Source organism: Labeo rohita, chromosome 25, assembly GCF_022985175.1.
Source record: "Labeo rohita strain BAU-BD-2019 chromosome 25, IGBB_LRoh.1.0, whole genome shotgun sequence".
Classification (NCBI taxonomy): domain Eukaryota; kingdom Metazoa; phylum Chordata; class Actinopteri; order Cypriniformes; family Cyprinidae; genus Labeo; species Labeo rohita.
In genome coordinates, this window is record NC_066893.1 from 9,447,733 (window position 1) to 9,519,821 (window position 72,089).

At 35.2% G+C, this 72,089-nt stretch overlaps 2 protein-coding genes and 1 pseudogene across 5 annotated transcripts; 1 reads left to right on the plus strand and 2 right to left on the minus strand.

The window, feature by feature from the left end:
• Positions 1-27,515: 27,515 nt before the first annotated feature.
• On the plus strand, positions 27,516-47,922 carry bnip2 (BCL2 interacting protein 2). Of its 3 annotated transcripts, none has more exons than XM_051100329.1 (11): positions 27,516-28,368; positions 35,398-35,493; positions 38,132-38,205; positions 38,311-38,496; positions 42,437-42,619; positions 43,018-43,120; positions 44,694-44,825; positions 45,110-45,196; positions 45,291-45,389; positions 45,670-45,705; positions 47,683-47,922. In XM_051100329.1, exons 1-11 carry the CDS (start codon positions 28,010-28,012, stop codon positions 47,738-47,740), a joined length of 1,413 nt encoding a protein of 470 aa, XP_050956286.1. In that variant the 5' UTR covers positions 27,516-28,009; the 3' UTR covers positions 47,741-47,922. The 3 variants fall into 3 exon arrangements, with proteins under 3 accessions (XP_050956286.1, XP_050956288.1, XP_050956287.1); XM_051100331.1 differs by lacking the exon at positions 45,670-45,705 and adding an exon at positions 47,074-47,121; XM_051100330.1 differs by lacking the exon at positions 45,670-45,705 and having other exon boundaries at positions 27,517-28,368.
• Positions 47,923-48,446: 524 nt separating this feature from the next.
• LOC127157097 (beta-1,3-galactosyl-O-glycosyl-glycoprotein beta-1,6-N-acetylglucosaminyltransferase 3-like) lies at positions 48,447-50,850 on the minus strand (annotated as a pseudogene).
• Positions 50,851-52,506: 1,656 nt separating this feature from the next.
• LOC127157093 (beta-1,3-galactosyl-O-glycosyl-glycoprotein beta-1,6-N-acetylglucosaminyltransferase 3-like) lies at positions 52,507-56,170 on the minus strand. Of its 2 annotated transcripts, XM_051100333.1 has the most exons (2): positions 55,048-56,170; positions 52,507-54,943 (listed from the first exon to the last, which is right to left on the minus strand). In XM_051100333.1, exon 2 carries the CDS (start codon positions 54,837-54,839, stop codon positions 53,727-53,729), a length of 1,113 nt encoding a protein of 370 aa, XP_050956290.1. In that variant the 5' UTR covers positions 54,840-54,943; positions 55,048-56,170; the 3' UTR covers positions 52,507-53,726. The 2 variants fall into 2 exon arrangements, with proteins under 2 accessions (XP_050956290.1, XP_050956289.1); XM_051100332.1 differs by having other exon boundaries at positions 52,507-56,168.
• Between the last annotated feature and the right edge of the window lie 15,919 nt (positions 56,171-72,089).

Consider the following 72,089-nt stretch of genomic DNA (forward strand, 5'->3'; position numbering starts at 1 on the left):
TAAAAATCGAATTAATTACAAAATCTGCTGTTCAATTAAATGAATTAATCTCAATTAATCTCATATTTAAATATTTGCTGACAAACACCCCAAAATCCTGTCATATGGAATTTAAATGTGCACATTTTTATTGCTTTATTAGTATTGTTATTATAATTATTATTCTTATTACTGCAATTATATCAAAATGAACTGATAAAATTGTCATCAAATTAATTATATGAGATGCTGCTTAATCAAATTACAGTTATATCATGTTATCAATATTATATGATCAATATTTGATGAAAATAAGCTTCTGAATCATGTTGCATTATTTATTTATTTATTTAATCACAGGATTTTTTTTTACAATTAATAAAAACAAAATAAAAATGTACATCCTATGTTGCTTTATTAATCAAATTACTCAGTTAATGTTATCAGTTTTTTTTTTTTTTTTTTTTTTTTTTTTTTTGCTAAAAAAAAACTTGTGAATTCTGAAATTCTTAATTTAATTTTAGTTAATCACACAAAATACATATTTTTACAATTAATCAAAATAAAATGAAATTTTAATCAAATGAATTACATGATATCCTGCTTAATTAATCAAACTAATCACAGTTATATATCATATATTCGAGATTTGCTGATAATTATGCAAGTTAATTGCACATTTTTTGTAGATTTTTTGTTTTGTTGTTAAACAGACATCCTTATAAAATCCTTAGGATTATAAATTGTGAATAGTCATGCTAACATACAGAAATAATTTAAATGCAGGTTTTCCATCTAAATTTTCTGGTCAAATTGAATGATATCCTCACTGTGAGCTTATTTTGCTGGTCTCGCGGTGTACTGTGGCTCTCACTCTAGGAGCTCAATGCATCCGAGACATTCTTTGTCATTATTATTTGATTCCATTCATCATCCCGGCCCACAACAAAGAACCCTGCTACGTACAATTTAAATAAAGCTTTGTGTGACACTCGCGCTGACAAGCTGATGTATCCATTCAAGAAGCGGCAGAATATGTGCATGTCTATGCAAAATAAAGATGAATGCTGGTGGAAACAGACAGCGGGTGATTAAGGTGCGCGAGATCGCGGCCGATCTGTCATGCTATCCCGTTGTCTTATGATACCTTATCATTAGTTTCCCTGACAATGATTTAGCAGTCATTGTCAGGGAAGTATTCCCCCTCATTGCCTTGCGCTGTGTTTAAACGTAACCTTCTTTCAGCAACGGCTGCCATTCGTCACTTTTGACCTGTCAAGCACGGCAAAATTGGACACTTCCAACCGTGGCCTTTTGTCCTGACGCGGGCAGGCAAGTATGCAGAATCAGGATGGAGGACGGAACCGTATGCATCCATAACGTTTAACCGCCTCTGAATGATTACTGCCCCTAATTTCTTTGGGGACGATGGGACTCTGGTCCTGTTGCCAAGTTCGTTTTTTTTTAGTTTGTGTCTCTTTCTGCTTTATTTCGGGTCGTGGCCTCGTGGCTGTTAAATAAGAACCAGGGGCAGGTCAGCGTGCAGGCCAAGGAACGGAGGAAAGCGAGCCCCCTGGTCCCTCTCTCTGGCGGCCAACAGCTGATGCAGAAAGTCACCATTCATCTCTGGCAGGATGCTAATGATGCAGTTTTTGGGAGGAGAGGAACTTAGACCTACTTTGCAGGTAATTCTCTGTTGATTCGCAGCTGCTGTTTAGAGCGTACACCAGCGAAACGCGATAGGAAATGGGCCTCTGGAATCCCTTGAAGTCATTGAAGGTGTGTTTGATGTCCTTGTAGTCCCGGTTCAGGCCTGTGGTTGTGTTCTTGTGGTTGTGAAACGCTGTTGTCATGTAAATGAACGGCCAAAACACATAAAAAGCTTTTCCAAATGCTTTTTAAATGTTGAAAATGGTGTTGTGTAAACACCCTCTAATATTCCAGCAACAAGAAATTTGTTTGTCCACACCAGATGCAAGACAGCTACGAGATGCAACACAATCACTAAAAAATAACAGCCAATCAGAAGAGGTTGTGGGCGGAGTCTCGCTGCACAAGTACATTATCTAATTCATAAATATTAAACTATTTTAAAATTATTAAAAGTACATACTTAGTGACTGATTAAGTCTTTGTCACGGAATACATTAATAGCATTTATGTTTTCTTCTTTTTTATTTTCAAAATCTGAGGTAAATTATCCATTGTTCCTTTTAGTATGGCTGTAAAGGCCAAGGAAAATGAGAATAATGAATTTTTAAGTGTATTTATTTTTAAGTGTATATATCATATCTGTATATCTGTAAATTGTACCTTTGATATAATATATATATATATATATATAATTATTATTATCATTAATTTAAAAATATGTTTAATACATTAACAATATAATCAATATTCTAATTATTAAAGCCAAGTATGAATTTAATCAAGTTAGGGTTTTTAAGCTTGTTGCATTTTTAAGTTACATTTATTCCAAAATAATAACTCAAGGCAGTAACAATTTAAACAATATATTTTATTTGTGAACTTATGTTTAGCTATTCTATTTAATAGTTAACTTTTTAAGTTTTTTTTTAATCATCAGTCATCAAAGTTTGGTAAATACTGATCACAGACAGATTTACTTTAAATTTCACCAAGCTGATTAGTCATTAAAAACTCCCACAGATCATGTTTTCATGCCATTTTAAGTCTTATTTTGACATAACAAAGTGGTTATATCCAACCAGATCTGACGGCAATTCGTACATATTTTACAATCTGGTCCCATGACAAAAACGTACCTGGGGGAGCCTTTTCATAAGATGTGAAATACTTACCAATAAGTACAAATCACTGCAGTTTCCAACAGAAATGTCCACTGAGCGGCGCTAAAAGAATGTTTGTTTTTTTCCCCGGAATAGATGAATGTACATTTTATGGTAAAGGCTGAATGGTATACAGATGTAGGTCTACTGTACAATAATTACTGTTTTTGCATTATTGTAAGGGGTAGGTTTAGGGATGCGGTAGGTCTAGACGTTAATAAAACAATCTAATAGGTAGAAAATTAAATTTATTTTACGTTTCTACATTTACATTTATTTATTTAGCAGACGCTTTTATCCAAAGCGACTTACAAGTGGGAAATAAATCAAGCAATGTTTTTAATGTTTTTAAATAACGTTTTTAAATAATGTACCATCTGCACTACATCTAAACCTACCCGATAGAATATAAACAAAAGCGAATGTGACGTAAAAACACAATCACAAGCATGCTGTTTTAGCTTGTTTTTCAGTCTCTCATCTTTCAGCTCTTTCATCATGAGTCACATTTTTCACAGGATTCGTACCCAAGGATTCCGCATCCTAAGTCCAATTCCATGCCGGCTGAGCTACCGAGCAAGATTGTTTCATCCGGTGTTGTGTCCATTTGTGGTACCCTGTCGTGTACACCTACCCCAACCCTAAACCTGCCTTTACAGTATTAAAAATACAGTGTTGGTAGCATAATCTGATAGGTAGCATTATTTGTCAGAATGCCGGAAAGCGAAACATATGGAGATAAACTCATAACTGTGTACGAAAACGATTAAAAGTGCTTGCTGTTTTACTGCCCCTAGTGTTAATTTCTGTTGGAAACTGCAGTGATATGTACTTATTGGTACGTATTTCGTGTCTCGCGAAAAGTTCCCCCAGGTATGTTTTTATCATGATTATGAATTCCTGTGTTTTGTGAAAAAACATACATATTTTACGAGGTGACAAATTTGTAGGAATTCATACAAATGACCACAGAAAATGTACAAAAGCGTACGAGTGAGGTTGTACAAATTCATATCAATTAGCCACCTCGTAAAATATGTACGAATTGGTCATGAGATAGCGTTGTTATATCTAAGTGTGTAAGTTGTTTACTTACTTTTTAAAGTTATTCTTAACACCATTATATTGTTCAGACTGATTCGCGAATGTGGAACACGCACAAACACAAGAGATGGGATTTATCGCATGAACCAATCACTGCCAATCATAACCAGTCATATCTAATCATATCGCGATGACTATCATATCTCACGTGACTTTCCCCCATTAATTCTCAATTACCCCCCCACCAAAATCGCCATACGCTTTAGAGGGTCTGTTAAACCTCAATGCAGACTCTCGCTAGTGTCACTGTTGGACAATGAATGAGGAAAAAAATCAGAGTACAAAAATAAAATAATGCAAATATTACAAAATATAATATTAAAAAGTGTATAAATCACAATGAAAGTGATTTATACACTTTTTAATATTATATTTTGTAATATTTGCATTATTTTATTTTTTTTCCTCATCCGATATTTTGAGGAGACATTGTCTATCTTGCCTTGTCATAGGAAACGCCCCTGATTCGACTCACATTAGACACTTTTAACATTAAATAAAGCACATAATGAGTATCCGAGGTATCATTTTCATAGTTTGTATTCTGTTGTTCTGCTGATGTTTGTCGCAAATACTCAAATTACCATAGAAAAGGCACCTTTTACTGCATGTTGCGGCATTGTGTTGCGTCTGGTTACTAGGACACTATGTAATTTGTATGAATTTGTGCAATCCCATTTGTATGTTTTTGTACAATCTGCCTACACCCTACTGATGGTTATGTGTAGGGTTGGAGCTTCATACTTATTTATTTTATGTTTTTTTCTAAAAATCATATGTTTTTGTACAAATAACACTGTATGAATTGATACAAAATCACCACCTCGTAAAATAATTATGTTTTTGCATTGAAAGATTGGGTTGTCTTTTTTGTATCTGGAACTTTTCTGAATGGTTTAGACTCGATTGATGCCCCTTGGTGATTCTTTGGAGCTATTTGCCAAATGCTGATTTCATTTGGCTGTTGTCCATCTGCAAACAGTAGTTTGGGCAGGTGTGAAACTGTCCCTCCAAAACACCGAGATCTAATTCGCAAGACTCCTGTGACATTTTCAGACTGAACATGTGTTGCCAGGAAGTGAAGCACATGTTGTCCACAGGAAAGATGTAAATAATTATCTGCTCACAACAGGTTTTCTTTCCCACTGGGTGTTCTTACAAATTTGGCCAGAAACTTGGCATAAATAAAATTACACTCTACATACTTGAATTAAGAACTTGGGTAATGCTTCGGTAATGATATTCAAAATTACAATAATATGCCCTGTGTTTGTATTCGTAGATTGATCACTTGAGGCTAAAAATGTGATTGTACAAATGGAAATGGCCTACATCATCTCTAGATATATCAGAATATCTATGAACCAAATGTTTCCCACAAGCAGAATTTAGCTGTGAACACTTTGTTTTTGCCTAGAATATACAAAGCATGGAATTCATTGTTAGATGCACAAAAGATTTTGTACTCCATCATAATGCCTCATTCATCCACAAAGTAATTGTAGAATCACACTGAAAGTAGCATTAGGTAAATATTTCTGTGCATAAAATAATATATATATTATATACATATAAGTTACAGGATTACACGTTTAAAGGATAATTAGCTTCTGTGTGGATTGTGACGATCAGTAACAGTTGCAGAAATCTCCAGCGTTCGCTATGAAATATGATTAATCAGTTTTAAATCTGACACGCAGTGACATCACAGTCATTATTCTGTAGCTGAAGGCTGGTTCTGCCTCAGGTGAAACCTTCAACTACAGCAAACGTCAGTTTTGAATATCGCTTGAGTAAAGTTGTCGCTGCAAAGATGTAATATGTTTGCCTTTCGATTCAATTAGCTTACAAAAGACCTTGAAGCGATGCAATCAATTATGGGATGATGTTCTTTTACCTTGCAGAACTGCTGCCTTCAAGTCATGTAGGAATGATCGCATTTACAACATTTGAGTGCACTCGGATGTCACAAAGTCTTAACTGACTGAGAATATTGTGGTGAAATGATTTTGATCATAATTTGTTGACAGTTAAGTTTAGTATACAGTATATATGCATTTTTCTGCACCCTTAAAAAATTAACCATGGTTTTGTTGTTGTAAAACTGTGGTAACCATGTTTTTTTTTTTTTTTTGTTTTTTTTTTGCCATATTGATTACCATTTGCATAACCACAGTTTTACTACAATACCATGGTTGAACTATGGTTAGTGTAGCAAAACCATGGTTAATTTGTGGTTACCATGGTTTAACTATATTTCTATTATGATAACTTTTAGAAGATTTCAGCATGGTAATTGATATGATAACAGTTATGTATTTGGTCTCGGTGGAATAGATCTTAGTTATTGCTGTTGTTGTAGATTATTGCTGCTGCTGCTGCAAAGCAAGTACAGGAACTTGCTCCTGCCCCAATCCATATGCTGACACACTGCTGTGAATATTTAAGACATACTGTACTGCTTCTGTACAAATAGCATATACGCTATATATATAATAACCTGTAGCAGATCTATACAGGTGGAGCTGGGGAGGTTGAGGGTTTCAGAGGAACTGCTCTAGTGAATGCAAACCAGCCATTTAAATGTAAAGCAGCAAGCTCATTGTTTGCGTATGTGACATGAACCAATCAGCAGCCTGTTTAATGCTGTGAATATTATTAGTTTGCATTAATGACCCATCAGCCTGCGCCATGTAAAGTTTTATAACAGAACTTGGCATTAACCATGTTTTTTTGTTTGTTTGTTTTTATAGTAAAATCGTGATTAATTTTTGTAAGGGTAAAGCTATAAAATGTGCCAAAAGACTTGCTGTTTACTAGCTATTTTACGAAGATTTGTTCAACAGTTGTATGTCACAGCACAAGAATATTAAAATGTCAAAATTTTAAACACCTAACACATGAAAAACATTAAACACCTAACGGACATCCTTTGCATCTCATTAGGTTGCGCTAGCACTAATCCAGCTAACAAGCAATGTTCTCAAACGTTTGGCTAACATTATTTTCCAGAGTTCTCTCAAAGTTACAAACAAAGGTTCTTTCATAAATGTTAATAGAACATTTATTAAGAGTTTTCTGGTCTTGAATAATGTTGGCACAAAAAATGTGTTCATACATTGTTCACAGAACATTTTGTTTTTGAAACATTTTAGTTGGATGTTCAGCTAACATTTGTTAAATCTTATTACTTGTTTCAGAATGTTTAGAGAACATTTAAAAGTAACGTTCCTATGTTTGCAAAATTCTATAATGGAATGGCGATAGTTTGCCCAAAAATAAAAAAAAATCTGTCATTAATTACTCACCCTCATGTCGTTCCAAACCCGTAAGACCTTTGTTCATCTTCAGAACACAAATTAAGAAATCCGAGAGCTTTCCGACCCTGCATCGACAGCAAAGCAACTGACGCATTCAAGGTCAAGAAAGGTATTAAGGATATCATTAACGCTTTCCCCGGCAAACACAGAATTTTCTGTTATTCATGGGGCAATGCTTCCCGGCCAAACACAACATTTTCCAGGTTTCTGAATTGTCACTGATATACACTGGAGGACACTATTACACATTTCCTAAATGAGTCTAGAATGTGCTGATCAAAAACACAGATGAGGAGGACATAAGAAGGATCTCATATGCAATCATATGCATGTAAATCAACAATAAACACCATATAAATGAAAACTACACAATGTTCAGTGTTGGGGAAAGTTACTTTTAAAAGTAATGCATTACAATTTTGCGTTACTCCCTGAAAAAGTAACTAATTTTCAGTACTTGGTGACAATTCTAATGTAAAAGCCCTTTTACACCAAAAGTGAAATGAATTCACCTCAGGCTGAAAGAAGTACATTTATGCAGGAGATCACTCTTCAGCTATAAAAAATGAAGCACAAATGTTAGTTTATCTAAAGTAATTTTTGCTTATTAGTATGGCTGAATTGCATCATCGAAGGTCAGCAGCAAAGACACTGGTTAATAAAATGGGATTAAATGCATAAAGGATATTTGTTTTATTTAACATATTTAATTATTGCAGGGTTGTGTCATGTTCTGAGTTTGCATTTCATAGTTTTTATTCATTTTGAGGAATACTGAATCTGTTTTTTTGTGAGTGAGATGAATTAATGCATGTTCACATTTAGTCTAGAATACAGTAACATCATGTTTACTCACAATTTCCCAAAAGGAGACTTGTCAATCAATACATGGGGGAAAAAGTAACTGGTGTTACTTATTTAAAAAAGTAACTCAGATATTTTCGTAGAAATTCAAAAGTAATGTGTTACTTTACTAGTTACTTGAAAAAACTAATATTATTACGTAACTCCCAACATTACCCCCAACACGGCTAATGTTACTGAGTGAAATGTCAAGCTTTAGGGATGCTGATGGAAGTGATGTACTGCATCTTTGCTTTGATAATAGTCCTGAATATGATCCATATGTAGTATTTGATAAAAATGCAATTTTCTCAGCTTTTTGCTCAAAATGTTTCTTTTTTTATGAAACTTACCTACATAGTATTTATTAGAAAAAAAGAAAGCCTGAAGCTAGAATAAAACATATTTTTTTGTTTAAAAGTAGAGGGTCTGATCTTTATTTTGGTGTATTGCATATTTAGATATTCATACAACAAAATATTCCGAGGGCCATGAAATTTTTGTGAAAGTCCTCAAAAATGCTGGCGGTAGCTGGCAACTTTTTTCACAAACGCTGGCGAGGAAAGAATTAAAATAGTCCATGTGACATTAGTGGTTCAACTGTAATGTTATGAAGCTATGAGAATACTTTTTGTGTGCAAAGAAAACAAAAGTAATGATTTTATTAAACAATTTCTTTTCTTCTGTATCAGTCTTCAACGCACATTCACTGTAAAAAAAAAATTGTTGAGTCAACTTAAAATATTTTGTTACCTGGCTGCCTTAAAATTTTAAGTTCGGTCAACTCAAAAAACGTTTATTCAACTTACTAAGTGAAAACTTATATTTGAGTTGATTCAACTTAAAATTTTAAAGCAGCTGGGTTACTTACCTTACTTTTAAGTTTAACAAATACAAATATCTAAGTTGTCACTTAGTACAACTTAACATTTCAAGTTGACTAAACTTATTTGAGTTGACTAAAATTTTAAGGCAGAAGGGTAACAAATTATTTTAAGCTGACTCAACAAATTGTGTTTTTTTGTTTTTTTACAGTGTTTACAACAGTACCATAATGCATTTGCATGCATTTTCATAGCTTCATAAAATTAAGGTTGAACCACTGATGTCACCTGGTATGTTTTAACGATTTTAACTTACTACCTTTCTGGGCCTTGGATGCGGTAGCTGTGTTGCTGTCTATGCAGAGTCAGAAAGCTCTCGAATTTCATCAGAAATATCTAAATTTGTGTTCTGAAGATGAACAAAGGTTTTACAGTTTGGAATGACATGAAGGTGAGTAATTAATGACAGAATTTTCATTTTTGGGTGAGCTGTTCCTTTAATGTCTGCATAAACTACAAAACTATTGGTTTTGAATCTTCAAAAACATAACATTAATGGAAGCAAATTGTTCTTAGAACATATTTTTGTTAGCTCAGAAAAAGTCATTACCAAACAAAATTGCTTAAAGGTGTCATCGGATGCTAAGTTCACTTTTTCATGTTGTTTGAGCATTAATGTGTGTTGGCAGTGTATGTACAAATCTACCTTATAATGATAAAAATCCATGCAGTGGTTTTTAATTAATCTGTAAAAATAATATTCCCTTTTTCAGACTGAACCATTCACAGATGCCTGTCGTTGTTGCGTCACACCGACAGAGGCTGCTCCCACGATAGTTGATTGACATGCGTCTTACCTCAGATCATGTTTTGGAGGTTGGATTGAGGTGTTGTGTTGCTGGATGTAATAATGAACATAGTGGTCGTCATTTACTCCCAACATCTGAGCCTTTCCTAATAATGTGCTAGTTAGCAAGTTTAGCGGCTAAACACGGCTAAATGCGGCTAAAGTAAACAGGCTCGTCACTCCACAGAGAGAAGAGAGGGGCGGGGCAAGCAGAGCTCATTTGCATTTAAAGCAGCCTCGACCAGAATGAGCTGATTTTTGCAGAGCTGATTTTGGCAGAGTAAAAAGGGTGTTGTTTTACACAACCATTGAGAATTTTTAACCAAAGTATATTATAGACTTTTTATTAAGACCCTAAAGAAGCATCTGATGACTGATATGACTGATGAATCATATCGTAATGACTTTTTATTTTCAAATAAGAGCTTTCTGAAAAATTTAAAAGAGCTACGCTGAAATAAAGTAGCTGCATACTTTTGTTATTGCTAACATAACATTGTCACGGTGCATGGATCGGCTGTGTTCTCAGGTCTCGTGATTTGGTGTCTTCTGTGGTTACGTCATGCTCATTGGAGTCAGCTGCCAATCAGTCCCCGCACCAGGTGTCACACATTACCGTCAGCTACATATACTCACCTCATTCCCTTCTTCCCCGTCTGTCTGGACTGTCGTGTTGGTTTTAGTTCTGTTGGATTATCGTTTGTCTGGATGTAACGGGAGATTTTCACCTCATCACCACCAGCCATCTAGCCCCACAACGGAGTTCTCACCAAAAGTCTTTAATAAACATTTGTGTTCACCTGCAAGTGCTTCCATCTCGTTCATTCCTTCACAAACATAGCTTGCAAAGCTACATGCTAGCAGCTATACTAGCGTCTAATTAGTTTCTATAACTTAGCACAATGCTAAAAAGTCACAATTCTAAAATTTTCACATTAAAAAAATGCTGATTTCCTTAAAACTGATAGAAACCCCTTTAAAACAAACCCCAGTTTGCTAGCCGTATCCAAACATGTCACTTTCTGAGGGACAAGCCATGGAAACAAACAAAAACCCATCATGACAAGCAGGATATGGAGATATTACACCTCCCCTAACATCTACTTATAGAGCCTGTGACCACTAATGGTCTCCTTTTTGCAACCATGTGTTCTATCATTTGATCTCATTTGGCTAACAATAAAAGAGCCAATTAAAGCATAACCACATTACTTTGTTAATAAAGCAGACAGATTGACTCAAGGGAACATTTCATTGGCAGTTAATTATGCACAGTGGTAGTCTCGAACCCACTGAGCCAATGTGTAGCAATAAAAGCTGTTATACTGCTGCCAATTCCCACTCACAGCTGCATTCAGCTCTAAAACCAATGGATAGCGGCTTGCTAAAGCTGGCCAGACACTCTCTGAAGAGAAATAGAGAGATTTGCAATTCTCCCGCTACCTCTGAGAGTTGGGAAAGGTCCGTTTTTTAATGAACAATGGAACAATGACGGCACTCTTTCAACCGAAAGGTCAACTTTAGGTCAGTGTTGGTTTGCGAAATACTAGGATTCTTGGAGTTAAGCTAAAAACGAATGGCATCAGGAGAATTAGCATTTTTGTGTACCTCTAAAGAACAACTTCAGCAGTTACTTGCCTACATGCCCCATTGTCTCATAGTCAGTGTAAAGCTATCAAGCATGAATCGATGAAACTTAAGCCTGTCACGGCGTCGGGTGGCTTGACCTTGAGTGATAAACTTGCGTGTCTGTCTGCGCAAGCCGTATCCTCATATAAAGCAGTGTGTGAACAAGGACTCGGTGCGGCAGACTGACATTTTGTCAATACTGTATTGGCATTCCACTTAACCCCGGAGACACAGGGATTATTATGTTGTTTCAGGGTGGTAAATGGCTTGTTTGAGCTGTTATTTTTCTGGAAGGTTCACTCTCTCAACCTCTATATTATGTTATTTATGTCTCTGTATGTGCTGCGCTAATTTAATCGACTGTTTCTGTGCTTTAGTGATCCTAAAACCAGAATGTTTTCCACACGTGTATGTTGATGCGTAATAAATTTAGCGTTACGCCTAAAGCACACAGTTTCACATTTCTCTACTTTTGAGATGTATCAGCATTAAAGCAAATAAACCATGAGAATTAATTTAAAAATGTAATTAAAGATAAGTTCTGTCAATAAAAACCGTCATATAGACCAGGCTTTCATCTGTAACACAACATTGAACATTAATAGCAGTGGTAGTGTTTAGTGGTGTCAGATTGATTTTTTTTTTTTAAGCATAGCCTTTCCTGACAGCTTGTAATTCTTTATAATTAGTCAGCAGTGCAATAAAAATGATGCTTATTGATAATACTAACAGGCACTATTTGCAATAATTGTAGGATATTTATTAATAAAAATATGTTTATCTAAAAGTATTTACCATAAATATTTAATAAAGGCTAATGATTATTTGAAATATTACGTAATGATATTATCCTTATTACTGTATACTGACTGTTTAAAATACAATGTAATAATTAATTTATTATTTTATTATAAATATTTTTAAAAAATGTATAATCCGATTTAAATGTTATTTAATCTGCCATTTATTTAATTTTCCATTTAAAATATATTTTTTAAGATTTTAAAAATCTATAATATGCAAATTATATTTAATTCTTAATATTGTCTTGGTTTACTTATATATTTAATTGAGTGCCTTGCAAAGTATGTTTATTTAGCAAATTAAATTCAAAGTATATTAACAATATTTAATCAGACCAACATTAATAACATATATGGTGCTACAATAAAAATGATGATTTTTGATAACGGCCAACATATTCATATTCACAACAAGGCAATAAAAATATGCACATTTTGCTGGAGAATATTTATTATTAATAATAATAAATATATTTACTGTAAATAAAGTTATTTACTATAAATACTTAATAATGGACTATTTATTATTTGAAATACTATGTAATTATATTATTATTACTATTATTTAAAACTATTGACTATTTAAAATACAATTTAATAATATATCTTAAAATTATTTAAAGTTTTTTAGAATCATATTTAAATGTTATTTAATCGACATACACTTTTTATTTAAAACATTTTTTGCATTTAAAATATAATTTAATATTTAAACAATATACAATAATATGGGAATTATCATTTATTACAAATATTAGTTTTGTTGTTTAAAATAATTAACTATTACATTTTTTTTTTTCTAGTGAAGATTTGATGGAATGCCTTGCAAAGCATATTTATTAACAAATTAAATTCAAATATTTTAACAATATTTATTCAAATCAACATTAATTCCTTAAATGGTGCTGCAATAATAAAAAAAATAAATAAATAATAATAATAATATTAATAATAATAATAATAATAATAATAATGCCCAAAATATTCATATTCACTACAGGGCAATGAAAACAGGCAATTTTTTTTCTGTAGGATATTTTAATAATAATAATAATAATAATAATAATAATACTTTTATATCAAATTATTTACTATTCATATAAATTAATAATAATGAACTATTTATTATTTGAAATAGTATGTTACACTATTATTATTATTATTACTATTATTTAAAACTACTGACTATTTAAAATACAATTTAATAATAAATCAATTACAGTAAAAACTAAATAAAATTGTTTATTTAAAACAGTTTGCAGTTTTGTTTGATTTTTTTTAGTGAAGATTTAATGGAATGCCTTGCAAAGTATGTTTATTAAGGAAATTAAATTAAAATTAAACCTTAATATTTATTCAGATCAACATTAATCAACAATAATTAAATGTGTGCTTCTTGAACATATTTATATTTTAAAAAGGCAATTAAAACAGGCACATTAAGCTGTAGGATATTCATCATCATCATTATTATTATTATTATTATTATTATTATTATTATTATTATTAAATATTTTATAAAACATTATTTACTAATTAAAATTATGTAATTATAAAATAATTTCATAATTATCTATAAATACTTAATAATTAACTATTATTTGAAATATTATATTATGATATTATTATATTAATAATAATAATAATAATAATAAATATTTTATATAAAATGATTTACTAATTAAAATTATATAATTATAAAATTATTTAATAATTATATATACAGTAAGTACTTAATAATGAACAATTATTTGAAATGACATATTATAATTATTATTGTTCAAAACTATTGACTATTTAAAATACAATTTAATAATAAATCAGTTATTTCATATTTTAAATATTATTTTATCAAAATACTATTTTTAATTTAAATATGTTAATTATCATTTAATACTAATATTAGTTCTGTTAATTTAATTTTATTTATTTATTTTTTATTTATTTATTTATTTTTTTTTTTTGGTGAAGATTTGATGGGGTAATGCCTTGCAATGTTTGTTTATTAGGCAAATTTATTTAGCAATATCTATTCAGATCAACATTAATACCTTAAATTGTGCTACTGTCCTAACTAGACAGTCAGACCGGCCAAAACCGAATCGTTTCAGTTGTCTAGTGTCACTGAATGTCTAGTTATGAAGATCAGTTACATCTTCATGTCATAGCGCATGGCCGTCCAGCCATTTGTGATAAATGATGCTTGAAAAGCACTTAGATCAGTCAGCGTTAAAAATCTGGCTGTGAGCTCGCTGGTACAACTTCATTTCCAAGGGTTAATATGACATGCCCTCTCCAAAACAATGAGAGTTTAAGCACATATTCCTGTCACTGCAGAACCTTGGCTCTTTGATGAAGTGATCGATGGGGCGGGTGAATGCAGATATGTTATACGGACACATACATCTTGATGTGATTATTTTTGTGGCCCCATAATTCAGCAAGAGCATGTCATCTATTTAGTTCTTCCCATGATACTGCTCCCTAGCAAGCAATTCAAAGACAACGGACAGGCCCAGTGTCACTGCACATACAATCCATTATCTATTTAGATGGAAAAAAATAAATCCAATCACCCTCACATAATTCCAGCGGGAGATTAAAAGTTAATAACAACTAAAATTAAGACCTCAGAAGAGCTGAAAAATAGCACACAAGTCTTATGGACCAGTGTTATGGTACATATGAACCATTTTTGGAGCTAAACTAACCAATTTTAGACATTAGTTAAGGTAGTATGGAAGCTTGTTTCCGTCACAGGTTAAAAAATAATTATTTTTTTTTAGATTTGCAAATATAAACTGAGAATTCCGTTTACACCTGACAATTTGAACTTTGTTTTTTGCAATTCTCAGAATTCCAAGACATAAATTTAGAATTCCAAGTTTACATCCTACAATTTGGACTTTCGTTTTGCAATATTTTTTTTTTTTTCCAACAGAATTGCGAGATATAAACTCAGATTTCCAAGTTTACATCTCACGATTTGGACTTTTTCGCTATCCGAGTTTCTCAGAATTCTGATGTATAAACTCAGAATTCCGAGTTTATTTGGACTTTGTTTTTGGCGATTCTTTTTTTCTCAGAATTGTGAGATATAAACTCAGAATTCCGGGTTTACATCTCACAATTTGAACTTTGTTTTTTCACAATCATATTTTCTCAGAATTCCAAGATATAAAGGTAGAATTCCGAGTTTGCATCCCATGATTTGGACTTTGTTTTTCGCAATCCAATTTTCTCCGAATTCCGATGTATAAACTCAGAATTCCAAGTTTACATCTTACAATGTGCACTTTGTTTTTCCGCTATCCTATTTTCTCAGAATTCTGAGTTTATTTGGACTTTGTTTTTGGCGATTCTTTTTTTCTCAGAATTCTGAGTTTACATCTTACAATTTGGACTTTCTTTTCGCTATCCTATTTTCTCAGAATTCTGATATATAAACTCAGAATTCTAAGTTTACATCTTACTATTTTGACTTTGTTTTTCGCTATCCTATTTTTCTCAGAATTACGATATATAAACTCAAAATTCTAAGTTTATTTGGACTTTGTTTTTGACAATTCTTTTTTTTTTTTTCTCAGAATTGTGAGATTTAAACTCAGAATTCCGAGTTTACATCTCACAATTTGGACTTTGTTTTTCACTGTCCTATTTTCTCTAAATTCCATGATATAAACTCAGAATTCCAAATTTACATCTTGCAATTCTGAGTTTATATTTTGCAATTCTAACCTTTTTTCTCTGATTTCAGTTTACATCTTGCAATTCTGTTTTTTTGGTAACTATGACCCTTTGTTTTACAATTTTTACATTATTTTTTGCAATTGCACATTTGTATCTCACAGATTTTATTATTTTTTTCCCCTCAGAATTGTGAGTCAGCATCTCACAATTCTGACTTTTTTTTTTCTTTTTTGAGAACTGTGAGAAAAAGTCAGAATTATTTGCTATAAATTTTGAATTGCGAGAAAATTAAAAAGTTACAGTTATCTTTATTTTTACTCCCATGGTAGAAACAAGCTTCCAGGGTAGCAGCATATTTAATTTTTAAGGCTGTGAGGTGTGTTAAATGAATTTTACAGTTTTTTTTTTCAAGTTTTTTTTATAACAATATCTACATTGTTAAGCTGATGGAACACTCAGTAGACAAAAACTTTAGAAAGTTGTAAAAATTACATGATTTATGACCTTTATACAGTACTTGCCATTATAACATTTGCCAGTTTACATTTTTATGTGAACTATTTCTTTAATACTTAAAAGCAACAAATGCATGGCTGTTTTTGTGAGTATACAAATAGAAGACTCTTAAAAATAATGTAAATAAAAGCTATATGTGCACAAGTGCAGCACATGTGAGTTAATATGTGACTTTTCAGAGGTCGTACGGTTTGTTCCATCCATCTTTCAGTCAAATTGTAATTTTTTTTTTTCCCAGATCATCCGTGCCTAAAGCAGGAGGAATGGTGTCTGGAGAAAGTCTATCCTCCACAAAAAAGGAGAAATATTGTCTTTTAACAGCCACATGAAAGGAGAGATGCTGTGAGCCACTTCAACACGACAGAATAGCCTGCGGGGATTTAAACAGAGCGAGAAGCGTCTCGGGCAGATAGGATGCTGTCACGTACACCGCGCAAACTCACCGTTTATGTGGGAATTATAAGCAAATAGTTATTATTTTCATGAAATGGAGCATTTCCATTCTAACTAGGGCTAGGAATGTTAAAATATTGAAAAATCTATTAAACATTAAATGTTGAATACTTGCTACATCTGTCTCCAGCTAATTGAGTTGCTACCAAGAATGTTAGGACTCAGGAGAATAATTTGTCAGTGCAAAAACATCGAATGGTCCAATTTATTGCTTGCTGCAGGCTGCGGAGTTCCAACAGGCTTTGATCAACCTTTTTAGGTCAGTATCACTTGAAATACAGAGAGGTCTCAGTAACCACAGAGAAAATATTTCATCTTTTTTCCTTTTAAAGAAAGAAAGTATTTTTGTAGTCGTCTGGTTGGTTGTGAGGGAGATGCTAAATTCTTTATGGGACAGGAAAACCAGGATAGCGAGGTAGTTACTGCAGATTCGGCGGTGTTGTTTATTCGCCGGTAATCGGTTAAACATTTATGATAGCGAATGCAATTATAAGTTTAGCTGCAACACCATCAAATTCCGTCCCCTGCTACAGATCAATGGATTGACGGTTGTCAATAGGCCTTTCCCACACAGCTCAAACAGAGCTTGTGCTTATATCCTGAGAATTTTGAAGTCAAAGCAAGGAAACATCAAACGGGAGGCGCTGACAGCTTGCGCGTCCGAGTTGCGTTTCTGACAGACAGACAAACCGCTGAGATGGATGGGAACAAACGGTACTTTTTTTCTTGTTTTTTTCCAAATCTTGTTCATAGGGGCTTTGTTCATTTTCTATGTATTTATATTCCTATTTATATTTAATTTTGCTTTGCATTTGCCAAGTCAAGCTCTTAAAATAACTACAATTCATGATGAATCAATATTATGAGGGTAATATTCCATTGACGATAACTGTCAAAGAGGATTGTGTTGGTGTGTTCAAAAGAGTGAAAATGAAAAAAGGCAAATCAGAGCACTCACATTAGTAAACATTTCATTAGTGAGTCAATTTTGCAATTAAAAAAAAGGTACGTGATTTTTTTTTTACCCACAATTTGAACTTTTTTTCCTCAGAATTCTAAGAGATTATTTAGAATTATGACTTAGAATTAAACTCAGAATTTCTGAAAAAATTCTGCAAAAATCTGTCAAAACTGTGAGATATAAAGTTAACTGTGAAAAAAAAAGTTGTGAGATAAACAGTTTTGGTACTTTTGAACTAATTGGTTAAACAAATGATTCAGTGGTTCATACATGAAAAAGTATGCTTTGTTCCAGAATGAATCTGTACTTTTGAATTAATTGGTTAAATGAATCATTTAATGGTTCATTCATGATACAGTCACTCGTTTTGTTTCAGAATGGATTGGTACTTTTGAACTAATCAGTTAAATGAATGATTCAGTGGTTTATACATAATAAAGTCACTTGCTTTGTTCCAGAATGAATTGGTACTTTTGAACTAATTGTTTAAGTCAATGAATCAAAGGTGTAGAAATAATAAACTCACTCGCTTTGTTCCAAAATGAATCAGGGTTTTGAACTAATTGGTTAAATTAATGATTCAATGGTTCACATATAATAAACTCACTCGCTTCGTTCCAGAATGAATTGGTACTTTTTAACTAATCAATTAAATGAATGATTCAATTTTTCATACATAATAAAGTCACCCGCTTTGTTCCAGAATAAATCTGTACTTTTTAACTAATTGGTTAAATTAATTACTTTTGAACTCTGGTTAAATGAATGATTCAATGATTAATTTACTTCATTTATGATACAGTGACTCGCCTTTTTTTTTTTCAGAATGAATCTGTGCTTTTGAACTAATCAGTTAAATTAATGATTTAATGGTTCATACAAAATAAAGTCACTCGCTTTATTCCAGAATGAATTGGTACTTTTGAACTAACTGGTTAAATGAATGATTCAATGGTTCATGCATCATAATGTCACTCGCTTTGTTCCAGAAAGAGTCAGTACTTTTGTACTAATTGGTTAAATGAATGATTCATTGGTTCATACGTAATAAAGTCACTTGCTTTGTTCCAGAATGAATCAGGGTTCTGGTTAAATAATTGATTCAACGATTCATTCCTAATACAGTCACATGCTTTGCTCCAGAATGAATCAGCGTTTTGAACTGAATGATTCAATGAATCGATTATAAAGACAATCACTTTTTGTCACCATATACTGGTGCAATGGTTTAATGCAGACTGTTATTTAAGAACTTTTAAGACAGTTTTTATAACCACAAATTTATGCTTTCCGATAAAATTCTAGTTGTTATATCTTTACTGTCCCATCTATTATAATGGCACTTATTGTAATGCTAGAAACAATCATTTATCACTTTATAAGGTACAAGACACAGTCCATTGTTCCCCATGCTGACCATACACTATCAGTTTAACCTTGAAGATGTGTTGAGGTGCCATCTTTCCCAGGCTTCTGCCCTGATCCCATTCATTATCACTCGCAATGATCCCTCAGGTCACAGGGCCAGAGATTTTAATTACAGGGCCATAAATAGAAAAATTAAAGAGTGCATTTATAAAACGCTGAATGTGTGAAATGAAGTTTTTGGACGGCAAAGCTGCACCAGTCTGCTCTGGTCGTTAGTTTTGTAAAAGTGAAGCCAGGTCATCTATCTGGACCGTGCACAGCCATTTTTAAGATGCAAACACTACTATTATTCTGCTTTATGAGCTTGTCTGAAAATACTACACTGTAACATGCAATGCCACACTTCACCTTAGTAGTAAAATCTGACTTAAGGTTTATATCCAGCCTGGGCTGTAAATTACAGTAAGATCCAGTGCTAAAGGAACAATGTTAGTCACTTGATCCTCGACAGCCACCGTAGAACAGCACAGAACGTGGCTTTTAATTTCTCTAAAATTCATGTCTGTATACTGTAAAAATACTGTTATAAACAGAATAATGTACAGCCTGGTCATTATAACAAAGTAAACTTGATTTCGCAATAATGACCAAATTTTAAAACGACAACCGCATATCTGTTCTCCCTGCAAATCAAGCGTAGTATCCACAGACGGATGATTCCTCAAATAAGGATGGAGGATAAGCCGTGCTGCATGTGCGCTAGAGGGTCCCGATCGAGAACCATGACCACGCTAACAAAACGTGAAGGGCTGTCCTCCTCATGGGGCCGAGACGCCCACCCCTGCATAGGGAAATAAACGCGCTCACTCCAGGCTGCCCCGCACATCAGTCACGGGGGTAATGATCTTCGACCACGGACAGGGTTACAGCGACGGCTCCGATCGCTCTGCCTCGTGGCCCCACCGGCAGCACGGGCAGATACAGCACGCTGTCAGCAGATAGACACGCTCTGATGTATGGGCCGTGTAGGTCACTGAGATTAGTGTCACAACCTTCAGTATGCGTTATAATAGAGTTTAACATGGGTGTCATTGCATTACTTTTGTCAAGGGCCAGTGCAGGACTGTTATGTGCAGTGATTAGTGTAAATAAAAAATCAATCCAGGTTTGGAGGATGATGACCTGTAACAGAGAGGCATTAAAATTATAAATGCAACAAAAGAAGACATTTTTAGAAATATTTCAACTGGAAATGAACATTCAATCATTATTTACTCACGTTTATGTCATTCCAAACCGGTATTACTTTATTTCTTCAGTGGAACACAAATGGAGATGTTTTGAGAAATGTTCACGCTGCTCTTTTCCGTAGTGAAAGTGGATGGGGACTAGATGGAGCTTCAAAAATGACAAAAAAGCTGCATTAAAGAAGTCAATAAGCACACACAGGCAGAATCACACACTCAGAGAGCTCCTCCACTCAATTATTTTGTAGTATGATAATTAACCAATTCACTATGCATGGCCAATTCTCAAAGGTGTCTTTGAACTAATTGTTCTCATTGACTCTATTAATTATTTGTTTGCTGATTTAATTATTTTCAGATCTGGAAAAATGGAAATTAAACAAGAGGCCAATGAGTGTTGCCAGAAAACAAAAACTCAAAAACAGCTATTCAAATGATGCACTTTGAATGATAACACTGAACTCTTTCTAAAAAGAAAGTTAATATAAAAACATTTATAGATCTCTAAAATCTGATCGCCACGCCTACATCTGATATTATAACATGGTGCCACATCTATCTTTGGGTTAAAAGAATAAGAAAATATGTTTGTGATATACAGAAAATGTATTTACATAAAATACTAGAAATGCTCAATTTAGTCCTAACTGAAAAACTGAATTGCATTAAATTAACTTATTTATTTTTGATTCTACTCTATTTATTCTGCCCATTCCAGTTGGACTTCACACAATATTGTATATTTTATCTTAAATACATAGCACTTTCTTTCATATTTTGTTCTGAGCTGTAAATAAAAAGGTTATTAACGCATGTTTTACAAGATAATGCTATACCAGGCTTTCTCTAAGAAATTCAATTTTAATTGTAATTTGCTGTAACTGTTTGTGAAAATTACTAGCAAATTCATTATAAAAAAAATTTAATAAAAAAGTGTTTACAACCCTAAAATTGTCTCACAGTTTGTCCTGTTTAGACAAAAGGGAGAAAATAAATGCTAAATGCGAATAATAAAATGCTCCAAATAATAATATGTATAATCATACATAGTAGGAAAATAAATATGCTTATTCATTTCAAAAAACAAAACAAAAGGCACAAGAAAATGCTTCCACGCATTGTTTGTCACTGCAAATGACATGACTTTATCTTCATTTTTTTAAATAAAACAAAACAAACAAAAAATAATAATAATAATAATAATTTCCCAATTCAGTGTTCTTTATGTTATCAGTTTTGCTTATTATTTGAACTATATTTATTGTAATACTATAATATTAAAACCAAAGTTTGATTATGATAAACAGTCAGCAGTGATTTGCAATGCAAAATCTGGGGCCTGAAACTTACTTTGCCAATAAATGTGAATTCAAAAAATAAAGAATATTTATTGACATCAACATCCATGGAACCATTCAAATGCAGAAAAGGTTCTTTATAGTTGAAAAAGGTTCTTTAGAATTTTAAAATATGACCCTGGACCACAAAACCAAGTAGCACGGGTATTTATATAAATTGTCAATTTTTATTTTATGCCAGAAATCATTATTTATGTTCCATGAAGATATGTCATACATTTCGTCGATGTCAATAGCCTTGTGGGCAGTGCGCTGACATACAGCGCTGTTGCGCTCTGGGCGTCCCGTGTTCGAATCCCTACTCATGAATTTTCCCGCCCCCATCTCTCTCTCTCTCTCACTTTACTTCCTGTCACCTCTGATTTGTCCTGTCTTAAAAAGGGCAAAAATGCCAAAAAATAAATCTTAAAAAAAAAAAGATATTTCGTACATTTCCTACCATAAATATATCAAAACTCAAATTTTGATCAGTAAGAACTTTATTTGGACAACTTTAAAAGCGATTTTCTCAATATTTTGATTTTTTTGCACACTCAGATTCCAGATAAATTTAATATGCTCCTTTTAACAACAAAAGTAGCAAGTTAACCGAATCCTGAACTCTGGCTGGTTTTCATTCGTCCTCTTCAGGTGGAGGCCGGTCCTCTGGCATAAACCATCATCTCTTGTTCTTGTCAATGCCAGCGTCCTGCCCTCCACTTTGTACCAGACCGGTCGACACATTAAATCGTGACTAGCCCGTGGCATCCATCCAAGCGCTCTCAACAAAAAGCTAATATTCCCCTGCAACGTGCCAGCCCACGCATACTGACCGTGCCCCCGTAACGACCGGCATATGGAAAACAAATTGCCGAGCCCGGGATCAGACACCACACGGATGTTTAAGGCCTCGTTGCAGCCGCCACCGCCGCTGCTTCCCACCCGACAACTCCCACTATTATTTATCATGCTGTTTTAAATGTTTTTCTCATTTGTTTCCGCTAAATATTTCATCGTCCCTTAAATATTCATTTAACTTCTTCTGCTTTTGAATTTTTTACCAGTTTCTCTTTCTCCACACGTCTTTCTCGGGCTCAGCAATCATAAATAATTATGCGTGTGCTCCTAGAAACAGACTGCATAAATCATGCACACGAATTCTTTTTTGTCTTTTCTCATTAAGACGTGTGCTTCAACTAGCCTAAATACTTCCCACTGCCCCACTTGTGGAAATTGGATGCTCAATCCAGCAATATCATCTCTTGGATGGGTTTAGCCTCTTGGTATTACACCAATTTTGCTACCTTTCTATGCGGTCATCTTGAATGATGCTTTGTTAGCGCAACCGCTTTAAACTCTAGCTAACTTGTAAACATTTAGGCAATTATCTTTTCTGGAAACCAAAGCGCTGGCTTTCTCGCCCTGAGTGGCTCTTTCATGCCAGCCGAAGCAGGGAAATATGTTTGCTTAATAGCTTCCTTGTTATGTCCTCATAAATTAAGAACTCACTTCATCTCGCCGCGCTCCACAAGAGGAAAACATCAAACATCTCGGCGCGGAACTCGCGCCCCGACTCAGGAAAAAGAAAGTTTGCTTTTGAAACATTCACAACACCGACGGAGAGAAAGAGAATCAGATACGCATCCCGGATGTCAACCGAATCAAATCCCGTTGAACACACTCCTGATCACACACAGGTTTCCAAATGTTTGAAGACGTTATTTGTGAGGAACGAGTGTATTTTAGCTCATTTGCATATAAGCAAATCAATATTTTATTGTTTCTTTTAGTCGCTACTCTTATCACGCCATCCTTCAGAAGGCACAAATATCTCAGTTCGTCTGTATGGAGAAAAACAGACTTTTTTTTTAATATCAGACAACAAACATTTGATAATTAGAAGGGGGGAAAGTATAAAACAACCTGTTTAATGAGTTATTAAACAAATTTACTCTAGTTAATGAGAAATTCAGGACTAACCATCATTTTGATAGTGCACATCAAAGTCAGCATCTGGTCTTTATTTGTGTATAACGCCTGAACGGAGCCTCGGCAAACATCACGGCAAGCAGAAACAAAAAGGTACTGTAAACTTTGAATATTGTGGGATTATCTGTTACTTAATGAGGCCGTTCGATCAGACAGAGCAAATAGCAGTATGCTAATTAGTGATTATACTCAATGATCCTGAGCACACATCTCACATATCTGTGGTATTATGGGGCAGTTCACATTTATCAGTCTCCTATAGCCAGAAGCAATCAGACACTGCATCCGGATAAAAAAAACATGTTAATATGATGCTGCACTGAAATCAGAGCGATTTATGAAAATATCTTCGCGTCTGTTTTGCATTTTAGTTTTTAGTGGTATGCACTAACCTATAAGCTCTGTAAATTTTCTTTGTTCTGTCACAAAATTAGTGAAAGCTCAGAGTCCTCTCTCATTTGCATACGCTAATTGCTCGTTCTCATCATGCAGTATGAAGTAACCTCATTTGATAATAAGACAAGACTAATAAATCATGGACTTCATCATTAAATGAATCACTTCCTGGGGGGATATTGATTGTTTTATCTAATTGTTTAAAATAAGACTAAAAACTACAACATTTCTACACCTATGCCATTTTTAATTATTGGTAAACGATTTACATGATTGTACTTTATGATAAAAGTCTTTGTAATTTTCATTGTATTTGTAGGTTTTGACTCAACATTTTAAAAATGCACATTTTCACTTGTTTTTGACATTTAGAAAATATTCTTTACGAAATATATTGACGTCAAACATTCTAACAATTCAAAATAATTGCAGACATGTCTCTCTCTCTCTGTTTATATACAGACAGCATATTTTTAACCTAGTGTGTTAAAATTTAAGCCTACAGCAACATAGCCTGAAGAACTGCCTGTTTTATTATGTATAACTTTCTTTTTTTTTCATTATCTTAAATCTGTTTAAGCAAGCAATCAAAGTTTCTGAGGTGTCATTATGTTATAATATGTGACACTGGATCACAAAACCAGTCATAACCAGTCATAATTTTTCAGTTTTCAAGCGGAATAAATAAGCTTTCCATTGATGCATGGTTTATTAGGATAGGACAATATTTGGCCGAGATACAACTATTTAAAAATCAGGCTTCTGAGGGTGCAAAAAAATCAAAATATTGAGAAAATTGCCTTTAAAGTTCTTCTAATAATGTTCTTAACAATGTATATGACTAATCAAAAATTAAGTTTTCATACATTCACAGTAGGAATTTTACAAAATGTCTTCATGGAACATGATCTTTACTTAATTTCCTAATGATTTTTGCCATAAAAGAAAAATCAATAATTTTGACCCATACAATGTATTTTTGGCTATTGCTACAAATAAACCCCAGCGACTTAAGACTGGTTTTGTGGTCCAGGGTCATATATATGCATTGCATTAAGTTAGCACTGCATCTGTCTATCTATCTATCTATCTATCTATCTATGCTTGAGTTGAAAACTATAGACTGACATAAAACGTCTTTACTTTAGACGTCTCAGACTTGCATTCTGCATCACTAAAACATCAGTGACTTATGCACTAAGCAGGTGTATTGTAATAATCAAAATTAAGTAGTAATTAAGTAAATACAGTTTTATAACATTTATTTGTGGTAAAAAACAAAACAAAAACCTTACTTGTTTGTTTTACTAAACTTCCATGAGAATAAAAACATTAATCTAAAAAAATCATGTTGTTCATTGTGATTTCAGTGTTGACACTGAATCACTAATCTGCAATTACTGAAGAGGTCCTTCTGTTTAGAGATTAATTAACTGAAAGATCTCATCTAACATAGTGTTCTGTCGCCACCTAGTGTACTACTACTGAGTAGATCAATGCTTGACAGCCGTTATTATATCTGTTTATTCGACTAGTTAGGTCAGAATCATATGGCGGTTGCATATCTTGGCGTAGATAACTACGCCCTGCGATCTTTTGTGTTTCATTTGTCTGCTAACAATATGCAACATACATGCGTCACAGAAGAATTCAGTCACTGTTATTACAATCACATCTCAAATTATGTATTGATAATATATTCTCCCTAGAATGCCATAAAGGGAAGTCATGTTAATAAGTTCATGACTACCCTGGTGAAAAAACCAGCATATGCTGGTAGGCATGTTTTGATGCTGGGATGCTGGTTAGGTATGTTTTGATGCTGGTTTATGCTGGTCCTTAACCAGCAACATGACCAGCAAAAACCAGCAAAGGACCAGCTTAAACCAGCAAAGGACCAGCTTAAACCAGCATCAAAACCTACCTAACCAGCATATGCTGGTTTTTTCACCAGGGTAGCATTCTATGTATAGCCTATTACATATAATTACACGCAAGTTTCACACTAAATGATGTTTACCTTGAATTTCTTCGCACACCACGTCTCATATTTCATTTTAAGCTTTTCACGGACGCTGTTGTCCTTGGTAAACTATACTAACTTTTGAAAAAACTGCGATGGAATTGACGTCACAACTATGAGAAAGTCATAATTGTTGACAATAACTTTAGTAATGTATTTAATTATTTTAATAAACTTTAATTCTAGTAATTTGTTTTTTTTTGTCATTTTTATTAGTTTTTATTGCTTTTCTTCTTTTTAATTTCAGTTTTGGTTATTTTAATACACAGAGATAATGAAATGAGAAATGCTGCCCTATATATATAATTGTATTATTCATTATTTTTATTATTTTATTATTATTTATTTCAGTTAACTTTTATTTTAAGGAAATATTTATTTGTTTGTTTAGTTAGTTTTTAGTTTGAGTTTAAGTTAACTAGAATAGATATGTTCTTGTATACACTACTAGTCAAAAGTTTTTGAACAGTTTTTTTTTTATTTATTTTATTTTATTTTTTTAAAAAGAAGTCTCTTCCTAGCCTGCATTTATTTGATTCAAAGTACAGAAAAAAACAGTAAAAACTGAACTATTTTTCCTATTTAAAATAACTGCTTTCTATTTTAAAATACAATTTTACTGTGATTTTTACTGTGACTTCAAAGCTGAATTTTTAGCATCAATATTCTGATTTTCTGAATATTATAATGTATTATTATTATTAGAATGCATTATAATATTAGACTGTATTATAATTATTACTATTATTATTATTATTAAAGTTCAGAAGAACAGTATTTATTTGAAACAGAAATCTTTTGTAACATTATAAATGTCTTTATCATCACTTTGGATCAATTTAAAGCATCCTTGCTAAATACGAGTATTTATTTCTAGAATTTTTCTATAATTATACTGACTCCAAGCTTTTGAATAGTACATTGTAATGTTACAAAAGCTTTTTATTTCAGATAAATGCTTATCTTTTGAATCCTGAAAAAAAAGTGCTCAACTGTTTTAAATATTGATAATAATAATAATAATAATAATAATAATAATAAAATATCATGTGACACTGAAGACGGGAGTAATGATGCTTCAAAAATAGCTTTGATCACAGGAATAAATTACATTTTAAAATATATTCAAATAGAAAGCAGTTATTTTAAATAGTAAAAATATTTCACAATATTACTGCTTTTGCTGTATTTTGAATCAAATAATGCAGGCTTGGTGAGCAGAAGAGAACATTAAAAATCTTACTGTTCAAAAACTTTTGACTGGTACTGTACTTCTACCATAAACCCGATACTCCTTTAAAGCCATGTGTAACTTTTAATAAAGAAACCTACAAACTTCTATTTTGAATACGAGCAACATTGTGACCGGAAGTTGTGCGTGTTATTGAGTCAGACTTCACCTCAATTCACCCGACACTTCCAAAAGAAGAATGACGGCCGGTTAAAGCAACAGATGAGATGGGTCTTTGGGGTTTGTCAGCTGTTAAATCAATCCTCTAGACCGTTATCGACTATTTTAAATGTTATTTCCACACGCATTTCTCACCGTTATTTGTGTTTAACTGACAGCAGTCGTGCTGTAGGAAGGAAGCAGGAGAGGAAAAGGGACTGGCTGCGCACTGCTGGCCTCCTAAACACACTCTCATCGGGGACTTTACTTAAAAGGGCAAGATTGCTTTGATAGCGATATAAATGCTGGTATTTTAAACACGATCTATTATAAGTATTAATATTAATCAGAGACATCAAAGACTATGTGAAGTCGTTATTGTTTGAATATCAAGGTTTGTTTTTCGTGCAAAGGATTGTTTTTCTTGCGCCTTTTGCTGATCGATTATAGTTGATCACACATCAGCCGTCATCGATCATGGCCACAGATGTAATAGCGGCTGAAGAAGTCTCAAACCAGAGAGACTCCGGTGATCTGAACGCCAACAAAAGTAATCCCGAATCAGACACACCCAGCCGGACATCTGAGACGCAAGAAAACAGGAATATAAGTAGCCCATTATCGTTATCGTCGTCGTCATCGGTTCATTCTGGGGAAGAACTACCTCAGGACTCCATAACAGGGAATTCACTGGCGAATGGAGACAGTCCGACAAGAACAGGAGATCCGCCGCAGGAAGCAGCGACTCCAGACAATAGACAAAAACAAGGCGTGAGGACTTCAACTCCTGTGCGAGCAGCGCAAACACACTCTTCACCAGCTGAACACAATGGAAGGTAATGGCAACACTGCCTGTGTCTCAGAACAAAGCTGTCTACACTTTGTTTTACGACTGTAACTGGCATATTCCTTGAATATGCTACACTTTGGTTTTCCATGACTAGTTTTGGTCATAAGTTCAGGAAATCCCATGGTTTCGTTGGGAGAGTTCTAAAGTTTTAAAACAAAGTTATTCAACACAAAATTAGCAGTAAGTAAAATAACCAGCTTTAAATAAAACAAACGTTTTTGTCTGTCCTTAAATGAATAGTTAAGGTACAAATGAAAATGTACTAACTCTCAGGTTATCCAAGATGTAGATGAGTTTCATCATTACCTCACTCACCAATGGATCCTTTGTTGTGAATGGGTGCCGTCAGAATGAGATTCCAAAAAGCTTATGAAAACATCATAATAATCCACAAGTAATCCACATGACACCAGTCCATCAGTTAACATCTTTTGAAATAAAAAGCTGCATGTTTTTATTAATCTGTTTTTAACTTAAAACTGATTTTGGCCCATTCTACCTCATGTCTTCCCCTTTTCAGCTGTATCAGCACGTAAAATCATACAACAATGTAGTTATGTTAAGGTAATATGCTAAATTATCATTAAGTTCATTATATTTTTTATTACCAAAAGTATGGTATTTAGTATAGAAGCATGTTTACGCCACTTAATAAAAAATGAAAAAGGAACGATGAGCTTGACTTTTTACCTCACAATTCAGATTTTTTCTTACAATTGTGAGCTTATCTTGCAGTTTGCAATTTTTTCAGAATTGTGTGATACAGACTTACCATTGTGTGTTGTAAACATCAGTTGTGTGATATAAACTCGCAATTTTATCTCGCAGATTTGCGAGATAAAAACAAACTTTTTTCTTTGCAGTTGCAAGTTTATATTGCAATTCTGCCTTTTTTATTCTAAGAGTTGTGAGACATCAACTTGGAAAAGCAAGTTATAAAGTCCAATTTTGAGGGGAAAAAAGATTGATATGAGAGATAAAGTCTCAATTGCTAGATATACATTTCTCAGAATTGTTATTAGTAGTTTATGTCATGCTATTCTGACTTCTGTCTTTTCTTTTTTTTTTAAGAATTGTGAGTTTATATCACGCAATTGCAAGAAAAAAGTCTGAATTGTGAGATAAAAAGTTGCAGTTATCTCTTTTTGCTTTTAATTTAGTGGCGGAAATGGGCTTCCATAATTTAGTGCCCCACATTTTGTACTCCACCCTGTTACTGTATATTTTTTTCTCTTATTAAAAAGTAACATTCCTTAAAATGTCTACTGCATGGCGGGATGTCAAGTAAATACTATCTTAAAATTTTCTCGGTTTTTGCATCTTGTAATGTTGACTGCATCAGACTGAACCGTTCAACCCTGTTACCAAAGTTACTGGAAGAAAAAGTATTTATCAAAAACTCTGCTGAGTTGTTGTAACTAAAACGTAAACAATTTTCATTCATTGAAATAATGCTATAATAAACTAAAATACAAATATATTAAATTTAAGAACTTAACTTAAAATTAGAAAAATTGTCTTGACAATTAACTAAATGATCAATTAACTAAAAGTTTAGTAAGTTGAAGTACTAAATTTACTATTGTGTTGAACTTTAAACCTGCTAGAAAATCAAAGCCATAAATCTAAACAAGTTGTGTTCCAAGTTTGAGGTTGATATCTCAAAAAATTAGTTTTTTAGGTAGACCACTAGATGCTAGCAAAAGTCCACTGGTGCACTCAGAGGTTGGATTTGTGATTTGGATTAGAGTTTTTCTCTCTCATATATTACAAGCAAGCACACATTTTTTTTTTTAATGACACACATACAAACCACACTCTGACATCCATACCAACATACCCACACAATTATAGCTGCATTATTTATCAAATTGGCTCTATAATATGCAGAAAACAGAAAGAGTATTTGCTTTATTGGCCAAATCTAAATGGCACCATCTGGTAAAAAAAAAAAAAATAAATAAAAAAAAATAATAATAATAATAATAATTTTGAAGCCTTGCCAACAGAACAAAAGTCTATTAACAAAAATTGCATCATTTTACAGTTAAATGGCATTGTGATTAAAATTAGAAGTTTTAATAAGTTTCATTTTTTTGTACCTAGTGCAAAATAGATTGATTAAAGGAAATGGGGGAGAAATAGTAAAATTCCAATAAAAATACACACCTGTGCCAAAATGTATGCAGCTGGCAGTAACACAGGCAAAATGATAGAAAACAAAAACAAACTGAAATGGACAAAAATGTCCAAAAGGTCACACAGGAGTTAAAGGAGACCTATAAGTCTCAGGTGTCCCCATAATATGTCAGTGAAGTTTCAGCTCAATATACAGCACAGACCATTTATTATATCATTTTGAAAATGGCTATTTTGAGTGGAAGCAGAAACGCGCTGTTTTCGTGCATGTCTCTTTAAATGTAAATGAGCTGCTGCTCCCCGCCCCCCTTTTCCAGAACAAAGCTGTGCCTTTACAACTCATGCCTCACATCCTCTACCAAAAAAACATGTTTGGTTTTGATTGCGCTGAAATCATGCGTTTTAAACCATATTAGTTTGAAATTCTGATATACGGTTTTCTGAGCGCACCCATCCGAAGCACTAGCACGAGTAGAAAAGTTTTCTTTCATGTCGTATTGTGCTTAAACTGTGAAATACACACAAGTTTGTTATAAACACACGAGTTACAAAAACAGTCGGTTATTTCTGTGAAGGTAAACAGCTGGGAAAGAAAATAAATAATAGTGTTCTGCGCTAGTCTGTGCAGCTAATGAAAAAACAGTAAGCATGCTTTGCTCTTTTTTTTTTTTTGCCATGGAGTTAGAACTGGTACACCATTGTTGCTTGCGAAAACAGAAAGTTTCAAAACTAGGTTGAAATGTACAGATTAAGGGGCGGTAATATTAAAAAAGATCCCTTTCCTATGTCAAAGGGGAGCGAAATCTGAGTGGCTCCTTTTTTCATAAGCAGAGAAAGGCTTACCAAAACAAAGTCCTTTTTCAGGTTTCTGGGTTGGTAGATGCACTGAGGACCTGATTATAGCACTTAAACATGGAAAAAGTCAGATTTTCCAGATATGTCCCCTTTAAAAAAAAACATTTGAGTTTCCGACTTTATTTGACACGCTATTTGTAAAGTGCCATTTGTTTGTGTGCCGTTATTGTCCTTTACTGTAGGGTGTGGTGGCATGCAAAACGTACGCCTGCAGATGTATAACAGTCCCTAGGTGTGTACAGTCTATTCAGTTATCTGCTTAGTCTTAGATGTGTACATAGTTTCTATAAATAATTATCTGTGTGCATTACATTATTTAGAGTCTAAGTCTATGATTTGGCTTTAAAATGACAAATTTATTTAAAATGTCTTTAAACAAAACTTACCCTCACATCATGAACACAAAAGATGACATTTAAAGTTGTTTTTGTTCATACAGTGAAAGTCAGAGTCTGAAGTTTTTTTGGACCCCATTGACTTTCATTGTACGTACAAAAACAGTTGAAACAGCCTTTAAAAGATTTTTTTGTGTTTATGGAATGTTTTCGCAAAGTGACTTGAGCAACCATGCGGTGTTGTGTCCCATGACATGACAGGGTGAACTGTTGCAGATCGCTTGTAGGGAGGGTGGTGTAAAGAGTGTCAGACTTCCCCCTGGAGGAGTATGACGGATACCACATGGATGGCATGGCAATTAGCTCCCGTCCACAGTTAACCAGTGTCTCACATCTGAGCGCCAGCCTCTCTTTGAAATGACTAAACAGCTGGTGGATGAATGACTCCTTTGCTGAGCCTCATTCATTAAAATCAGAAGACATAACAGCCTGTACACAAACAAACACACACACAAATAACAGACTGATGGGGAAAAAGAGATATTTTTGGATTTTGAAAACCAGTTTGACTTAGAAAATTAGTTTTGATTGAATACGATGTAGGGCGTTTGACTGTTCACAATCATTTACACGTATACTGCTATTTTTGCAGGATGCAGTATAACTATTGTGTGTAGTATGCATATTTTATAAATGTATGGAATATATATGTACTTACCAACCAGTATGCAATTGAGTGCACTGTGTAGAATGCTATGTCCCAGCATGCAATGCAATCAACCTTCTGTTCATTATCTTTGTGACAAATGAAATAGAAGTAACACTCGCATATATTTTTAATATCTCCTCCTTGACTCTTTCTTTTTTTAATCTGTCAGTTTTATTCATTTTTAAAATATTAAAATGAATGAAATTACTTTTTTTTGGTAACGCTTTACAGTAGGTTTCTATAACTTAGCGTTGTTTTATGTTAGCTGTTGCATTAACTACACTGTAAAAAACAATTTGTTGAGTCAACTTAAAATAATTTGTAACCTGGCTGCCTTAAAATTTTAAGTTCAGTCAACTCAAAAAAAGTTTATTCAACTTGAATTGTTAAATTATACTAAGTGACAACTTAGATATTTGAGTTGAATCAACTTGAAATTTTAAGGCAGCTGAGTTACTTACCCATCTGTTAAATTTAGCAAATACAAATATCTAAGTTGTTACTTAGTACAACTTAACATTTTAAGTTGAATAAACTTATTTTAGTTGACTGAACTTAAAATTTTAAGGCAGCAGGGTAACAAATTATTTTAAGCTGACTCAACAAATTGTTTTTTTATTTTTTACAGTATAATGAACAACATTTTTACAGCATTTATTTCTAGTTTAGGCGTGGGGGGTGGGGCGGCACAAAATGGGTGAAAATATTTTCGATTTGAATCCCATTTCCTGTATTTACATACATTATAAACTCAACTGACTGGCTTCTCTGCTGTATGATTTCACGAGTTTCTTCAGACATTAGAACTGTACATGAATTGTGAGCTTCTAGAACGTTTGACCTCCTAACTAAAGATCTTTTTACAAATATAAATAAAAACAGTATAAATAAAACAAAAAATAGTCGTATTAAGTGGAAACAATAAGTCCAGCCATAATCAAAGTAGGCTATAGGCTACTCTCTCAATATTCAAAGTGCAAATAGAGACTAAATTTTTCAAGCATGATACAGAGCTAGAGACAACTACACAAACAATTATAGCCTACATACAAGTAACAGCCTATGTTATGTAGCCTAATTTGTGTGCATTGGGGAACCGCTGTCTAAACGTGGGGTATAAAAATTGCTTGTGAAAGTGTGTGTGCATTTTACTTTCAGTTTTGTTTTAACAATCGCGCAAATTCTCAGCGGTACTGAGCGTGCATTCTACAATACAAGACATTAATTTAAGAAACAAATTTGAAAGTGGGGGGGAAAGTGTCCCCCCTGTCCCCAGTGGAAATTACGTCCCTGACTTCAGTGGGTTTAAAGGAAAAGTCCACTTCCAGTACAAAGATTCACATATAATGTACTCACCCAATTGTCATCCAAGATGTTCATGTCTTTCTTCAGTCATAAAGAAATTTATGTTTTTTGAGGAAAAAAATTCAGCATTTTTCTTCATATAATGGACTGATGTGGTGCCCCAATTTTGTACTTCCAAAATGCAGTTTAAATGCAGCTTCAAACGATCCCAAATGTGGTTGTAAACGATACCAGTCGAGAAAGAAGGGTCTTATCTAGCATAAAGATCGGTTATTTTCATAAAAATACAATTTATATACTTTTTCAATGTCAAACGCTCATCTTGTCTTACTCTGCCTGGACTGTTTTTTTCCAGTTCATGACAGTTAGGGTGTGTCGAAAAACTCCCATCTCATGTTCTCCCTAAACTTTAAAATTATCCTATATCGCTGTTTTACCTTTTTTGTTAAGGGTGTTTGATCTTCTTTGCATGTTTACTTTGCAAAGACTGGGTCGGTACTTCTGCAACGATGTAGGATGATTGAGTTGAGGGAGAAAATACGATTTAAACTGCATTTTGGAAGTTCAAAATCGGGCCACCATAGCAGTCCATTAAATGAAGAGAAATGCTGAATACTAACACTGAAAATACTTGCTCCCAAATTAGCTTCCCCCATTAGCAACCCTGTTACCCTGATTTTTGCCATGGTTTTTTATTGAAAACTGTTGCACATTTGTTCTGTTGTTACTGATGTTAATTTAATGTTTATTACAAAATCACCCAAATGAGGGGTTTGAATTATTTAGACACAAAACAAATTGTGGTAGCAGGGTTGAAAACCCCATAGAAAATACAAATGCTACTAAAAATGTTACTGTTTTTGTTGCTGAGGAGTTAACTGGCCTACTACTTTTTAAAATCATGTACTGCGTACTGTTTCACAATTTTTGCACACTAAGCAGTGTGCTAGTATTCCAGTCTGAGCACAGCTCATGAGGATGAATTTAGTTTTTCTGTGGTTTGTGCTCAAAATTCTAAATTAAATTCTAAATTATCAATATATTCAGACATTGGATCTAGTGTTTAGTAATATCTTTTTTATTCAGTCTGAGGTCTTGAGTGTCCCACCCTTTCAATGATATTGCTGTGAAATGGCTTTAGTTCTAGCAAGAAGGGCATCCTAATCTGCCCCGTTTCCAAGAAATTAGAGCGGGTTTGTTCTTTACGACGAAAACATTGAACTTTGAACACACTACAAGAATTTTAGACTTTTCACCACCCAAAGAAGGTGAAACCCCTTCACCGACTTCCATTTGTAAAAGAGCTTATCTTGTTTGTAATAGAATTCGATGTGTATGAAGGAGTTTACATGCCTTTGTTTTGGAGATTAACGTACCAAAGAGGCCCATGTGGATTATTTTACATCGTAAGATGTGATAGACGCGTCTTAATGTACAGTGGTCTTATTAGGCAGTTCGAAGCTCTTTGCAGCCATTTCTCAGTAACGACAGAAGTTTGTAGCTCAGTGATGAATGACTATCAGCCAGTATCGGATTTGGACTTCTGGACTCTTTCAACTCGGATGTATTGGTTTTTTTAGTGAGTGAATAACATGTTATGAACTAAGGTTGTTTAAAAACCAAACGGTTGTCTAGTGGATTTATTCTATTTTTATTTTTTTTTATCCTTCAGTTTTGAGCACCAGGAGTCGGTTGCTACCACAGAGGCACGGCTGAGAATGGAAGGGGTGGAGCTAAAGGAGGAGTGGCAAGACGAAGACTTCCCTAGGTAGGCTGTTTTTTATATATATGTATGTGTTTTTGTATATATGTGTGTGTGTGTGTGTGTGGTAGCAGTGGGCGGTATGACCAAAATGTGTTTGTTTTTTTTTGTTTTTTGAAAGAAAACAAAAGTTTTGTTAAGCAAAGGCACATTAAATTTATAAAAGTGAATTTAGAGACCTTTATATTGTAACAAATTGCCATTTAAAAAAAAAAAATGTTCTATTGAACATTTTTTTTTTAATTCATCAAAGAATCCAAATGTTTAAGAAATGTTTTCAGTGTTGATAATGATAATATTAAAAACTGTTTTGAGCATCAAAATCACAATTTTACGGATTGAAATGTATTAAAATACACTGACCAAAATTATTAACGCAGCACTTTTGCTTTTGCCCCCATTTTTCATGAGCTGAACTCAAAGATCTAAGACTTTTTCTATGTACACAAAAGGCCTATTTCTCTCAAATATTGTTCACAAATCTGTCTAAATCTGTGTTAGCGAGCAATTCTACTTTGCTGAGATAATCCATCCACCTCACAGGTATGGCATATCAAGATGCTGATTAGACAGTATTATTGCACAGGTGTGCCTTAAGCTGGCCACAATAAAAGGCCACTCTAAAATGTGCAGTTTTATCACACAGCACAACACACCGTCTCCAAAAGCATTTCAGACAATTTGCCAGTACATCCAACCGGCCTCACAACCGCAGACCACGTGTAACCACACCAGCCCAGGACCTCCACATCCAGCATCTTCATCTCCAAGATCATCTGAGACCAGCCACCCAGACAACTGCTGCAACAATCGGTTTGTATAACCAAAGAATTTCTGCACAAACTGTCAGAAACCATCTCAGGGAAGCTCATCTGCATGCTTGCTGTCCTCATTGGGGTCTCAAACTGACTGCAGTTCGTCATCATAACTGACATGAGTGGGCAAATGCTCACATTCGATGGTGTCTGGCACTTTGGAGAGGTGTTCTCTTCACGGATGAATCCCGGTTTTCATTGTACAGGGCAGATGGCAGACAGCGTGTATGGCGTCGTGTGGGTGAATGGTTTGCTGATGTCAACGAGTGGCCCATGGTGGCGGTGGGGTTATGGTATGAGCAGGTGTATGTTATGGACAAAAACACAGGTGTATTTTATTGATGGCATTTTGAATGCACAGAGATACCGTGACAAGATCCTGAGGCCCATTGTTGTGCCATTCATCCACGACCATCACCTCATGTTGCAGCATGGTAATGCACGGCCCCATGTTGCAAGGATCTGTACACAATTCCTGGAAGCTGAAAACATCCCAGTTCTTGTATGGCCAGCATACTCACCAAACATGTCACCCATTGAGCATGTTTGGGATGCTCTGGATCGGCGTATACGACAGCGTGTTCCAGTTCCTGCCAATATCCAGCAACTTCGCACAGCCATTGAAGAGGAGTGGACCAATATTCCACAGGCCACAATCAACAACCTGATCAACTCTATGCGATGGAGATGTGTTGCACTGCGTGAGGCAAATGGTGGTCACACCAGATACTGACTGGTTTTCGGATTTCACATTTTTGAGTGGCCTTTTATTGTGGTGAGCCTAAGGCACACCTGTGCAATAATCATGCTCTCTAATCAGCATCTTGATATGCCACACCTGTGAGGTGGATGGATTATCTCGGCAAAGGAGAAGTGCTCACTAACACAGATTTAGACAGATTTGTGAACAATATTTGAGAGAAATAGGGTTTTTGTGTACATAGAAAAAGTCTTAGATCTTTGTGTTCAGCTCATGAAAAATGGGGGCAAAAACAAAAGTGTTGCGTTTATAATTTTGATCAGTGTAGAAAACATTTTTTTGTTGTAATAATATTTCACAATATTATGGTTTGAAATATATTCAGATAGAAAACATTTTTTATTGTAATCTTTCACAATGTTATGGTTTGAAAGATTAAAATAAAAAAGTTTTTTATTGTAATATTTCACAGTATTACAGTTTGAAATATATTAAAATAGAGAACATTTGATTAATTTTAATAAAGTAACAATTTTACACAATATTATAGCCTTGAATTTTGCATAAGAAACCATTTTCAAAATCATTTTAAAAATCATACTGATCTTTTAACTGGAAATTTAACCCAAAAAATGTTTATATATTACACAAACTATTTATAAAATGTAATTAATATATAGTTAATATGTTTATATATTATAAAAAAGTAATAAAAACATATATAGTTATTGAAGAACATACAATTAACAAACGAAAGTTGTGCCATCTCATTTGATTTTTTTTTTTTCTCCCTTTTTTTTGGAAATTAAAGAATATCTGCACAAATATCCTTTTAAATGTTTATTTAATTCATAGCAGGAGAAAGATGTACTTTTTTGTGCAAACCACACAATTATTAAGATTATACATCAAAATGAATAAGTCTGTCATCAGAGCAAAAATAGCTGCTTCATAATAACCAAGTCAAAACAGTTACACATTATAATCTAATAGGATGATGTTTAAAGTAGCTGTAAAATAGTGAACTTACATAAATGTAGAAAGATTCTGGTTTAAAAAATCTGGTTTAAATGACACGATTCTAAATTGTATCGCAAAAAGTTTAAATGTGTTTTATTTGGGTTGCTAGACCACTCCCAGAAGAGGGGGATCTTCATCTTGATGATGAACTTTTCACTGGCTCTTCTAGTGAAGGAGCACCTGGTAAGCCTTAATGATTAAAGATACACTCAAATATACAGATAAATAAGACAGTTATAAATTTGTTATGCTCAGGGATCATTGTGATGAATTAAGCTTTAATTGCAGCTTCACAGTCTTATGGACTAAACAGTGCAAAGAAAACCAAAAAGAAGCTTTTGGCTCCGGACATCAGTCTAAACCTAGACCACAGTGAGGGTTCGGTCCTGTCAGATGAGCTGGATGAGAGTACAGAACTGGACCTGGATGATATAGACACCCCTTCAGACAACAGCAACGAGTTTGAGTGGGAAGGTATGACTGTGGTTTAACATTTAAATGTTAATGATTTAACATTACATAATCCTGTATGGCAACTAATCTTATTAGTCATTTTGCAGCCATTCAAGCCATCTTTACTCACTAACATTACAGAGATCTTTTCATGGACCGGCTTTGTGTAATAACTCTTAGTTAAACAGTATTATGTGTTCTTGTTTTGTTTTTCTATCCCGCTGCTCTCTTCTATCTATCCTGGAAGGGTTGTTTCTTCTCATTGGTATTCGACAGGCTGCTGGCCTGCGGTTTGTGGTAAGGTTACCTGACTGGATGTTTTACTCCCTGATCAAGTCCTACAGCATTGATTTCATTTTCTTTTTACGATATCACCCTGTGGTGTGGTATGATATGGCAGTACAAATCAGATGTTATCCATTGTTTTTGTGTTGGAGAATGTTGATGGTTGGATTTTGATTTGTGCATGGTTTTTTTCTCCAATCTCATCAGATCTGATTCTGTTAATCCGCCTCATTTTGGTGTCCTGGATCATTTTTATCAAAGCTGGAAAAACACTTGTTTAATCTAAAGGCAAAAACAGCCTTCCTTTGTGAAAAAGAGTTCCATTTTAGCATGCTTAAGCACACTTATTACGGAAATAATACTTAAGTGGGTAAAAGAAAAAGCTTTTTTGATCCACCTACTTGTAAGTAGAACTTTAGCACGTTTATGTTAATTTCATTTTACCTACTTGTACTGCTGAAAGTGCTGACAAGCAATTATAGTAAGCTAAAATATACTTTAATGTCATTTCTGTTAAAACGTGCATGTTATATATTTGTAAAATAAATATTTATAATGATGTAATTGCAGTTTAATGCATTAAAATAGATTAAATGTAATATTTTAATACTGTAAATGTTATATTGTAGTACTTATTATCAGAGTTCGTACAAGGTGCTTAAAATGCTTTAAGTACTTTGACTTTTTGATATTTAAGGCCTGGAAAACCTTTGAAAATAGCAATATTTCTGAAGAGGTACTTGAAAAAAATCTATGAAATAAGTGTTTAATTTTGCCAATAAGCATGTATCTTTTTACGCAAAATTCACACAATACAAAAAACATGGCTTTTTTGCTTACTTAAGTTAGTGTCAGAAAACAATGCTGAAGACATGAAAAGAGGAACAGATGAACCGAATCAATTGAGTGAGTCATTAGCGCTGGAACCACTCTTTTTGATTCAAACTTGTAACTTTGATCATTCATTTTAAATGATTCACTAGCAAAAATCAGATCAAATTAAAGCAGAAGTCCACTTCCAGAACAACAATTTACAAATAATTTGCTCACACCCGTGTCATCCAAGATGTTCATGTCTTTCTGTCTTCAGTCGTAATGCAGTTAGGGTTTTTGAGGAAAGCATTTCAGGAATTTTCTCCATATAATGGACTTGAATGGTGCCCTGATTTTGAACTTCCAAAATGCAGTTTAAATGCAGCTTCAAAGGGCTCTAAACGATCCCAGCTGAGGAAGAAGGGTCTTATCTAGTGAAACGATCAGTCATTTTTTTCGATGCTACAAATTAGTGATGGGTCGTTCTTAAATGATTCGTTCATTTTGAATAAATCTTTAATGTGACTCGGGAAGAACGAGTCATCGCGGGCAGTGATTCGTTCAGTCGTGCATGCGCAACATCCTATTAGATTCTGTACTGGAATCAGTTCACCTGTTTCGAGTCTTCAGGTTTTTCGAGTCGACCCAAAGGCTCGAGAGATTAACTAATCAATTATTTTTCCGGCTCACACTGCATTGGTTGAGCTTATGGGGCTGTCACGTGATGAACGAACGACTCAAACCCGAAAACTTGTCAGATAAGAGGTGAGGTGAGCTAATCATAGACTAAAGACCCAGGTAAACAATGAATTAATCTTTTCTGTTTCTTATAGCATTATAGTTTTGTGTAAGCAGTAGATGTGTTAGGGAAGTAACATGTAATTTTATTTTGCTAAAATGAACGAAATGACTCAAAAAAAGATTTGTTCCTTTTGCTGAACGAGACTCAAAGGCGGTAAAATGATCCGAACTTCTCATCACTACTACGAATCATGTTCATCGTCTGTGTACTCCGGCTAAAAAAGGTCGAGTATGGTGAAAAACTCCATCTTATTTTCTCCTACAACTTCAGAATCGTCCGACATCGTTGTACCTTTTTGTTTGTAAACAGCTTTTGACTTACTTGCACTTTCTTAGTCTTTGCGCGTTCGTTTTGTAAACACTGGGTCTGTAGTTCCGGCATGACCTTTCGACGTGATTCAGTGGTATGTGAACGCGCATCCCAGAACCTGTGCTACACGAGCTTTTGTGCTTAAAAAGTATACAAATTTTGATTTTCCAAAAAAAATTGACAGATCGTTCCGCTAGATAAGACCCTTCTTCCTCAGCTGGGATCATTTAGAGCCTTTTGAAGCTGCATTTAAACTACATTTTGGAACTTCAAAATCGGGGCACCAATCAAGTCCATTATATTAAAAAAAAATCCCTGGACTTCTCCTTTAAAAGAGATATTCATTTTCGATTTTTAACATTGCTTGTAACGATTTTAAAAAGCACATAGTGATGGGTGAAACAAAGCTTTTCGGAACTCTGAATCAGTTAAACGATTGCGTTGCAAAATGATTCACTGTTTCAAAGCACTCCAATCGTATGGCATATCACAAATCATTTGTTTCAAGTCGGGACTTCAAATCGCGTGGCAAGGAACAGATGAACCGAATCAATTGAGCGAGTCATTTACACTGGAACAACTCTGATTGATTCGAGCTCATGACTTTGTTCATTCATTTCGAACGGTTCACTAGCAAAAACCGGATCAAATTATAAGATATTCGTTTTCGCATTTCAACATCGCTTGTAACGATTTTAAAAAACACATAGTGAGGTGTGAAATTGAGATTTTCGAAACTCTGAATCAGTTAAACCATTGTATTGCAAAATGATTCACTGTTTTAAAGCGCTCCAATCGGATGGCGTATTACAAATCATTTGTTTCAGGTCGGGACTTCAAATAGTAAAAAAAAAAAAAGTAATGCTTGAAGTCTGTGAGAGTCCTTAAATTTTATTTACAGTATCTGAATGAACCCTGTTATTATAGAAATAATATTTAAAGGGATAGTTCAATTAAAAATTAAAATTCTGTCATTAATTACTCACTCTCATGTCCTTCCAAAACCCGTAAGACCTGTGTTCATTTTTGGAACACTAATTAAGATATTTTGGATAAAATCCGAGAGCTTTCTGTCCCTGCATAGACAGAAACGCAACTGACACGTTCAAGGCCCAGAAAGGTAGTAAGGTAGATTTCATCAAAAATATCTTCATTTGTGCTCCAAAGATAAACGAAGGTCTTATGGGTTTGGAATGACATGAGGGTGAGTAATTACTGACAGAAATTAAATTTTTGGGTGAACTGTCCCTTTAAGTGCACTTTTTCTACAACAATAGAAACGAATCTGAAGAGCTCAAATAAGTTACCTTTGCAGTAGAGTCTTATATTTGTACATTAGCAAGTTGCTAAACTAACAGCTACATATTTTTAATTTAAAAGTTTACTTGTACTACTTACTTGCTTTGATGTGTAAATATCATAGAGATGTACACATTATAAAGTGTAATTTATTTTCGTGTTTTTGCCCATTTTATTTTTGTTTAATACTCGTTCGTTTGGCCAGTACACAGAGTTTTTATTTGTACTTTGTTTTGCACTCTTATTGGGTTTATTGTTGGTTTTGCTAAATTAAAACACCAAAGAACAAGTGTAATTTACTTTTTATTTTTTGAACTGTGAATCAGTAAAGCACCATTCATGATCATATAAATGCACATACAGTCACTGAATTGAACCCTAAAAGAAAACGGCGCACATGCACTCAAAAATAACAACTATTAAGTAAAATAATCTCTTTATTTCCCTTGTCAGATGACCTCCCGAAACCTAAAAACGCAGACCTGCTGCGTAAAGGAGTGGAGTCGGTGCAGGAATTCACCAGCACGGAGGAACGGGAGGAGGGCCGTCGCTGGAGAGTCTTCCGCATTGGAGAGCAGGAGCACCGGGTGGACATGAAGGCCATTGAGCCCTACAAAAGGGTTATCAGCCATGGAGGTCAGTGACCGCACCTTTCCATGCCAACGTGTCCTGTACATTAACTATACAAGGACATTTTCTGTTTGCACAATTCAGGAAGTCAATTTGTCCACGGTCGAACTTGTCAGTGGGTGAAACTGAAAACAATTTATAAGTAATTTATAATGCCACAGACTCAGTCAGGAGTCTGTTACCATCTGTCTATTCCCTTTTTCACTTCCTCCCCCTCCCTTTTGCCATCTAACAGCTGTGGCTTTCATTCGAAATGCCTCTTTTGCATGCTGTTGTATAATGAACAATTGCGCAAACTGAGCTGTTGATTCAGATGCGTTGGATCAGTCAGCTTGTGTAACTGCTGTAAAAATGTTCAAACGTTTGCCAGTAGCCACTTTCAAACACGGTTCCCCTTTTCACAGGTTACTATGGCGATGGATTGAATGCCATCATCGTCTTTGCTGTTTGCTTTATGCCTGAGAGCAATCAACCAAATTACAGATACATCATGGACAATCTTTTCAAGTAAGTTCTAGGGTGCTGCTTTTAACCGTTTATTTTTCTAGTGATGTGGTTTATTCTGGTCAAGATCCCTTTAAAACAGACAAAAGAGAGCAATGATTCAGCTTTTCTGTAACTAGCATGTTTCATGTGAGGCGAAAGATTTCGTCACGCAGATTTAGCAATATGTTATGTGGATTTAGTACAAACAGAGAGCTACTTGGGCCACTTTTTTTGGCCCCCAAAATTTTGTCCAGATATCACTGATGTCACCCAAGTGTGACTCACACGTCATGAAGAGTGAAGCTAAAACATTTTGATTGTCATCTGATGAATGTCTCTAGTAAACAAAACAAAAAAAAATCTAATTACACTTCAAATACTGCTCAGGCTCCAAATGAATCTTCTGCTGTGCAAACTCTGGCTCCGTAATGAATCACTACCACACAGACTCAGAATCCAAATCAATCACTACAATGTAGACTCTATCTCCAAATGAATCATTACTGCGCAGACTTAGGTTCCAAATAAATCACTACTGTGCAAACTCTGGCTCCAAATGAATCACTACTGCGCAGATTTAAGCTCCATAATGAATCACTACTGCACAGACTCAGGATCCAAATGTATCTCTACTATGAAGACTCTAGCTCCAAATGAATCACTACTGTGCAGACTCAGGCTGCAAATGAATCACTACTGTGCAAAGAGGCAAATCTGGCCTCAAATTACATCATTTTCGCAAGATACTGGGATGTTTTGGCTTCACTTTTGTGTAGTGGTAAGAAGGTAGGCTACTTGGTTTGAAAGTGACTACACTTTTTTTTTTTTTTGCCCCCAAATTTTGTCCAGATTTCACTAATGTCACCCAAGTGTGCCTCACACGTCATAAAAAGTGAAGTTAAAACATTTTGATCGTAATCTGATGGATATCTCTATTGAGATAAAAAAAAAAAAAATCAAATTACACTTCAAATACTGTTCACACACAGGCTTCAAATAAATCACTGCTGCACAGACTCACATTGTGTCCGACGCTGTGACATGCGATAAAAAGCTTTTGCATGTTTATCAGAGTTTTTGCTGTTCCTAATTAGTGGCTGGAACAACAACATACAAACCAGTGACAATGATAATCTCATATCATTTTGTATGACCTTTATAGGCATACTGAAAGCAACAACAGAAAGTTTATCTTTGATATTGAAAAAAAAAAAAAAATGAAAGCAATGGTGTACATTAAAACTGTGAACTCAATGCGAGCCAACAAGTGTATTCCATAACAAAAACAGTATCAGATTTAGGCGTCATAATGAATCACTACTGCACAGACTCGGGCTCCAAATGAATCACTACTGCGCCAAATCTGGCCCCAAATTGCGTCATTTTTGCAAGATAGCTGCAGCCATACTGGGATGTTTTGGCTTCAGTTTTCTGTAGTGGTAGGAAGTGGAGATGTGCCATCCATCTTTTTTTACAGTCTGTGATGTGACAACAGCTTAAGTTTGTTAGCAACATTGATCTGACAAAGACAAGTCCTCACCTGATGCCTCAAAACTTAAATGGTTTTGTAACTAACATTTTGTGTGTCATTCAGGTATGTCATAGGAACTCTAGAGCTGCTTGTAGCTGAAAACTATATGATTGTATACCTGAACGGAGCCACTTCGCGCCGAAAGATGCCGAGTGTGGGCTGGCTCAGAAAATGCTATCAGCAAATAGATCGAAGGTGAAAATCCCATTGACAGCTCAGTTTATTTATTTTATTGTTTTCTAACTATCTATAATGTGTAAAAACATTCTAATAATACTGATGATAAATTGAAATAAATGCGTAATGATGATTTTTTTTTTTTTTTTTTTTTTTTTTTTTTTGCGTTCATTATAATTTTCTCAAATTAAATAAAGAAATACAAATCAAAAAGTTTATTTTCATTCATTTTTAATACAAACTCTAACCCCCCCACCCACAAAGTATAATTTTTGTATTCACACACCGTTGTTCTGTTACAGGTTAAGGAAGAATTTGAAGTCATTGATAATTGTGCACCCGTCCTGGTTTATTCGCACCCTCCTGGCCCTCACAAAACCTTTTATAAGGTCAGTCCTTTTTTAGTTCCCTTCAGATATGTTTTAATATGAACTGATGTTCTGCAGTGACCTTATTAGTGTATTATTTAATATCCAATTACAGCTCAAAATTTAGCCAGAAAATCAAGTATGTGTACAGTCTGACAGACCTTGCTGAGCTTGTCCCAATGGAGTACGTTTCCATACCAGACTGCATTAAACAGTAAGTATCCTTTTAATATGCCCCTTCTGCTTCTTTTTTTCATAAGGAAATGATCCGTTTCTACTGTACATTCATTATTCTGAAACCGTTTCGACAGGCTGTGCTAAATGATAACCTTCCGTACTGAAGTTTCCATACTGCTCTCCTTTCTCAGCAGTATTCTAGCTTTGTAATTATTTTACTGGAAGTCTGATCTGCTCCCAAGTACTAGCTGCTGTTGGCTGTGGTATCTTCAGAAACTCTCTATGCCCTAACCCCTTCTCCCTGCCTTTCCTCTAAGGTTTGACGAAGAAAAAAATAGGAAAAAACATAAAAGGTATCTGTATTTTCATTCCGGAGATCCCTGCCGTATCTCTGTTGACTTTGCCTGACTATGCACGAAACTAACAATTACTCATTTGGCTTTATTAAGTGTTCACCTATGCTTGGTCTCTGAACCAGAAGTTGCTTTTTGAGCTGCTTTTCTTCTTTGATTGTCATCAAGATGCTAAATTCTTTGTGTGTGCCATCTAACTATAATCATTCGTTGTAAATGCAGATGTTTTGCACTTTAACTTTTAAATTGAGCACAGTTTGTCACGTATTCCCAAAGCAAAAGTGTGGACTTGCTCTGACCTTTTATTATAAAATGTTCTGAGGCAAGCAGTATTTCCTGTAGTTTTTGTCCAGTCACTATTGCAGTTGAAGTTTTCTTGCTGTGTTCATCATAAAACAAAGTAACAACCATCCGGAGCAATTAAAGGCATAGTTCACCCAAAAATTAAAATTCTGTCATTAATTTTTCACCGTCATGTCATTTCAAACCCGTAAGTCCTTTGTTCATCTTCAACACAAATTAAGATAATCCAGTCACATGATCCTTCAGAAATCATTCTAATATTCTGATTTGCTGTTCAAAAAACATTATTATTATGTTGAAAACAGCTAAGTATATTTTTTTCAGGTTTCTTTGATGAATGGAAAGTTCAGAAGAACAGCATTTATCTGATATATAAAACTTTTGTAACATTATAATTGTCTTTATCATCACTTTTGATCAATTTAAAGCATCCTTGCTAAATGAAAGTATAAATTATACTATATGCTGTATAATTATGGATTTATATATTGGATCTTTTCAAAGAATCAAAATTACTCAACTGTTATAAATATTAATAATAGTGATTAAAAATGTTTCTTGAACAACAATTCAGCATATTAGAATGATTTCTGAAGGATCATGTGACACTGAAGACTGGAGTGATGATGCTGAAATTTTTGCTTTGATCACAAGAATAAATTACTCTTTAAAATACATTCAAATAAAAAGCAGTTATTTTAAATAGTAAAAATATTTCACAATTTTACTGCTTTTGCTGTATTTTTGGATCAAATAAATGCAGGCTTGGTGAGCAGAAGAGACTTTAAAAACATTAAAAATCTTACAGTTCAAAAACTTTTGACAGGTAGTGTATAAAAAGACGGATTATTTATTAAATCTTGTTAAAACACTTATTTAGCTCTAATTCAGTAAATCCCTTGCTTTTTCCATGCGGAGTCTGCAGTGAGTTTTGGGTCTGCAAGAAGTATGTTGTTTAGAGGAAACATTGAAGGATGATCTGAATCATCCAGTAACTGTTATTAATTTAATTCAGGTTTTTGGCCACTTGCTAACTTGCTTGTGTTTCAAATGAACGTCTCTCAGATTTAGATTCTGACGTTCTCTTCTCTCAGCTCTGCTGCTGTTAGTTTGGTATGTATGACCATGCTGGTAAACCAGACTTTATGGTGAAGGATTTGAACAGTAAAGTCACGGGGTGGTTTACATTTTTTTCCCAAATGCATGCCTGGCCAGTGCACATTCTTACTACTCACTGCATGTCCAACCCAAAAGGCATTATGTAAACCTCACAGTAGAGATCACATGGGACATGACGGAGCATTAGAGATTAGTCTACATCAGATAAATTGTTTTCCACATATAATGCACAAGCTTCGCTTACGATTTTCTTCAGAAAATGTTTTACAGCCAGTACAATGAACAATGTAGAATCAACTGACTCAAGTTCCACATTAATTGATTTAAGTTATCTTTTTGCTTGTTGTGTTTGTATAACGACGTTCTTAACTGCAATCAAAAAGTTGTCTTGATGATCAAACTAAACCTTTGAGTGTCAAGTCATGAGACTTTCTTTTTGCGATGTTGTCCGTGTATCGACTTGCGTGACACGGCTGTTCTTCTCGAATCAAATTGAAGTGTTGATATGGGTTTGATTCTGATCCCTTATTCTCTTACAACTTTTTTTCTACTTAGGATTGACCAGGACATGCGTGGAAAGGTGGAGATGGCCACCGCTGCAGTGCCAGAGTGAGTCAGAGGACTTGAACAGAGAAGCTGGACGAATAAAAGAGAATGTATTGGGTTTCTTTTAACTGGAGAATGCAAGATCTTGATGTCAGAAAAGTGCCTTTTAAAGGAATACTTCGCCGCAGAGTATAAGTTCCGTCAGCGTTTACTCTCTCTCGTGTCATTCCAAACCCATATGACTTTTTTCTGTGGAACACAAAAGAAGTAGATATTTAGAAGAATGTCCAAGCTGCTCTTTCTGAGTCATTCAGCTGCTCTGCTAAATACCTTCTTTTGTGTCATACAGAGTCATACAGATTTGGAACGGCATGAAGGTGAGAAAATAATGACTGAATCTTTATTTGTCGGTGAGCTGCCTGTTACGCTATGTGACCTTTTTCTCTCCCTGTTGCATTTGTGTGCCAAACACTTGTCAGATGGCATCTGCGTATTTTAATAACCTTTTATATGTATCGTTTCAATAAGTAGATACAGTCAACATGTTCTAGTTCCTGTTGTATCTTGCTCTTAGTTAAGGCACTCCGTTTTCAAACTAGTCGATGCATGTTTTGCATTACATTTAAATATCTATATTTATATCAAAAGGCGATAAAGGAGAAAGATTAATATATTTTTATGACTGATTTGTTATTTTTAGGGCCACTGGCGTTGTTTGTCATCTGCTCACTGAACATCTCATAGTTATACCACGTATTGTTTACTGCTGAATGTCTTGTATGATTCGAGATCGTGAAGAAATGTGCGAAGGAGACAAAAAGGAACTACGCTAAAGTGTATTGCATCTGTAACATTTCTCCATTTCACTTTCATTAACGGTTTGGGAGGGTGGGGTTCTTGCAAGTAAACTGCCACAAGAAAATCACACTGTCATTGTAAAATTTTTTTTTACAGTACTGCAAGAGTTTAATGTGTCATTTCCCTTGCAGAAAACAGAACATGATAAAGTGTTCTTCTTTGAATTAAAGGAGAAAATTTTACAGAGTAAACAAATTAAACAAACATTTACAGATAATGTACTCACCCCCTTGTCATCCAAGATGTTCATGTCTTTCTTTCTTCAGTTGTAAAGAAATTGTTTTTTGAGAGAAATGATTCATATAGTGGACTTCTATGGTGCCCGTAAGTTTGAACTTCCAAAATGCAGTTTGCTTCAGAGGGCTCTAAACGATCCCAGCCAAGGAAGAAGGGTTTTATCTAGAGACACAATCGGTTAGACCCATGTTCTTCAGCTGGGATCGTTTTGAGCCCTTTCAAGCTGCATTTAAACTGCATGTTGGAAGTTCAAACTCGCGGGCACCATTGAAGTCCACTATTTGGAAAAAAATCCTGAAATTTTTCCTCAAAACAAAAAAAAACAAAACAAAAAACAATTTCTTTACAATTGAAGAAAGACATGAACTTCTTGGGTGATAAGGGGGTGAGTACATTATCTGTAAACTTATGTTCTGGAACTTAACTTCTCCTTTAACAGTGTATCTACACTGAGCTCCTTTGGAACAAAACAGAAAAGTGTGTTTTAGGTTAGTTTGTTCTTCATATTCCACATATTCCTTCAGTGTCAAAATATAAAGTATGAATTTAAAAAGGTAGGTTTTAGATATACATTTACATATAGTTTTTATGCATTTTTGTCATTCTATCAATAAGTATACAGTATAAAAACTAAATAATAAATTTCAGAATTTCTATCCAAAAGTTCACACTGACAAATGCATAGATGGTTATTGAACACATTACTATTGGTATCATTAAGTTATGTCAGATTTTTTTTAAACCATTAGTAATGATTGACCATTAATAGCTTTGTACCTTAAAAAGGCTTCCATGCATTTGATTGCTACATCGTCTACTTCTGGGTCAAACTTGTTTGCTAAAAGATGGTGTTGCCCCACAATCCATTTCAAGTCCCCAGCTCTATAGACACACACTGCCCATCTGTGCGTCCCAGTGCATGGTGGGTAGGGAGCCCCATTCTTTAGATCTCCTTCATGGTAGTTCCACTTCACCAGGCGAGCAATTGTGTTCATGTCCGATTGCTCATACTTGATGTTTGGAGGATTGGATCCTGGTACTGAAGGCATCCGCTGTAACGTAGCCCACATGTGCTCATCTGGACTGTACGTGTCTTTCTCCCATTCCATGAAGTTTTGAATCTCTTTGCTTTTGAAGATGTGCTCCACAAAGTCTCTTGAAACCACAAAGTAAGCATTTCCTGAGAACATGGGAGTCTTTATTGGTGGAGGTGACTTTTTAACATTGGTCTTCTTTACAATGTCTGTGACGTTGTGGTGATACTGCCAGTGGCCCTTTTTGGACTGTACAGCTTGAGACTCCAAACTGTTTTTTCCGTTCAGATATTTTAGAAACTGAACTATTTCTGCACTGGTTTTAATTGGGAAATCAGTGCCACATGTGTTAAGCAGATACCTCCACTGAACAGGTGTCTTGAGCAGATCCTTCATGCAGTTGATGTCCGCTTGAACTCGAGACCAGGAGGTGTAGATCACACTCTCCAGTTTGCTGGCCACAAAGACGTTGGTCAGGCAGGACGTGATGGCTCTTACTGCTTCTTTAAAGATCTCAGGAGACTTCTGGTCCACGTAAACACAGTACACATTGTGAGGAGCGTAAATGGCTCTCAAGAGCCTTTCAAACATCTCAATCTTCTCATGGATTACCATGGAGTAAGCAATGGGGAAATCTTTCTCCTCTTTACTGAGAGAAACTATCAGAAATCCTCTGTCATGGATGTAGGATGGACAATCCTTGGTTGCGTTGAGGTAGAATGACTCTGATAGCAGAGATGTTCTTTTTTTTTAGATTTTAGAAGCTTCCTGAAAACCTCCTTGTCTACTCCATTCATTTCTCCTTGGATAATAGCCGAACAAGCCTGTAGTTCTCCAACATCGTGCTTAAGTGATTCAATTCCAGTTTCCCCTTAGAAGGGCAGTTCTTCCTCTGATAATTCAGTAGGACGATGGACAGTGTTGTACCCAATGAAATAACAGGAATTGTTTTCAGAATCCTAGGTTTGTTAAATCCTATTTTCAGTTCTTTAAGATTATTGAACCCAACCTGCAAGATGTCAGTAAGGTATAAAGCAGCCTCTCTGGGTCATATACCACAGCGATGTGGCAATAACTACCGAAAAGCAGATGTATACAGTAGGCAAGGTATTGACCGCTTACCCATGGAGAAAAACTCTGGTTACCAAGTATTCTGTTCTAAGGGGATAATGAAGGGTAGTTTCCTGGGCTATCGAAGCAAAAACAAAATGAGGTCAATTTTCTGTGTAGACGCAATGTTATCGATACAAAAAGCTGTTTAACATTTTCGCAAGTATTTTCAAGTAAAGAAACTTACGAACAGCAGAGCATGTTTTCATATTACATGGGGTCATTTATGACAACAACAAAAAAATCCCACAATTTTTATAGGGTTATGACAGAACACTATCATCCAGGGTGCTTCCTCCGAGGAAAAAATACAAAATATGACAAAAAGCGAATAAATCTCGTTTTTCTAAAGTAAAACGGTCCAACAGTGACACCAGCAGCTAAAGTTAACGAAAGCCCGCGGAGCCCACTGAGTTTTAACAAATACCCTAAATAAATCGCGATATGATTGGATGTTACAGGTTATGATCGACTGTGATTGGTTGATATGATAAATCCCGCCTCTTGTGTTCGGGCGCGTTCGCTAATCAGTCTAAATTTACAATAAAATGGCGCGCATTGGAAAGCTAATTCAAAAACGTAAGTAAACAACTCACACACTTGGATATAACCACTTTGTTACGTCAAAATAAGACTTAAAATGGCCTGAAAACATGATCTGTGGGAATTTTTAGTGAGTAATCAGCTTGGTGAAATTAAAGGTACCATCTTCATATCCGTGACTGTTTATCGAGTTCTTATGACTGATGCGAAAATAAGAAAGAAAAAAAGACGGTTCATAAATAAAATATATGATTATTTGAATTAAAATATAATGTTCAACTATTTATACGACACTTTTTTTCGCGCTTGGCGTTTCAAATTGGGATCCATTTTGTAGAAAAAGCCCCCTCTGTTTGTGTTTCACTGAAGGAAGAAATACAGTGCTACAGGTGAGTAAATTTAACATTCTGTCATTATTTTATTCATACAGTCTGTTATAAGACTCAGCACTTAGGCTACCATTGTTAGTAGAAGTTACAGACTATGCTTTGAGTTCACATCAGGTTTGGTAAAAGTTAGATGAAACGTAAAGCCTTTCTGTAGTAGAGTTTTTTCTACATGCCACTATTTCTCCAACACCACCAGCCTAGTAAGTGTATTAAATGAGTATCCAGTAGAGGGCACCATGATATCAGCTTGTCAAACAAGCTTCGTATTTATTTAAGAACACTGGGGGTTACAGTTGGTATCCGTAACAGCCAAGGTTGTTAATAAACTGTAAAAGTATCAAAAGGATAATTGATTAACAACCTGTTATTAATAAATGATCGTTTTTGATACTTTTGAAATTATGGTAGTGTGTGGGACTTTCTTTTGTTATTCAGTTTTTTTTTTCTAATTCAGACATCTCTAAACCATATTGGGCACTGCTAAAAGATCTACTACAATATAAGTATGTATAATATAATAAACTTTTTATAAAGGCGTATGTTGTTTCTAAAAGAAGCCTGTCTGAATACACGGGTGCTTTTGATTGGCTGTCAGTAGTGAAAGGAAAAAGAGTAAAGTGTATTGCTAAGGCATTTGCAAAGAAGGGATTTCTGGGTCAATATAACTTAACATTTGATCTCTTTATTTAACATTTACAATAACAAGTAGAATTTTAATATCATAGTAGTTATACTCAGGTTTGGTTCAGTGCTCATCAACTCGTGGCATACTGTTGTGTACATGACAGCTGTTCAGCTTCATCTTTGATGTTCTGTTGTTTGAGCAGGAAGTGATTTTATCATATGCTTTGCATGTTCTTGGCTCTGTTTGTAAGTGTGATTCTCCGAATATATTTCTGCTGTAACTTCCTTTTCCAAAATGTAACCCACTGCATGCAGTGACATTCATGTTCATGTTTGCATATGAGTCAAGAATTTTTTTTATTTTTTTTTATTTAAAAATATGGCATAAATGCTTTCGTAACTCATTAACAAACATTACAGATCAGTAGTGCACATTCAAATACAAACATGGTTAGTTTAAAATGTTAACATAATTAGTCTATGGAAAATACTAAAATTGTTTCTTTATGAGTCTATGAGTGGTTTCCTAGGTGATATTTAAGAAAAGTGACTGCTTTATGTGTTTTCATTGTTTCCTGTGATTATAGTATTTATGTTAGTGACTTGCGGTGTCTTTGAGATTACTATCTTGAAGTAAAGTCACAAATAAATTTCACAAATTACACCCAATTGTATCACTTTTAACAGTGGTTTTCAGTTCCAATCCTTGGTACAATATGTCACATTCGTTGTTAACAATAATTTTCAGACATTCAAGCTGTCTGTGTTGACTGTCATTTCTGTGATCATACCACACATTCTGTGTATGCTCCATTTTAATGAAAATCATTTTGTTTCTTTATTTATAGAAACATTTATGTGATACATTTTTACATAAATGTTAATTATTTGTTATATGTCAGAGCACATTATCATGCACTGACAGATCATTTTTGTTTTTATCAAGATCCCTATTGTTGGTAGACTGACTGACCAACGATCTGTTCTTTTTCTTAAAAGTTATTAGTAAATCTCTTTTTACTAGTTTATATGAAATATTATCCATACCAAAAAGAGAGCTTCTCTGAAGTCTAATAGTTTTTAAAATGAGTTAACTTTATTTAACAATTTGTGACATCCTAATAAAAATATGACCTGCATAATATATTATGTAAACATTAAACATTTATCAATTTATCAATATATTTCATATCAGTAAAAAACTGACACATTATTTACAAAAATATACAGGTAGCTTTTGAACCTGTTGTTAAAAACATCATAAAACAATGTCCGATGTTTCAGCTGTTAGTAATGATCGACCATAAAGAGCTTTGTACCTTAAAAAGGCTTCCATGCATTTGATTGCTAAGTCGTCTACTTCTGGGTCAAACTTATTTGCCAAAAGATGGTGTTGCTGCACGATCCATTTTAAGTCTCCAGCTCCATAGACACACACTGCCCTTCTGTGCGTCCCAGTGCATGGTGGGTAGGGAGCCCCATTGTTTAGATCTCCTTCATGGTAGCTCCACTTTACCAGCCGAGCAATTGAGTTCATGTCCGATTGCGCATATTTGACGTTTGGAGGATTGGATCCTGGTACTGAAGGCATCCGCTGTAATGTAGCCCACATGTGCTCGTCTGGACTGTACGTGTCTTTCTCCCATTCCATGAAGTTTTGAATCTCTTTGCTTTTAAAGATGTGCTCCACAAACTCTCTTGAAACCACAAAGTAAGCATTTCCTGCAAACATGGGGGTCCTTATTGGTGGAGGTGACTTTTTGACATCTGTCTTCTTCACAACATTCGTAACATTGTGATGATACTGCCAACGCCAGTTTTTGCCTCCTACGATCTCAGACTCCAAACTATTCTTTCCATTCAGGTGTTTTAGAGACTGGACCATTTCTGCATTGGTTTTAATGGGGAAATCAGTGCCACATGTGTTGAGCAGATACCTCCACTGAACAGGTGACTTGAGCAGATCCTTCATGCAGTTGATGTCCGCTTGAACTCGAGACCAGGAGGCGTAGATCACACTCTCCAGTTTGCTGGCCACAAACACGTTGGTCAGGCAGGACGTGATGGCTTTTACTGCTTCTTTAAAGATCTCAGGAGACTTCTGGTCCACGTGAACACAGTACACATTGTGAGGAGTGTAAATGGCTCTCAGGAGCCTTTCAAACATCTCGATCTTCTCATGGATCACCATGGAGTAAGCAATGGGAAAATCTTTCTCCTCTTTACTAAGAGAAACCATCAGAAATCCTCTGTCTCGAACGTAGGATGAACAATCCTTGGTTGCGTTGAGGTAGAATGACTCTGATAGCAGAGATGTTCTTTTTTTAGATTTTAGAAGCTTCCTGAAAGCATCCTTATCCACTCCATCCATGTCTCCTTGGATAATAGCAGAACAAGCTTTTAGTTCTCCAACATCTGGCTTTAGAAAATGATTCAAGGCCAGCTTTTCCTTGTGAGGACAATTTGTCCTTTGTCCTGGATAGTTCAGCATAAAGATACACATGGTTATACTCACAGAAATTGAGATTATTTTTATAATCCTCTGATTCTTAACTCCCATGTTGAGTGAAGATTCTAACCTGCCAGAAACGACTACCCGGGAGGAGACCTGTGTCAGTAAGGTATGATACAGCCTCTCTTGTTCAAAAACAAGTTGCGTGTGGCAGGAACTGAAAGATAGCAAACCATAAAGAGGAAGGACCTCAGCACAAATGCTAAGTATTGCACAGCAGAGGCGTGGCTTTTATCCTCCTGAAGGGTGTAACTGTCTGATACTACGGTCAGTAAGAACATTCAAGTTTGTAAACTTTGTGTACCAAAAATGCATTTGAAAACAATCTTTTTTTGACATTAGAAGATTTAAAGTAGCAAATATCAAGTCATGGATTTTCAAAATAAGGGTGGCTTCTTTGGGCAATGTGTTTTTTTTTTTATCTTCTGCTTTTCATATTTGCAGCTTTTTGCACAAGGGATTCATTTAAAGGCATAGTTCACTTATGGGGGAACTATCCTTTTACACTATGTCTTAACTTTGTATTGAAGTTTAGAACTATTTTCCACTTTTTTACTTCACCTAGTTTCTGCACCATTTAAAAAAAAAATGTATTTCAACATCAGACATGGAGACACAAAAACTTTATTTAAACTAGCTGATTAACTTATGTAAGTGATGCATTAATACCTTGACGTTTAACCGAGTTTGCAGTTTTGTGGTGTTCTCTGCCCTTGTTTTGTTGAACAAAGATGCTGCCCAAGTTAGGTTTTCAGTGGCTTGCAACCTTGCTTTAAACTACAAAACAGGAAATGAATGCATCAGCCAGGTTATAAAAGGAAGGGTGTGATGCTCATAGAGAGAGATGAGTAAAACCTGTTGTGTAACTGAATGGAGTGGCCAACCTAGAAGATAGTCTTCTCATCCAGGCATCTGCACAGACGTAGCACACGCATTTCTGTCAGTGTTTGCTGGTGGCTTAAAGCTCATTTTATACTTTGCTTAGAATGGTTCTAACCTTTCCCCTGTTATGGCGGCCCTGTGTTCGAGGGTGTTCATGCTGACACGACGCTGTGGTCTTAGCTGTGGCTGCTTTTACTCTATCTAGATGGTTAAGTGATAGACATCTAATGTGTATTTTTGTCACTCTACAAATTCCAAGAAGATCAATGTTGAGCTAAACAGGAAATGTAAGTATTGTCAACACTGTAAAAAATGATTTGTTGACACAACTTGACTTAGTCAAGTCATGTTGTTGCATTGACTTAGTTATGTTTAGCAAACACTAGGTGTTAAGTTGAGCACTGGTGGTGCGAGGACCCTATTGGAATTGCTCTGTTTATTAGGGCCCGAGCACTGCAGTGCGAGGACCCTATTGGAATTGCTCTGTTTATTAGGGCCCGAGCACTGCAGTGCGAGGACCCTATTGGAATTGCTCTGTTTATTCTTCTTCTTCTTCTTCTTCTTCTTCTTCTTCTTCTCCAAAGTAAAAAGTCTTTTTGAGGGCCTAAACATGCTCGAAAACTCATGAAACTTTGCACACGCATCAGTCCTGGTGAAAATTTACATCTGATATGGTTTTCAGAAGTGGGTGTGGCAAAATGGCTCGATAGCGCCACCTATAAAATTTCAACGGAGTGCGCCTCGAGCTGCGTTTCACGTACATGTACGAAACTCGGTACACAGGTGTAGCACACCAATACCTACAAAAAAGTCTCCTGGTACAACATCCTAAACCCAACAGGAAGTCCGTTATATCGAATTTCCTGTACGATTTTTGTGCAGTTTTTGCCATTTTCAGGCCTCGTACTTTAACGAACTCCTCCTACAGTTTTTATCCGATCATCTTCAAATTTGCTGAGTGTTATCATAAGGCCCTTGCGATGTTAAATTGCGAAGCTTTTGAGTTTTCGTCGAGGGGCGTGTCCGTGGCGGCCTGACAAAATTTGACGTGTCGCCATGAAAAAGGAAGTGGCTGTAACTCAGGCAAACAATGTCCGATCTGCCTCAAACTTCACAGGTGTGATAAGAGTCTGGTCCTGAACACATGTCAGTGCCCATATTCAGTTATAGTCATAGCGCCACCTGATGACAACAGGAAGTGACATGTTTAACACTGTTACGGACTCCTAGCAACATATTAAAAAGCATTAGCAAGTTTTAAATAGGCTAGCAACATGCTACAGTCATGCTACAACATGCTAGCAACACTTAGCTAAGAGCTAATGCATGCTATTAATACAAAGAAAAAGAAAATTGCTGTAACTCATGCACACAATGTCCAATCTGACCCAAATTTAATATTCAACATGCTACGAACATAGTAAAGCATGCTAACAACACTTAGCTAATATGCTAAAGCATGCTAATAATACTATAAAACAGGAAGTTACTTTAACTCGGGCATACAATGTCCAATCTGCCCCAAACTTGACATGTTTGATAAGAGTCCTGGACTGAACACATGCCCATGCCCGTATTCAGTTATAGTCATAGCGCCACCTGCTGGCAACAGGAAGTCACATGTTTAATACTGTTGTGGATGCCTAGCAACATTTTAAAAATATCAACACGTGTTAAATAGGGTAGCAACATGCTAGAAACATGCTAAAACATGTAGCTAGCGACACTTAGCTAAATGCTAAAGCATGCTCTTAATGCAATGAAACAGGAAGTTACTGTAACTCAGGCATGCAATGTCCAATCTGCCCCAAACTTAATATGTTTGATAAGAGTTCTAGCCTGAACACTACGTGCCTATATTCAGTTATAGTCATAGCGCCACCTACTGTCAACAGGAAGTGACATGTTTAACACTGTGATACACTATTATCAACACACTAAAAAGCCATTGAGTGCTAAAGTAGTTAAAAACACACTCAAACATGCTAGCAACACTTACTTAATGCTAAAGCATGTTGTTAAAGACATAAAACAGGAAGTTGTTGTAATTCATGTAAACAATGTCCAATCTGCCCCAAACTTCACATGTTTGATAAGAGTCCTGGTCTGAAGATATATACATGCCCATATTCAGTTATAGTTATAGCGCCACCTCCTGACAACAGGAAGTGACATGTTTAACGGTGTTACGGACTCCTAGCAACATATTAAAAAGCGTTAGCAAGTTTTAAATAGGCTAGGATCATGCTAGAATCATGTTAAAACATGCTAGCAACACTTAGCTAAGAGCTAAAGCATGATATTAATACAAAGACAAATTGCTGTAACTCATGCATACAATGTCCAATCTGACCCAAACTTAATATTCAACATGCTACAAACATAGTAAAGCATGCTAGCAACACTTAGCTAAAATGCTAAAGCATGCTAATAATACAATGAAACAGGAAGTTACTGTAACTCAGGCATACAATATCCAATATGCCCCAAGCTTAACATGTTTGATAAGAGTCCTGGCCTGAACACATGCCCATGCCCATATTCAGTTATAGTCATAGCTCCACCTGCTGGCAACAGGAAGTGAGATGTTGCACTCTGTAATGAACGCAACATTTTAGAAATATCAACAAGTGTTAAATAGGGTAGCAACATGCTAGAAACATGCTATAACATGTTAGCAACACTTAGCTAAGTGCTAAAGCATGTTATTAATGCAATGAAACGGGAAGCTACAGTAACTCAGGCATACAATGTCCAATCTGCCCCAAACTTAACAGGTTTGATAAGAGTCCTGGTCTGAACACATTTACATAACAATATTCAATTATAGTCATAGCGCCACCTACTGTCAACAGGAAGTGATGTTTAACACTGTGATACACTATTAGCAACACACAAAAATAAGCCAGTGAGTGCTAAACTTGCTAAAAACACACTCAAACATGCTAGCAACACTTACTAAGTGCTAAAGCATCTTGTTAAAGCCATGAAACAGGAAGTTGTTGCAATTCCTGCAAACAATGTCCAATCTTCCCCAAACTTCACATGTTTGATAAGAGTCCTGGCCTGAAGATATCTACATGCTCATATTCAGTTAAAGTCATAGCGCCACCTGCTGGCAACCGGAAGTGACATGTTTAACACTGTGATGGTCTATTAAAAGCACAGCAAAATATGCCATATTGTGCTAAATATGCTAGACACACTTTCTAAGTGCTAATGCATCCTATTAATGCCATGAAACAGGAAGTTGTTGTAACTCAGCCATACAATGTCCGATCTGCCCCAAACTTCATATGTTCGATAAGAGTCCTGGCCTGAACACATCTAAAGGCCAATATTCCATTACAATTATAGCGCCACCAGCTGGCAACAGGAAATGACTTGTCTTACACTAACTCAAGCATACCATGTTCAATCTGCACCAAACTTCATATGTTTGATAAAAGCGCTGACCTGAAGACGTCTACATGCCAATATTCAGTTATAGGCATAGCGCCACCAGCTGGCAGCATGAAGTTTGGCACATCTAAATGACTTTGATATATTCCTCCTAAATTTACTATGTTAAAAGCATAGTGCCCACCGTTCGCTGTTTCCCTAAAGCCACCGGTCGGCGGTGAGCCCGGGTGCGAGGGCCCGTTCATCGCTGCTTGCAGCTTTAATTAGGGCCCGAGCACCGGTGGTGCGAGGACCCTCTTGGAATTGCTCTGTTTATTATTATTATTATTATTTTTATTCTTCTTCTTCTTCTCCAAAATGAATCGCATTTTTGAGGGCCTAAACATGCACGAAAAGTCATGAAACTTTGCACACGCACCAGAACTGGCGAAAATTTACATCTGATATGGGTTTCAGAAGTGGGTGTGGCAAAATGGCTCGATAGCGCCACCTATACACATTCAGCGGAGTGCGCCTCGAGCCACGTTTCACGTACGTGTACGCAAATCGGTACACACATGTAACATACCAATACCTACAAAAAAGTCTCTTGGGGCAAAATCCGAAAACCAACAGGAAGTCGGATATTTTTAATTTTTCCAGCAAATTTTGTCTAATTTTTGCCATTTCCAGGCATCGTACTTGAACGAACTCCTCCTAGAGATTTATTCAGATCAACACCAAATTTGGTCAGTCTAATCTAAAGGCCTTTGTGACGTTAAATTGCGAAGATCTAGAGTTTTCACTGGAGGGCGTGTCCGTGGCGGCCTGTCAAATTTCGATGATTCGCCATGAAAAAGGAAGTTGTTATAACTCAGCCATACAATGTCTGACCTGCCCCAAACTTCACATTTTTGATAAGAGTCCGGTCCTGAACACGTGCCCATAGTCATATTCAGTTTTAGTCATAGCGCCACCTACTGGTAACAGGAAGTGACATGTTTTATTCTGTAATGGACTCCTCCTAGAGATTTATTCAGAACAACACCAAATTCGGTCAGTCTACTCTAAAGGCCTTTGAGATGTTAAATTGTGAAGATCTTGAGTTTTTGTTGAAGGGCGTGTCCATAGTGACCTGACAAAGTTTGATGTTTCGCCATGGAAACAGAAGCTGTTATAACCCAGCCATATAATGTCCGATCAGCCCCAAACTTCACATGTTCGATAAGAGTCCTGGCCTGAACACATCTAGAGGCCAATATTGTATCATAATCATAGCGCCACCTACTGACAACAAGAAATGTCTTATTTTACATTGACTTAAACATGCAATGTCCAATTTGCACCAAACTTCACATGTTTGGTAAGAGTCCTGACCTGAAGACATCTAAAGGCCAATATTCAGTTATAGATATAGCGCCACCAGCTGGCACCAGGAAGTTTGGCACATAGTAATGACTTTGACATATTCCTCCTAAATTTACTATGTGAAAAGCATAGTGCCCACAATTCGCCACCGATCGGCGGTGAGCCCGGGTGCGAGGGCCCTTTCATCGCTGCTTGCAGCTTTAATTATATTATTATTATTCTTCTCCAAAATGAATCGCATTTTTGAGGGCCTAAACATGTCCGAAAACTCACGAAACTTTGCACATGCATCAGAACTGGCGAAAATTTACGTCTGATATGGGTCTCAGAAGTGGGTGTGGCAAAATGGCTCGATAGCGCCACCTATACACATTCAGCAGAGTGCGCCTCGAGCTACGTTTCAAGTACATTTACGAAACTCGGTACACACATGTAACACACCAATACCTACAAAAAAGTCTCTTGAGGCAAAATCCGAAACCCAACAGGAAGTCGGATATTTTTAATTTTTCAAGCAAATTTTGTCTCATTTTTGCCATTTCCAGGCGTCGTACTTGAACGAACTCCTCCTAGAGATTTATTCAGATCAACACCAAATTTGGTCAGTCTAATCTAAAGCCCTTTGTGACGTTAAATTGCGAAGATCTAGAGTTTTCACCAGAGGGCGTGTCCGTGGCGGCCTGTCAAATTTCGATGATTCGCCATGAAAATCGAAGTTGTTATAACTCAGCCATACAATGTCTGATCTGCCCCAAACGTCACATGTTTGATAAGAGTCCGATCCTGAACACATGCCCATAGTCATAATCAGTCTTAGTCATAGCGCCACCACCTGGCAAAAGGAAGTGACATGTTTTACTTTGTAACGGACTCCTCCTACAGATTTATTCAGATCAACACCAAATTTGGTCAGTCTACTCTAAAGGCCTTTGCAATGTTAAATTGTGAAGATCTTGAGTTTTCATTAGAGGGCGTGTCCGTGGCGGCCTGACAAAGTTCGATGTTTCGCCATGAGAATAGAATCTGTTATAACTCAGCCATATGAAGTCCGATCTGCCCCAAACTTCACACGTTCGATAAGAGTCCTGGCCTGAACACATCTAGAGGCCAATATTCAGTTATTATCATAGCACCACCTGTTGGCAACAGGAAATGACTTATTTTACACTAACTTAAACATGCAATGTCTGATCTGCACCAAACTTCACATGTTTGGTAAGAGTACTTGCCTGAAGACACCTAAAGACCAATATTCAGATATAATCATAGCGCCACCTGTTGGCAACAAGATATGTAATGTCTTACACTAGCTCAAGCATACTGTGTTCAATCTGCACCAAACTTCATATATTTGACAAAAGTGCTGGCCTGAACGCATCTACATGCCAATATTCAGTTATAGACATAGTGCCACCAGCTGGCAGCATGAAGTTTGGCACATATAAATGACTTTGACATATTCCTCCTAAATTTATGACGTGAAAAGCATAGTGCCCACCGTCTGCCACCGATCGGTGGTGAGCCCGGGTGCGAGGGCCCTTTCATCGCTGCTTGCAGCTTTAATTTTTACTATTTTCTTTTGTTTTTGTTGTTTTTATGTGACTTTTCAGTAGCTTGTTTTGTGATGTTCAGAGTTGATCTGTTTATCTGAATATGCCGTTTGTCACCATTCTTGAGATTCATACGCTGATTCTTGATGTCTGTGTGTGCCTGAACAAAGAGTCTTTTATAGAAAGTTTTTTTTTTTTTATCACAACAGCTTGTAAGAAATTCTGCTAAAACGTATTAAAAAGACAGGATCTTTTGTTGTGGAATCACAAGGCTGACATTAATTATTCAAGATAATCTTTATTTGACTTCAATCATTGAATTTGTTTAGATTTTAATCTCTGAGTTACATTTGCAAGAAAGAAAATGTAACTCAGAGATTAAACTCTAAATGAGTTCAGTGATTCAGGTCAAAAAAAGGATTATGTGAAAACATAATCATCACCACCTGGTGACTTGTGCTCTTGGCCCTGGCTGTTTTAACACAGTCACGTAGCCAAAAATAAATCTAAAGTTAAAAATGTAAGTGTCAAGAGCCCAACTAAAGCAAATACTGACCACTATAATGGTTGCTTAAAAATTGTGATTTTCTCCTTTGGTGATTCTGCTTGTTAACATCAGTTGTCTTCATTAATGGTCAATTATCACTTAATTAATCACTAATTATCTGCGTCGGTCTACGTAGAGTATCTGGCACCTATGTTTTGTTGTTATATGAACATGTTATGTTAAGTTTTCAATTTCTATTTAAGTTGGGGTTGTTCCAACTTGTCCTGTTGTGTAGTGAGACACTGTAAGTTGACAGGACATGATTTAACTTGTCCACCCTCAGAATCATTTTTTACAGTGAATTTGCTTGACAAAAGGGGATACTTGTTAAAATATAACAAACATTCTGTTCCTGTAATGCTTGCAGAAACAATAATCGATGGAATGTTCTTCCTTTGATTTAAAAAATGATACAGTGTTGCCCTAATGTTAATATAAGCGTTGCTCATTAAAAATAATTTTAATTATATATATATATATATATATATATATATATATATATATATATATATATATATATATATATATATAATATAATATAATTTATTTATTTTATTTTTTTTTTTTACCTTACTTGCTGGTCTTAATCTCTTGAAAGTTGCATCGACACACAGTGTAGATGTTCTCCGGAACTCTTCCGCTCTCGTGGGTTCATCCCCGGGCAAACGCTGCGGCGCTGCCCTGCTGCTTCAGCATCTTCCTCGGACACCCTTTTAATATTCTATATACAGTGGATGCTTAAACTAAAGTAATTCCCCGGTATATTTCTGACTCACAGATGTACTTCAAGCACTCGCGCTGTGTTTCACATGAAGGACAAACAGATTTTCCAATTATTACAAGCCATGCAACACATCCAGTGTAGTCCGTCCCAAGCTGTTGCGGCGTTGTAGACACGATGTAGGGCAAATTGTGTCAATCCAAATATAATAAATGAGGAAAATAAAACAAACTCAATAGAACGCCGCCAATGAGGCTGTTACAGCAAATACAGTAGTATACAGCAATTTTAAAAAATACAGTCTCTGTATGTGGGGTCTGATGTCACAGAAAATTCCCATAATGCAATGGTTATTACAGTTATTTACTACAAAGGGAATTTGCAGTATTATACTGGGTGATATACAGTTAATAACTGTAGAAATTACAGAAATGTCTAACAGTGTATCAAAACAATCGGTCATTTTCGAAAACAAAATGACAATTTATATACTTTTTAACCTCAAACGCTCATCTTGTCTAGGTCTGCATGAACTCTTCAGAGACCTTAGCCATTTCTCAATACCAAGTACGCAAAGTTCGGACTTGAATATAACAACCACCACAGCCTCTTTTTGTTTTCATTTAAACATATAATTAGCACCAAAAATGTAGTTAAGGGAACGCACATATATTACAGTGAAACTAAATATTATATCAAACAGCACTGCCTCTTTTCTGTTTCATTGAAAACATATTAATAGTCACAAAAATGTGGTTCATCCAACGGATACATGCTTTAAAACTAAATATCAAACATCACTGCCTCTTTTTGTTTTCTTAAAAATATAAACCACAACCCACTTTTCATTTTAAAAATATGAAACATATTAATATGTGGTTTAGGCAATATCTGCACATATAGTTTAATTATCTTCACTGTATGTATTCTAAAATAAAATATGACAAGCACAACTCTGCCTTTTTTGTTAAATGTCAGTTTTAATGCATAATAATAGCCATTCTAAAAGCATAAGTATAAAGTATAAGAGACTTATGTAATAGGAAATAAAGACAAAAGCAAACAGTCCAGTCAAATGCATGCTACAAAGTCAGCGCTGTATTACGATTGATAAATTAATAATTTATGAAACATAAATTTGTTCTTAGCCAAAACAATATGACCTGGAACAAATAATAGATTTACAAGACCAAAAATTACCTGTTAGATTTACCCCAAATGAATTATATCTTGTGTTTAACCACACTTTAAACATCAGAGACATCAGAGCCAGCAGCAAATGTCATAAGGCCTTCCCAAATTCCGTTTTTTCCGTTTAAATTTTTCTGGATTCCATTTTTTCCCGTTTTATTTTTTCTCAACTCCTTTTTAATGGTTAAATTAAATTTTATTAATCAAAGAGCATGTCTAATTAATTACTTATACAATTTCACATCAATTTAATAAAGGTTTAACAAAAATGACATGTTTAGGGCCCTATGAAATGTTTTATTTTTTCTCACCATATGTTTTATTGTGATCAATTTCTGTGTTTTAGCATGTCTAATTACTTAAGTGCATACTTAATTTATTCAAATTTATTCTTAAAATAGCCTTATGAAAGTTTTTTTTTTTTACCCTCAGAAATTCTGTGTTGTGTATTTAAAATGTTCTGGTTATCCAATAAAGGCATAAAACATTCATTTCATTTATCTTTTAATTATTGAAAATTAAGCAAACTTTTTTTTTTTTTTTTTTTTTTTTTTTTTTTGGCAAACAAAGGGGAATTTACTATTAAAATTAAAACATAGAAGAAATGTTGTGTGATTATACCATAAAAAATAATGTTTGTTTCAGTTTAATAGTAGTAATAGTAGTAATGGCACAACGTCTTCAAGTCAAACCGGATTTTATTTTGATGGGTTGCCGTGTCTACCTTTACATTTTTGTGTGTATATGATATAACGCTAGTTTTCCTAAAATCGAACGGTCAAATGCTCATGAAGTGACTCTCAGCAGATATTGTTCATGTATTTATGCCCTCATTTAGTGAGATGACAGACGCTGAAATCACCACGAGCATCACACGTGCTTCAATGTGTGTGTAGTAAACAAAACTGCTCGTCTGCTCCATTCATTAAAACAGAGACACGCTGAACATGCAGGATTCACATTTAAATAGTATTTTTGTGGCGTTTTATTTATAGATACTAGTCCATATTGATTTAAGTGTAATTACCTACTTTTGATTAATTCATTCAAACTTTGACCAGTTCCAGTATTCAGTAAATTCCATTTTTATGACTAGATTCCGCGATTCTGTCCGCATTTTCCTACATAGACTGAGTCGGTACTTCTGCAGCGTCGTAGGATGATTTTGAAATCATTTTTGAAGTTGAGGGAGAAAATAAGAATTTTTTTTTGACATACCCTGTCTTAAGCCAGAATACACAGAGCTCGGGCAGCGCAAGACAAGACGAGCGTTTGAGATTAAAAAGTATTTAAATTGTATTTTTTTTTTTTTATGAAAATAACCGATCGTTTCGCTAGATAAGACCCTTCTACCTCAGCTTCCTCATTGTTTACAACCACATTTGGGATCGTTTGGAGCGGCATTTAAACTGCATTTTGGAAGTTCAAACTCGGGGCACCGTAGCAGTCCATTATATGGAGAAAAATCCTGAAATGCTTTCCTCAAAAAACATAATTTCTGTATGACTGAAGAAAGAAAGACATGAACATCTTGGATGACAAGGGGGTGAGTACATTATCTGTAAATTTTTGTTCTGGAAGTGGAAAAACGAGCTGAATGAATTTCTGTGTAAATCGTTTATAAAGCTGTTCTGACATAAACTTTTGAATTCATGAAAATGTTCATTAAAATGTTCGTTAATTGGTACAAAGAAACGTACACCTGCTCCCTAACACAAGTAAATAAATGGTTGACACTGAGTTTTAATGCACTGCCATTACAATTACAAATTCATTTGCCCTTGCCCTCTTTGATTTTTTTTTTTTTTTTTTTTTTTTTTTGGGTAGTTGATAACTATGGCCCAAAGATGGCCCAAATCTCCATGGCTAGCAGAGATAATCCCTCTTCTGTATGCCCAGCCGTGACCCCTCCCATTATGCATTGACCTCCTGTCCCAAGTGAACAGGGCAATCTACCATTATCTACCATCAAATCTACCGCCAGCTGATATCTAACCAGTGCTCAGTCACTGACTTTTTTTTTTTTGCAAGACCTTATCAATGGTGGGACATATTTTTCTACTATTAAGGTCTACTTAGCAGCTGTCCCTGTATGTCATGTTGGATTTGACAGCACTATGTTGGGGCAACTCCCCCCTTATTCTTAGATTTATAAAGGGTGCCTACTGTTTCCTTCTAGTCACTAGAAGAGTAGTTCTAGAATGTGACCTCTCTATGGTGCAGGAGGCCTTGTCTTAACAGGCTTTTGAGCCCCTGGGAGATATCTCTCTTAAGCTTCTGTCTTTCGCCTGGCCTTGGCGTCAACCAAACGTGTCGGTGAAATTCACGCACTCTCTGTTTATCCCTTATCTTCTAAATTTTCTCTCAGTGGAGATAAGGTATTCCTCAGGTCTAACTCGGCCTATGTGCCAAAATGCTTTTCAGCTTTCACTTGTGAGGTGCTTGAGCTTTCGGCTTTTTACCCTACTCCATTCTCCTCTGTGGAGGATCAGAGGCTAAATGCTTTGTTCTGTTCATGCCCTGCGGGTTTACATCGTCAGGACCGGCCCTTTCAGGAGGAGTGATCAGCTCTTCGTTTTTTCTGACTTTTTCCACCCCAACAAAAGAAGCAACGTTTTTTTGCAACCGCATATAGGCAACATCTGATCCATAATTTAACAATAAGAAAATGTTTCCCTCACATTGTGATGGCTTGGAAATCCAACAAGAATCAGACTTACCTGTTTTGCCTAGGGATGTTACAGTGAGGAATCTGACATAATTTTATATAATCATTTGGCAAATCTAGTATTTCCAGTAACACCAGGGTTGGAGCCTTTGAATGCTTTCACTATGACTTTAGAAGAACAGATAATTGCCTGACATTTTATTAAGACTGAAACTAATAAATAACAGATGGATTCTTTGTTATTTTTAACAAATAGCAACTTAGCAAACTTTTATTGCCCAAAACAAATAAGACTAGCCATGGCATACACCACATGCTGTACTATATACTGATTAATAAATTTCATAAATTAAATTGTCAGGTAATGTCAGGTAAACAGCACAAGTCAACAGGCTTTTCAAAATAAAAAAAAAGAAAGAAAATGAAACTAAATTGGCTGTCGGTGTCGCACACCTTCACCGTGTGATACTGGTAACACCGACTACCGCAGCAAGCCTAGTGTAAGTTAAATGTAGCTCTCCCTTTATAATCACTAAAACCCGTCACTCATTTCAGTTCATCGCAATCTCACAAACTTCCATTATAATTAATGAAGCTCTCTACATTGCACAGTTAAACTTTTGTTTGTGTCGTGTCTATGCTTTGTTATAATGAGAGGAATCGCTGAGCAGAACTCAGCAGTGAACAAAAACTACAAGTGGATTCTGACTAACTGAAACACCTCTGATTCGCAATTGCATTCATATAATCAACAGATATGTCTGTGATTGGGTACACTGCTCAACTCTGCAAAAACACAACACAAATATGCACTGGAGTCTTCCTTGAAGCGGTTGCTGCTTACTTCCATTTTGTTGTTTGTTTATTTTGTTATTAAAATTACATTTTCCGGTTCCTGCCTCCTCCTTCCATGCATCTTGAACTTTGTTACATATATGTAGATTTTCCTTAAATCATCAAGTCTTGTGACCCAGGGTTTGCTTCACAATAATCTATATGCGTTCACTCTGCGCTGTCCTGTGCATCACTCAGCTTTATAACACAGATTTTATAGAATCTATGCGTACACAGAAGTAAGCCCTGTCTAGGCGCTGCCCCAGTACAGTTTGTATCAAGCCATTTGTTAGTCTGGTTGTTTGATGAGAGAGATGAAATGTAGTCGCAATAAACGCTTTAACCATAGTAGCGGAGGACTATTATTCTGATGCACACAACTAAAAAAATACCTGAGGATGGCACCAATTGATCTTTGCTTGACCAATCAGTGGAAAGGGGCATTTCATTACTGCTCAAATGTGGAAATTGAGTATTCAAGCTGTTTGCCCATTTTTTAGTGCTGAATGAAAAAAGGCATATTCTTGTTTTTTCGTGTTTTTTGAAATGTGGCTTTTTCCACCCCAATAAAAGAAGCAAAGTTTTTTTGCGATTGCATATAGGTAGTGGTGCAACGGATTACAAAACTCACGGTTTGGATCACTCACGGTTTTTGAGTCACGGATCGGACCATTTTTCGGATCAGCAAAAAAGGGGAGGAGTCAAATGTAATTTGCTTTCCATTTATTACAAGAAGAGTATGGCAAGAAACTTTTGCTTTTATCAAAAATAACTTAAATAAAATAAAATACAAAAATAAAATCAAGAAATAACCAGCTGAATAAATAAAATTTTAAAATACGGTACGGTACAGCACGGTACTTTTTTTGGTACATTACTTTCTGTGTAATAACAAACATTTATATAAAAAATAAGTCGAAAGATCTCAATTTCAACATTTTAAACAATAGAGCCCTACAATCTTTTTTCCTCTCTCTCTTTTTAGAAATTCTTGTGTTTTAATTTTTCTGATAATCAAATACAGGCATTAAACATGTATTTATTTTTAATGAAATGAAAATTAAACCCTTTTATTTGCTGCCAAACAAACATTTTTTTCTGTTATTATTATAATTTCTGCATTTAATTGTTTTATTTAAATTTGCCAGAAATGGGAATATTTAAACACCTACATTATACTGTACAAAAGTAATACAAGACTAATACATTTCTGTTACATGTTAAACATTACTTTTATTTGGACAGGTCCCGGTTAGATTTTGTGTGTATACACTATGATATGATGCTAATTTTCTCAAATGAACCGGTAAAATTTACATGAAGTGACTCTCACAGCAGTTCTGGAGATTAAGTTTATGCGTTTATGTCGTCATATAATGAGACGCAGAGGCCGAAAATAACCGCGAGCGTTACCTGTGCTTCACTATTTGTGTAGTAAACAAAGCCGCGTCTCCGCCAGTTTTTATGAATGGACACCGCGATCCCGTCCGCGTTTTAGCGGAGGAGAAATTGTAGACGCGTGACCACGTAACGTAACGTTAGAGAGGGAAATGACATGCCGTTGTGTAAATAAGATAAATAACATAAGGCTATTTCGTTTGTTTAATAAAAGAACAAGGTACAGACCTGTTCTATAGGCAGTGGCGGATTAAGACTCTTACGGTGTGTTCACACGGGGCGTCAGCGTCAACGCTTGACGGCAGGCGTGGCTGAAGTTTGGCACTGACGCCATGGTCATAGCAGCGTCAGCCAATGAAATTAGATAGGAACTCAACAACAAAAACTCGGATATGAATCCCGGTACATAAAAAGTGATTGGTCATAAAGGACCGGGTGATTGCCCACCGCAATAATTAGTTTCTCCTCCATTTTAAAATTTATCCTCAGTTTGCTGCTCTTGAACAGGATGAACGTGATTGGCTGCCGCCTGGCTACTGTATCCAGATTGGCTGACGCTTCCGTCGGCGGCGCTTCACTGGCGTTGCTCGCGGCAGCATTCCCATTGACTTTGAATGGGTGACGTCAAGCGTTGCCGAAAAGAATTGTGGATCCAACTTCTGCCGCGAGCAACGCCAGTGAAATGAATGGTCAGAAAAAAGGCCATTCATAACAAAGGGGACAAAGCCACGCCCCTCCATAAGCCCCTCCCCCATAACAAGCCCCGCCCCCAAAATCTCACTCTAGGCTGAACTCAAAAGTTGGCAGCCCTGAGTAAAAACCCTTACAAAATAAGGCTACCACCTTTTTCAGTGTACTAATGTACTAATGATAAATTATTTATAACTTGTGAACCCGACTCATACAGGTGTAATCTGTTCTAAAATGAGATAAATCTGGAAAGTGCGCAGCAAATTTAAACATTTTATGAGTGAATCCAGCTGTCACAGGTATAATAATAATAATCCTATCTGTTAATGGTAAACAAAGAAAGTGTGGATAGTCATTGTTGTCATTTTTCATTTACTTATATTTAATTGACAAAATAATTTTTGAACGTTTTACTGCTTTCAAAGACCGGTGTGAAAAGTGCATGGTCTTGTTTGCAATTACAGCTACTGTGCGTAACAAATTTATTAGATCATCACCCAATGTAAGGTTTGTGCCATAACTGCCCTAAACTAAGTACTGGTGATAACCAACACTCTAAAAACTTTTACTATGATCTACTCAATTTTTTTGGTGAAACATTTTTACACTGAAAAATATTAAGTAAATTTAAAAGTTGTGAAATCATTGAAATATACTTTAAGAATCAAGTAAAAAAATTAAGTAGATTCAACTAATTCGATTAATTAATCTTTTAAATAAAATTGAGTAAATATAATTAAAATCTTTATGCAATGCAATAGTAATTCAATAGTAAATCCAAACCAAAAATATTGAGTAGATTTAATTTATATTTTGTATATACAAATATCCTATATTTACTTTTTTTACTTATATATTTTTAATTGTATTTACCATTGTACTTTACAATAAATATAACAAAATTAAATGACAAACAAAACACAGTATTTTAATTACACTTTTATTTGCCATATTTGACCATAACTGCAATTCAACCATACTTTGCAAATGACAACTTGTTACATAAATTTTAGCCACTGAACTGTGGACACTTGCAAACATACAAAATTCATCAAAAATAACATTTAAAATAATAGGCATTAACCGTTGCTTACCAAATTAGACCAAAGATAAAAACATGTCATTAAAGGGTTAGTTCACAAAAAAATAAAATTCTGTCATTAATTACTTACCCTCATGTTGTTCCAAACCCGTAAGACCTCTGGTTCATCATCAGAACACATATATATTTCTGATGAAATCCAAGAGCTTTCTGATCCTCCATAGACAGCAAAGGTCCTACCCATATCAAGTCACAGAAATGTAGTAAGGACATTATTAAAATAGTCCATGTGACATCAGTGGTTCAACCGTAATTATATGAAGCTACGGGAATACTTTTTGTGCGCAAAGAAAAGTAAAATAACTTTATTTAACTATAATTGAACCACTGATGTCAAATTGACCATTTTATTGATGTCTTTACTGCATTTCTGGGCCTTGAACTTTTCATTTCCCTTGCTGTCTATCGAGGGCCAGAGAGATCTTGAATTCAATCAAAAATCTCTTTATTGAACATCAATAGGTGGATCAGCAACATCCTGAAGACACACATATAAAGAATAGCAGGTTAGAGCTAATATTACATAAAATAGATAAAGATAAAATACATAAAATAATTTATTAATCAATTATTATTTTGACCTAACCCTTTTCTTTATCTAAAGGCTGAAACATGAGGTTTTTATGAAACCTTATTAAAGATTTTATTTTTTTTTTTAACATTTCATATATGCTGAAACATTATATTTTCACATATACTGAAATATTATAGTAAACTGCTCTTACCTCCTGCCTTGTGTTGTTATTTAGATGTTTTTGGACGATGATGTCAATGCTG

What these genes read in the sequence shown, in the direction of transcription:
- LOC127157093 (XM_051100332.1), bottom strand. Translation starts at nt 55,028, where the DNA reads ATGGGAGTTAAGAATCAGAGGATTATAAAAATAATCTCAATTTCTGTG.
- bnip2 (XM_051100329.1), top strand. Translation starts at nt 28,010, where the DNA reads ATGGCCACAGATGTAATAGCGGCTGAAGAAGTCTCAAACCAGAGAGAC. An exon ending in CAAGACGAAGACTTCCCTAG is followed by an intron (nt 35,494 to 38,131) that starts GTAGGCTGTTTT and finishes TTGGGTTGCTAG; the next exon opens with ACCACTCCCAGAAGAGGGGG. An exon ending in AATAGGAAAAAACATAAAAG is followed by an intron (nt 45,706 to 47,682) that starts GTATCTGTATTT and finishes TTTTCTACTTAG; the next exon opens with GATTGACCAGGACATGCGTG.